Here is a 72,089-nt window from a genome sequence, read left to right on the forward strand (position 1 = left end):
AAGACGTAACTTTATGTTGACAATGTTTGTGGTGTAGGGTGTTAATGTTTTGGAATTTATGGCAGGCATCACATAATTTCCTTCTTCTCACATTTTGGAATTTTAATAACGATTTTAGGGCCGATTGGTTAAAGCAAGCTTCTTGTATACAGGTTGATTTTTTTAAGTAGGGACAGTGGATAGCTTGGCTCTTGAGAGATTACCTATTGGTTCACAGTTTCATCAAAATTTGGTTCTATTTTTTCACATATGTGTAATATTTCTGGCTTATTCAGCCATCATATTAGGGTCCAAGAAGCTATTCCCAGGGCAGTGGAGATGCAAGAAGCATAGAGATGACGCAATGTGGGATGAGGTACCGGTGACAGATGTTAGATTCGGTACCATTCCCGTGAGAAAGACCGCCTGCCTGATGCTGCTGCTCTGTGATTGGCTGCTGTGTTCGGCGGTAGGGCGCCAAAACGTTAAACTTTAGTTGCTATTATTAATTAAACCTGTCATCCAAATTACTTCATTTTTTTAAATAAACATCTCCCAACAGCCAGCTATCAATCAGTAATTTCAAAATTATTAAAATCAAAGTATTACTAAAACAAAAGACTGACGATATTACTGGCGATGCACTTCGGTGGCGTACGGGTCACGCCTTGCTGGCTTGGCGCGCGAAGTGTCTCGGGCAGTCCGGCTCTCCAGTTCTGACCGTTCCAGTAGACAGACATGTTGTCTGTTATAGCAGTATTTGTTCCATGCAATTTTATTTACTACAGTTCCGACCGTCGCTAGGTACAGACATGTTGTCTGTAATAGTAGTATTTGATTCGTGTAATTTTATTCTCCAGTTCTGACGGTTCCAGTAGACAGACATGTTGTCTGTGGCAGGAAGTATTTCATGTTATTCTAGCCAGATATAATGACTGTGGAAAGATATGTTCAATAAGTTATGATCAAGAATAGTTTCTCGTGTCTATATCAATAAAAACGCGAGTGGCATCCCAAATGAGTTATAGTTTATTCGTAGCAGCAATTCCTTGCGAAGTTAATTTCAGCCTCAAACAAAAAAAAAGAATCCACGACCTGCGTGCTCTTTTCTGCGCTGGGGACATCATCATCATGAAGACAGCAGGTTACTGAAGTGTACAAGAACTTATGTATTCCACACAGGGCAGTGGAAACAACTAGGCACCTCACGTGTAACTGCATGCACAGAACAAATGTGCTCAGTGACACGTCATCTGCAGTAATGCAGAGGAGGTAAAGAGGGATGAAAGTATTAACACTATCTCACTTTTATCCCTTTTTCTTGCCGTAAGTGCTGGAGGGAACCGACACCATGAACGCTGCAGGGCTGTCTAAAAATCCGTTAGAGTACGAAGGGATTGAGATCTCTTCTGAACAGCACGCTGCAAGGCATTACAGATATGCTCATTAACGTTCATGCCTGGAGAGTTTGGTGGCCAGCTGAAGTGTTTAAACAAAGAAGAGTCTTTCTGGAGCCACTCTGTACCAATTCTGAATATGTGGAGTGTCGCATTGTCCCGCTGGAATTATCCAAGACCGTCGCAATGGACGATGGACACGAATGAACGCAGGCGAAACAGACAGGATGCTTACGCGTACGTGTCGCCTGTCAGAGTAGTATCTAGACGTATCAGGGGTCCCATATCACTCCAACTGCACACAGCCCACACACCATTACAGGGCCTCCATCAGCTTGAACACTCCCCTGCTGACATGCAACGTCCATGGATTCATGAGGTTGTCTCCATACCATACATACTCATCCGCTCGATACAATTTGAAACGAGACGTGTCCGACCAGCAACACGTTTCCAGTCATCAATAGTCGAATGTCGGTGTTGACGGGCCCAGACGAGGCGTAAAGCTTTGGGTCGTGAAGTCATCAAGGAGCCTTCGGCTCCGAAGGCCCATGTAGAAGATGTTTCGTTGAATGGTTCGCACTTGTTGATGGCCCACCATTGAAATGTGCAGCAGATTGCGGAAGGGTTGCACTTCTATCACGTTGAACGATTCTCTTCAGTCGTCGTTGGTCCCGCTCTTGCAGGATCTTTTCCGGCCGCAACGATGTCGGAGATTTGATGTTTTACCAGATTCCAGATATTGACGGTAGACTCGTGAAATGGTCGTACGGGAAAATCCCCACTTCATTGCTACCTCGGAGATGCTGTGTCCCATCGCTCGTGCGCCGACTATAACACCACGTTCAGACTCACTTAAAATCTTGATAACCTGCCACTGTTGCAGCAGTTACCGATCTATCAACTGCGACAGACACCTATATAGTGGAACCTCCTCTTAGAGAAATTTGTGAATGATTGTGGTGATAAACCCCTTACGTTATTTGATTTTCAAACAACTGAGCAAAACTGAACGCACTCAGACATTTCTCTCTTTACTTGTTCTGATCATCATTAAACTGACACAATATTTTTAGCGCAACGCAGTCTGACTTTCAATAATCCCTACAAAAGAATGGCCCTGACTAACAATAACCTATACCTTTCATGAATCACTTACCTCACAAAAATCTTCGTTACTCGAAAAACTGCAATACAGCGAGCGCCAATACTGCCAGCTAAATAAAAGATTCTAACTACTGAAGTCACAAACTATTGATAGGCATAGTTAGCAAATGAAAGATTTTGATACAGAACAAACAATGTATTTACCTTAATAGTGTTCAAAATTTTTTAATATATATATATCAGTTCATGACATCCAGTCTTACAAATTTACTGTCTCTGATGGACACACGTCCAGATCATCTGCTCTCAATACTCCGTCATCTCTCTCCCCACATCCACCACTGCTGGCGGCTCACTTCCAACTGCGCAACGCTACGCGCTGTTCGCATCCAACTGCCCAACACTACAATAGCGAATATTCTAACAATGCCAACAAGTCACAGACTGCACACAGCACAGCCAGTGATTTTCATACAGAGCGCTACGTGGCGTTACCAATATAAAAACCTAAACAGCCTACTTACAATAGGCGTTGCCGACCGCCGGGCCGTATTCTGCCTAATTAGCTACCCCTGTATTTGAATACCCGTGCCTATAGCAGTTTCTATGGCGCTTCAGTGTACTATCAAAACCGTTGGTCTCAGACCAAATCACCTACACTCCTTTCTGAATGTACACTTTTCTGAGAAAGTGGTATCTCAGTGCACACAAGTAATCCTTTTAGATGATACATCGGCATGTCAGTAAAAATAAAACAAGATTTACATAAAACGTGAAGTTTGTTGCACTGACTGCACAAGTTGATACGAGCAACTCGCCATCAGTGAACCTGCCCTGGTACCGCTGTGTAATCTCTGTTAAGAAACATGTAACATAGCCAGTAAACAAAACCCTAGAAAGAACAAAGCAATACTGAATGCAAATTTGAGGCCACTGAGATAAAGAGGCCATTGTGTTGTCACTAGCAGGTACCGTGAGCGAATGGTAACGAGACATACAGCGCATGCCTTCGGCGTTGCACTATTGTGCACTATTTCCGTTGCAATACTGACAGAAAGATAACTAAGGTGAGAAACCGAACAAATTCCAATAACGCTGTAACGAGCTGTAGGCAGACCGTTAATATACGAGGGCCGTTCAGTAAGTAATGCAACACATTTTTTTCCTCGGCCAATTTCCGTTGTAAAAATATGGAATTTCTGGTGGGACGTCGTATAGCTTTATGAAGTTCCGATAGGTGGCAAGGCTGTACGTAGCCTGCATAATGGCGACAGTAGCGGACGTGCGTTGCAAGTAGAGAGCTGTCACTGAGTTCCCTTTAGCGGAAAGTCAGAGCATTGCAGATATTCTTAGGGACTTGCGGAATTGAAAGTTTCTTCGGGTTTGCTGCCGGATCCTAAAATCAAATTGACTCGATGTTTCGGCGATCCAACTGTTCGCCATCTTCAGGAAAATGCTGCTTCTGCTGATGAGTCCCGCTGAGAACTGACGCCAGGTTGCAATTCGACGTCCTATATAGGCCACAGTTCAGTACACGGCGCATGCGCCGCCCATCACGGTTTCTGCCTTCCACAACAGGGAGGTGGCGCCGCCCTTAGTGAAACACTGCTGGCAACGATATATCGCAATCAAGACCGCGCCGAAGAACGTTCAGTTTTGATGCGAGATAATACAGGATTCCACGTTTTGCTAAGAGGAAACCCATTGTCCCTGTTGATTAAATTATCAGCCAACCTAATTTCGATCGCCTCTTTATACACACTATTCCAAAAACCGGAAATGTTGGCAATTACAACAGTTGCCTCAAATTTCATTTTGTGTCTCTCATTCAGGCAGTGTTCTGCTACGGCCGATTTTTCCGGCTGTTGTAGCCTCGTGTGACGGCGATGTTCCACACACCTGTCATGCACTGTGCGAATCGAACGGCCAATGTAAGCTTTCCCACATTGACACGGTATTTTGTACACCTCGGGTTTCCTAAGCCCCAAATCATCCTTCACAGAGCCGAGCAGAGCCCTAATCTTAGAAGGTGGATGGAACACACTCTTTATGTTAAAATTCCTTAAAATTCGTCCAATCTTAAACGATAAGCCTCCAGCATAAGGAAGAAAGGCCACAGATCTATGTTCCTCTTCGTACACCTCCAGAGATGGTCCAAACTCCATTGCCCGACGAATCTGCTTCTCTGTGTATCCATTTTCCTTAAAAACAGTCATCAAATCCTCAAGTTCTTGGGTTAAGCTGTCTGCGTCGGAAATGGCATGTGCTCTCCGCACCAAAGTCCTAAGGACGCCACTGCGTTGCTGTGGTGGATGACAACTCTTAGGATGCAGATACCAATCTGTGTGTGTCGACTTTCGGTGAACACTGTGTCCCAAAGTTCCATCTATTTTTTTTTTTTTTTTATAAACCGTAACGTCTAAAAATGGAAGCATCCCGTCATTTTCAACCTCCATGGTAAATTTGATACGAGGATGAAGACAGTTGAAGGGGTCCAAGAATCTGTTAAGAGCATCACGTCCATGCGGCCAGACGAAGAAGGTATCGTCCACGTATCTCCAGAAGCACGTTGGTTGCAAAGCTGAAGTCCTCAGTGCCATGTCCTCGAAGTCCTCCATAAATAAATTGGCGACTATGGGTGACAAAGGACTACTCATAGCCACTCCGTCATTCTGTTCAAAAATGTTACCGTTAAATAAAAAATACGTGGAGATCAGCACATGACGACGAAGCTTCACCAGCTCTTCATCCAGCTTTTCACTGATCAAACTAAGGGACTCACCCATAGTCGCCAATTTATTTATGGAGGACTTCGAGTCAAGTTGATTTTAGGATCCGGCAGCAAACCCGAAGATACTTTCAAGACTTATTACGCCGGGAAAGCCTACGTAATGTCTAGCGGAATGTCTGCGAAGACCTGGCAACGAACAAAAGCACGGTGACTCGTTGGGCGAAACCTGTCCGATCTCCCTCGTGCCAGTCGGCCACACACGGCTGTGACTCCTACAGTATTGGAACGTACGGGCTCTCTCATTCGAGGTGATCATCTCAATCAAATACCTCGCTGCTCATGTGGAGTCTCTGTCGGCAGTGTTGACAAACTCGTCTACCAGTTTGGGTGTTCGTAGGTGTGTGTGTGTGCGCGCTGGCTTCCTCGCTGCCTAACAGAAGATGAAGAACAACGAAGGACCATCTCTATGGAATTGCTTGATTGTGACCATTTTTGGTTCAGATCCACACCCTCAGCCGATGAAGTCATGGTAGCCGGCTTCTGGGACCCTGAAGGGATTATTCTGTTTGATGTCCTCCCTCATGTTGCAACGATCAATTCTGACGTGTAGCGGCCGCTGTGGCCGAGCCGTTCTAGGCGCTTCAGTCTGGAACCGCGCGACCTCTACGGTCGCAGGTTCGGTTCCCGTCTCGGGCATGAATGTGTGTGATGTCCTTAGGTTAGTTAGGTTTAAGTAGTTCTAAGTTCTAGGGGACTGATGACCTCAGATGTTAAGTCCCATAGTGCTCACAAGGGAACCTCCCCATCGAACCCCCCTCAGATTTAGTTATAAGTTGGCACAGTGGATAGGCCTTGTAAAACTGAACACAGATCAATCGAGAAAACAGGAAGAAGTTGTGTGGAACTATGAAAAAAATAAGCAAAATATACAAACTGAGTAGTGCATGCGCAAGTTAAGCAACATGAAGGACACTGCGAGCTAAGGAGCGCCGTGGTCCCGTGGTTAGCGCGACCAGCTGCGGAGCGAGAGGTCCTTGGTTCAAGTCTTCACTCGAGTGAAATGCCGGCACGGTAACTCACCGTGTTCGGTCAGAGGGTTAGCTGCCCTCTGTAATAAAAAAAACTGACTTAATGGATCATTAGGGAACTTAAACGGATGTCGTACGACGTCCGCCCCGAGCAGATGCAACGAACAAAAGCGAACAAAATGAGATTTAAAAATAAAAATGAAAAGTTTAATTTTTTTATTTTCAGACAGTTACTATCTGTCCTTCCGTCCGTCCGATGGGAGGTGACTGCGCCGTAGTATGGGGACGCTACACCTAAACAAACATCGAAACACACGACGTCAGTCGACTACAGCGCACGGAAGAGAGAGTATTCCTGCTAACGAGGCTCCCTGACTGGCAGCTGACTGTTCACTACTTTGGACGAGAGAGCATTAAATACGTGAGATGTATTCCGTGGGCAATATGAATTCAGCAAATATAGCTCGCGACTTCAATAACAATCGCACGGTTTTGCGGTGCGGTCGCAAAACACAGACACTAAACTTATTACAGTGAACAGAGACGTCAATGAACGAACGGACAGATCATAACTTTGCGAAAATAAAGAAAGTAAACTTTCCACTCGCGGGAAGCCGTGAACGTACGACTGCTCACGCTAACCACGGGACCACAGCGCTCCTTAGCTCATACTCTCCCCCCCCCCCCTCCCCCCCCACACAGGTATGAAACTGAAGACGACTTCAGCGCCACAAAAATGCAAACAAACTTGTCCTTCTCCATGACAATGCGAGGGCCTCACACAAGCTCACAAAACTTCGTTGGACTGTTCTTCTGCATCCACCCTAAGGCCCGGATCTCACTCCTTCCGACTTCCATCTGTTCATCCCAATGAAGGATGCGTGGGCGATGGGGACGTTATGGCTGCTGCAAAACGTTGGCTCCGAGGTTGACCACGAGGGTATAAAGGCCATTGCACTGACGGGTACTACGTTGATAAATAGGGTTTTGTAGCCAAAAGAGTGGGAAATAATATGGTGTATTGGAGTCGTGAAGAAAACCAACCTGCTTTCAGAAATAAAACTGTTATTGAATGCCTCTCGTGTGTGTGTGTGTGTGTGTGTGTGACCTTTACTCTGCTGTACCACACAGTGCTATTGGAGTAAGGCAAAGGGCATCTGTGTATACTTAAGCTCACATGATTGAAGTGTGAAAATACTAACTGAATCTTTGTTGCCTCTGAGGTCATCTTCACGATTAGGAGATGAAATGGTAAGCATGGAAACATACATATGTCTTCATACAACTTTGTTTCAGTATGTTTGTAGAAGGGTAATATAAAAACTAAGGTCCCCTACATTTCTAAATGTACGACAACCGTTTATTTTCATCATAGTTACTTGACTTTAAAGACTGAAAAATCCTTTACTTTTCCACATAATCTCCATTACAGTTGATGCAATTTTGTAGGCACTGTGGCAGTTTTATGATGCCCGTGTCATACCGTCGCATGTTGTGTCCGTCAGGAAGCGTTGGACTCTACCTTTGACCTCATTGTCAGAGCAGAACTGCCATCCAGACAAGTGTTCTTCCATCTTTGGGATGGTATGGTTTCAACCAAAGTTTTTCGAGAGATTGACGCTTGACCATGTAGTGTAACGTAGCATTCTTGGGAATATTCTGTTCCAATAAGTGCCTTCAGGACAACCAAAGATTATCGTGACACTTAATAACTTACTAAGTAGTACGTAATTGGGAACCATTCGCTGTGCATGTTTCAGTCTGTAGTTTATCTGTTTTCAACAAAGGCCTTGAGGGCCGAAAGCTTATAATGTGACAGTCTTCTTGTTGTGCCTATCTGTGATTCAGCATCTCTGCTATATGGTGAGTAGCAAGTCTCCTTTTCACAATATTGTTAAAACCACAGAATAGTCTTAATGAAAGAGTCAAATTCATTGAGTAGCTCTGAATAGTTAATACTGTCTTTCCTTACCACCCTAAGGGAAACAAAGTCCGCAGAAAAAAAGTATTTCATGAACATCTATGGGGCAGAGTAGCCAGGCCAAAAGGACTCTTAAGAAAGGTACCGTATATTCACAAGATTTGTTAAAGGTAACACTCATTGAAAGGGTCACAGATCCAGTGTGACTGTTGCATACCACATGCGGCTTTTCGCGGATGATGCTGTAATATACAGAGAAGTTGCAGCATTAGAAAATTGCAGCGAAATGCAGGAAGATCTGCAGCGGATAGGCACTTGGTGTAGGGAATGGCAACTGACCCTTAACACACACAAATGTAATGTATTACGAATACATAGAAAGAAGGATCCTTTATTGTGTGACTATATTACAGCGGAACAAACACTGGTAGCAGTTACTTCTGTAAAATATCTCGGAGTATGCATGTGGAACGATTTGAAGTGGAATGATCATTTAAATTAATTGTTGGTAAGGCGGGTTCCAGGTTGAGATTCATTGGGAGTGTCCTTAGAAAATGTAGTCCATCAACAAAGGAGGTGGCTTACAAAATACTCGTTCGACCTATACTTGAGTATTGCTCATCAGTGTGGGATCCGTACCAGATCGGGTTGACAGAGGACATAGAGAAGATCCAAAGAAGAGCGGCGCGTTTCCTCACAGGGTTATTTGGTAAGCGTGATAGCGTTACGGAGATGTTTAGCGAACTCAAGTGGCAGACTCTGCAAGAGAGGCACTCTGTATCGCGGTGTAGCTTGCTGTCCAAGTTTCGAGAGAGTGCTTTTCTGGATGAGGTATCGGATATATTGCTTCCCCCTACTTATACCTCCCGAGGAGATCACAAATGTAAAATTAGAGAGATTCGAGCGCGCACGGAGGCTTTCCGACAGTCGTTCTTCCCGCGAACCATACGCGACTGGAACAGGAAAGGGAGGTAATGACAGTGGCACGTAAAGTGCCGTCCGCCACACACCGTTGTAGATGTAGGGTTAGCAGCCTTCAGAGAGACCCCGGCGGACGCCTCCAGCCTTCCCGTTTCCGGGATTCGCGTCCTTGCCTGCAGCGTTGCGCCGTGAAGGGCGCAGCTCCAGGGGACAGATGGCAGACAATGACACGTCCAGTCCAGTCCAGCCGCTCCGTGACCTCTGGCTGACTCGCCAGAGTGAAAGGAAACCACTAATTTCGCTCAGTGCCGTTTCTGATTACACCGCGCACCGTGAGGTGCGTCCTAATCCATGGTCAGTATCTCCGGTGAAGGATATCTGCTGTCTCGGAAGCAGTATAACAGACGAAGCAAACTTGTACAACCAAAGACGACGTTACTGCCCAGAAGAAGTCTCCTGGTATCAAATATTGGCCCTAATTTGAGGAAGAAATTTCTAAGAAGGCGTATTTGTATGGAAATGAATCTTGGAATATCGGACGACGAAAGAACTTGAGACGTGAAGCTAGTGAAGAATGTTGAAAATTAGGTGGACTGAGAAGATAAGAAATGAGCACGCTCTCTGGAGAATCAGCGAGTTGAGGAACACGCGAAAAACTTCTACGAGGGTTGCAAATTAAATAGAGGCAACTATTTATATACAATCGATACAAAAGAGTTACATGTTTGCACTTGTTACTGTCATTCAACACCCCCCCCCCCCCCCCCCGCCCCAATGAACCATGGACCTTGCCGATGTAGTCGAGCTCCGTCTTGCATGAACCACATCTTGCCGGAATCAGGGTCGCTTTGGATAATGGGGATGAAATCATCTTCCAAAACCTTCACGTACCCTATGGTAATGACACCAATTATCCCGTGACTGGATATTGCACGCCACACAGTCACCCGTTGAGGGTGGACAGACTTCTCGATTGCGAAATGCGGATTCTATGTCTCCCAAACGCAACAATTTTGCTTATTGACGAACTCATCCAAATGAAAGTGCGCTTTGTCAAATGTTCAAATGTGTGGGAATTCCTAAGGGACCAAACTGCGGAGGTTATCGGTCCCTATACCTACACACTACTTCAACTAACTTATGCTAAGAACGACACACACACCCACGCCCGAGGGAGGACTCGAAACTCCGGCGGGAGGGACCGCGCAATCCGTGACATGGCGCCTCAAACCACACGGCCAGTCCGTACGGCGGCGCTTTGTCGCTAAACCAAACCATATTCACATCAGAGTGGTGTTCGTCATTTCTGTGGACAATAGTGTCGGCTAAAAGAACCGCTGTTCCATGGCCCTGTAGCCTAATGGCTGATGGGGCTTGTCTTCAACACGAATTCATTGCAGTGTCTCACGGTTGATTCGCACCTGTTGTGCAGAAATCGGTGATACACAGTACCTGTTAATTTCTTTAGTTAAGTGTATGGCAAAATGCCCCCCAGGAACCATGGACCTTGCCGTTGGTGGGGAGGCTTGCGTGCCTCAGCGATACAGATAGCAGTACCGTAGGTACAACCACAACGGAGGGGTTTCTGTTGAGAGGCCAGACAAAAGTGTGGTTCCTGAAGAGGGGCAGCAGCCTTTTCAGTAGTTGCAGGGGCAACAGTCTGGATGATTGACTGATCTGGCCTTGTCACACTAACCAAAACGGCCTTGATGTGCTGGTACTGAAAGCAAGGGAAAACTACAGCCGTAATTTTTCCCGAGGGCATGCAGCGTTACTGTATGGTTAAATGATGATGGCGTCCTCTTGGGTAAAATATTCTGGAGGTGAAATAGTCCCCCCATACGGATCTCTGGGCGGGGACTACTCAAGAGGACGTCGTTATCACGAGAAAGAAAACTGGCTTTCTACGGATCGGACCGTGGAATGTCAGAACCCTTAATCGGGCAGGTAGGTTAGAAAATTTAAAAAGGGAAATGGATAGGTTAAAGTTAGATATAGTGGGAATTAGTAAAGTTCGGTGGCAGGAGGAACAAGACTTTTGGTCAGGCGAATACAGGGCTATAAATACAAAATCAAATAGGGTTGATGCAGGAGTAGGTTTAATAATGAATAAAAAAATAGGAGTGCGGGTAAGCTACTACAAACAGAATAGTGAACGCATTATTGTGGCCAAGATAGACACGATACCCACGCCTGCTACAGTAGTACAAGTTTATATGCCAACTAGTTCTGCAGATGACGAAGAAATTGAAGAAATGTATGATGAAATAAAATAAATTATTCAGATAGTGAAGGGAGATGAAAATTTATTAGTAAGGAGGGATGAAGTAGTGAAGGCAGCAGAGGATCAAGTAGGTAAAATGACGAGGGCTACTAGAAAACCTTGGGTAACAAAGAAATATTGAATTTAATTGATGAAAGGAGAAAATATAAAAATGCAGTAAATAAAGCAGGCAAAAAGGAATATAAACGTCTCAAAAATGAGATCGCAAAATGGCTAAGCAGGGATGGCTAGAGGACAAATGTAAGGATGTAGAGGCTTATCTCACGAAGGGTAAGATAGATACTGTCTACAGGAAAATTAAAGAGACCTTTGGAGAAAAGGGAACCACTTGTATGAATACCAAGAGCTCAGATGGAAATCCAGTTCTAAGCAAAGAAGGGGAAGCAGAAAGGTGGACGAAGTGTATAGAGAATCTATACAAGGGCGATATTATGGAAATGGAAGAGGGTGTAGATGAAGATGAAATGGGAGATATGATACTGCGTGAAGAGTTTGACAGAGCACTGAAAGACCTAAGTCGAAACAAGGCCCCAGGAGTAGACAACATTCCATTAGAACTACTGACAGCCTGGGAGAGCCAGTCCTGACAAAACTCTACCATCTGGTGAGCAAAATGTATGAGACAGGCGAAATAACCTCAGACTTCAAGAAGAATATAATAATTTCAATCCCAAAGAAAGCAGGTGTTGACAGGTGCGAAAATTACCGAACTATCAGTTTAATAAGACATGGCTGCAAAATACTAACGCGAAATCTTTACAGACGAATGGAAATACTGGTAGAAGCCGACCTCAGGGAAGATCAGTTTGGATTCCGCAGAAATATTGGAACACGTGAGGCAATACTGACCCTACGACTTATCTTAGAAGCTAGATTAAGAAAAGGCAAACCTACGTTTCTAGCATTTATAGACTTAGAGAAAGCTTTTGACGACTTTGACTGGAATACTCTCTTTCAAGTTCTGAAGGTGGCAGGGGCAAAATACAGGGAGCGAAAGGCTATTTAGGATTTGTACAGAAAGCAGATGGCAGTTATAAGAATCGAGGGGCGTGAAAGGGAAGCAGTGGTTGGGAAGGGAGTGAGACAGTGTTGTAGCCTCTCCCCGATGTTATTCAATCTGTATATTGAGCAAGCAGTGAAGGAAACAAAAGAAAAATTCGGAGTAGGTATTAAAGTCTATGGAGAAGAAATAAAAACTTTGAGGTTTGCCGATGACATTGTAATTCTGTCAGAGACAGCAAAGGACTTGGAAGAGCAGTTGAAGGGAATGGATAGTGTCTTGAAAGGAGGATATAAGGTGAACATCAACAAAAGCAAAACGAGGATAATGGAATGTAGTCGAATTAAGTCGGGTGCTGCTGAGGGAAGTAGATTAGGAAATGAGACACTTAAAGTAGTAAAGGAGTTTTGCTATTTGGGGAGCAAAATAACTGATGATGGTCGAGGTAGAGAGGATATAAAATGTAGACTGGCAATGGCAAGGAAAGCGTTTCTGAAGAAGAGAAATTTGTTGACATCGAATATATATTTATGTGTCAGGAAGTCGTTTCTGAAGGTATTTGTAAGGAGTGTAGCCATGTATGGAAATGGAACATGGACTATAAATAGTTCGGACAAGAAGATAATAGAAGCTTTCGAAATGTGGTGCTACAGAAGAATGCTGAAGATTAGATAGGTAGATCACATAACTAATGAGGAGGTATTGAATAGAATTGGGGAGAAGAGGAGTTTGTGGCACAACTTGACTAAAAGAAGGGATCGGTTGGTAGGACATGTTCTGAGGCATCAAGGGATCACCAATGTAGTATTGTAGGGCAGGGTGGAGGGTAAAAAAACGTAGAGGGAGACCAAGAGATGAATACACTAAGCGCCGGCCGGTGTGGCTGAGCGGTTCTAGGCGGTACAGTCTGGAACCGCGCGACATCTACGGTCGCAGGTTCGAATCGTGCCTCGGGCATGGATGTGTGTGATGTCCTTAGGTTTGTTAGGTTTAAGTAGTTCTAAGTTCTAGGGGACTGATGACCTCAGCAGTTAAGTCCCATAGTGCTCAGAGCCATCTGAACCAATACACTAAGCAGATTCAGAAGGATGTAGGTTGCAATAGGTACTGGGGGATGAAGAAGCTTGCACAGGATAGAGTAGCATGGAGAGCTGCATCAAACCAGTCTCAGGACTGAAGACCACAACAACATCATCGACAACAACAACTGTCCTTCAAAGTAGTCACCGGCGTTGTTCAGAACCCGTTGCCATCGATGTGGGAGGCGTAATATACCGTTAGCAGAGCCTGTTATGTTGACGGTACGAATGGAGCGGTCTACGCATGTCAGACGCACTTGGAGAGCTGTGAGTGCGAAGGAGAGGCTTTCTTACGCCGTATCGTAACACTGGACGAGACATGAGCCACATTGTACGAGTCAAAAGTGAAACACCAATCCAACGAGTGGCGTAATTATGGGTTGCCTCGAAAGTCGAAAGAGCGGCTCGTTTGTGACTTGTGATGGTATTATCTTAACGCATTACGTTGCTCCACGGCAGACCGTCAATGCACAGTATTACTGTTCGTTTTTGGAGCATCGCCGGCGACCAGCTGTGCGAAAGAAGCGGCGACACTTTCTGCGCAGCCCACCCATCATTTTGCAGCGCAAGCTGTGGCTGCTCTGTTCGGTCGATGGGACTCGGAAGTAGTGTACCATCCACCATGTTCCCCGGACTTAAGTCCCTGTGACTTTGATTTGATTCCGAAGATGAAGGAACCACTTCGTGGCATTCGCTTCAGAACTGTTCCAGAGATTCTACAGGCAGTAGACCACTCCAATTGGCACCATCAACATAACAGGCTCTGCTAACGGTATACTACGCGTTCGCCTTCCACATCGCTGGCAACGGGTTCTACAGAACGCTGGTGACTACTCTGAAGGACAGTAACAGTTGCAAACATCTAACTCTTTTGTATAGGTTGCGAAAAAATATACTACTGGCCATTGAAATTGCTACACCACGAACATGACGTGCTACAGACGCGAAATTTCATCGACAGGAAGAAGATGCTATAATGTGCAAGTGATTAGCTTTTCAGAGCATTCACACAAGGTTGGCGCCGCTGGCTACACCTACAACGTGCTGACGTGAGGAAAGTTTCCAACCGATTACTCATACACAAACAACAGTTGACTGGCGTTGCCTGGTGAAACCTTGTTGTGATGCCTCGTGTAGGGAGGAGAAATGCGTACCATCACGTTTCCGACTAAGATAAAGGTCGGATTGTAGCCTATTGCAATTGCGGTTTATCGTATCGCCACATTGCTGCTCGCGTTTGTCGAGATCCAATGACTGCTAGCAGAATATGGAATGGGTGGGTTCAGGAGGGTAATACGGAACGCCGTCATGGATCCCAACGGCCTCGTATCACTAGCAATCAAGATGACAGGCATCTTATCTGCATGGCTGTAACGGTTCGTGCAGCTACGTCTCGATCCCCGAGTCAACAGATGGGGACGTTTGCAAGACAACAACCATCTGCACGAACAGTTTGGCGACGTTTACAAGAGCATGGACTATCAGCGCGGCCGGGCGCTAATGACCATAGCAGTTTTGCGCCCTAAAACCAAAACAAAAACAAAAAAAAAAAAAAAAACCATCAGCGCGGAGACCATGGCTGCGGTTAGCCTTGACGCTGCATATCAGACAGGAGCGCCTGCGATGGTGTAGTCAACGACGAAGCTGGATGGACAAATGGCAAAATGTCATTTTTTCGGATGAATCCAGGTTCTGTTTACAGCATAATGATCGTCGCATCCGTGTTTGGAGACATCGCGGTGAACGCACATTGGAAGCGTATTTTCGTCATCGCCATACTGGCATATCACCCGGCGTGATGGTATGGGGTGCCATTGATTACACGTCTCGGTCACCTCTTGTTCCCATTGACGGCACTTTGAATAGTGGACGTTATATTTCAGATGTGTTACGGCCCGTGGCTCTACCTTCCATTCGATCCCTGCGAAACCCTACATTTCAGCAGGATAACGCATGACCGCATGTTGCAAGTCCTGTACGGGCCTTTCTGAATACAGAAAATGTTCGACTGCTGCCCTGTCCAGCACATTCTCCAGATCTCTCACCAATTGAAAACGTCTGGTCAATGGTGGCCGAGCAACTGGCTCGGAACACTACGCTAGTCACTACTCTTGATGAACTGTGGTATCGTGTTGAAGCTGCATGGGCAGCTGTACCTGTAGACCTGTAGACCTGTTTGACTGAATGCCCAGGCGTATCAAGGTAGTTATTACGGCCAGAGGTGGTTGTTCTGGGTACTGATTTCTCAGGATCTATGCACCCAAATTGCGTGAAAATGTAATCACATGTCAGTTCTAGTACAATATATTTGTCCAATGTATACCCGTTTATCATATGCATTTCCTTTTGGTGTAGCAGTTTTAAAGGCCAGTAGTGTAGTTGCCAGTATTTCAATTCCAACCCTCGTATATCCACACCATACTTCTTAAGCCACCTAATGGTGTGTGGTGAAGGGTACTTTCTCTACCATTAACTGATTCTCCTCCCCCCCCCCCCCCTCCCCCAATGTTCCATCCGCGAATGGCGCGTGGAAAGAATGATCGTCGGTAAGCTTCTGTAATGGCTCTAATTTCTCGAATTTTCCCGTCGGAGGCATTAAGTGAGACGTATGTAGGAGGAGGTAATAGGGAGTCGACTCTTCCCGGAAAGTGCTCTCTCGAAAGTTCGATAGTAAACCTACCCGTGATACACGGCGCCTATCTTGTAATGGAGTTTATTGAGAAACTCGTAACGCTCTGGCACCAATTAAACGATGCCGTCACGAAATGCGTCGCTCTTCGTTGGATCTTCTCTATCTCTTCTATCAGTCCTACCTGGTAAGGATCACATATCGATGAACGGTACTCAAGAATATATCGAACAAGCGCTTCATAGGGCACTTCCTTTGTGGTTGAGTTACATTTCGTTAAGATACTTCCTAAATCTGGCATCTGTTTTCCCTGATATTTGTTTCATGCGCGGTGGATTAATTATCCAGATACTGTTCAAATAACTTACGGGTTTGCTGCCGGGTGACGTCGTCGAACACCGCCGATATTTCGACAGGAGCACACCCTGCCATTCTCAAGGCACAAATGCAAGGAAGAAGACATGTGCTAGCAAATTTAATACCTCGGTTCACAGAGGAGAAACAAGAAAGGCACCACACACCGAACAAGTGTCACCGCAAACAAAGATAACCAACATCAGAAATATCGATATTTACTATTAATCAACAGGTGAGGTAGCCCTAATTCTGTCTCTCTGTTTTTTGATGAGAGACAGAGCCGGATTCCAAGCAGCATTTAAACAAAATCCGCCATCTCTGTTAATAAGGTTGCTTGATAGTCTGATTTGAACAGCTTCCTTAATAACACTATCCCAGTAGCTGGACGTGCAGGCCAGAATCTCCGTGTTGTAGTATTCCATAGGGTGACCAGTGTCAAGGCAATGTTCTGCAATAGCGGATTTGCTCGGCTGTTGTAAGCGTGTGTGACGGTTATGTTCAATACACCGGTCTTGCACAGTCCTGATTGTCTGACCAATATATGACATGCCTCAACTGCAAGGAATACGATAGACCCCAGCCTTACGCAAACCAAGATCATCTTTTACAGGGCCTTAATCTTAGAAGGTGGTCGAAAAACACATTTCACACCATATTTCCGCAAAATACGGCCAATCCTGTTGGAAATGCTTCTTGCGTAAGGCAAAAAGGCCGTAGACTTAGGTGCCATTTCGTTGCTATCGTCACTCACTCCTTGCATTTGTGCCTTGAGAATGGCAGGGTGTGCTCCTGTCGAAATATCGGCTGTGTTCGACGACGTCACCCGGCAGCAAACCCGTAAGTTATTTGAACATTCGATTCGCCGGGAAAAGTTAAGGTCTCATATCCAGATACTGTTACCAGCAACTGCTCATCACAGCACAGTTGAACAGTAATAGGTTCTTTTCCTACGGATGAGCAATATGTTACATTTATTTATGTTCAGGATCAACTGTCAGAGCCAGCAGCATTCGCCAGTCCTCTGCAAATCGATATTGTCTTCTGGAGTTGCTACTTCAGTACAGACAACCGCATCATCTGCGAACAGTCGTAATGTGTTGTGTTCTACTGCGTACACGACGCTGAGGAGACTTCTTAAGTAATAGACTTCTTAAGTAATAGAACCCAGTACGTTGTCCTCGATGGTGAGTGTTCATCGGAAGTGAGGGTACCATCTGGAGTGCCCCAGGGAAGTGTGGTAGGTCCGCTGTTGTTTTCTGTCTACATAAATGATCTTATGGGTAGGGTGGATAGCAATGTGCGGCTGTTTGCTGATGATGCTGTGGTGTACGGGAAGGTGTCGTCGTTGAGTGACTGTAGGAGGATACAAGATGACTTGGACAGGATTTGTGACTGGTGTAAAGAATGCTATAAGATCCTGTCCATTTGCCTCATACATAGAATTCAGCCAGTGGCAGAATCCGTGATTAGGGAGTACCAGGGAGGTTTCCGGCCAGGACGGTCAACAGTATATCACATCTTCAGTCTCCGGAAGCTCACTGAGAAACTGGGTGAATATGGTAAAGATTTGCATTTTTTATTCGTTGATTTTAAGAAGTCCTACGATTGCATACATCGCAAGAACCTGCTCAACTGTTTAAGGGAGTCTGGCATAGCAGAGAAACTCATCAATCTGATAAAGATCTGTCTGAACGAAACACGTGCAAAGGTGAAGATAGGAAATCGCGTAACTGAGGAGTTTGAATTTGTGATAGGACTCAGGCAAGGAGATGGGTTGTCCCCTATCATGTTCAACTTTGCCCTCGAGAAGATCGTACGTGATACTTTCCAAGAGAACGTAGGGATTGAAATCGAAGGAAATAGACTGGCATACTTAGCCTATGCAGACGACATCTGTTTACTCTCTAGGTCGGAAGAGGAGTTGGAGCAAATGACCAAAGCACTAAAGGAGGCTGCCAGCAAATTTGGGCTAAACATAAACGAAGCAAAGACAGAGTACCTCGTTATGACGCGTGGTCATTGTCAGATTGCTGATCATCTACAATCACTGCAGGTTGGGGACCAGTCCTACAAGAGAGTGCAAGAATTCAAATACCTAGGGGCACTTTTCACTGGGAACTCATGTGAAGCAGAGATTAATGCCAGAATACAAGCAGGAAACCGATCTTACCACAGCCTAGCACAACTGCTTCGGTCCAAATCTCTCTCCAGACAGTTCAAGATTCAACTGTACAAAACCCTGATCCAGCCTGTTGTTCTATATGGCTGTGAGACATGGAGTATCCGGAAACAGGACTTCCATAAGCTCCTTGTTTTTGAGAGAAAAGTGCTTCGAAAGATCTTCGGTCCGGTCCTGGACGCAGATACAGGGGAATGGAAGATCAGATACAACCGAGAGCTTGAGGAACTATACCAGCAGCCAAACGAATGCAGTGGGCCGGCCATGTGGCCCGGATGGAGGATCACAGATGGCCTCGGAAGCTCCTGGATTTCACACCTACAGGAAAGAGACCGCTAGGGAGACCCAAGAAGCGTTGGAGGGATGGACTCCATGAAGATTTAAACCAAGTGTCAATAGATGTGGGCGGATGGCGGATAGCAGCAATGGACAGAATACAGTGGAGGAGGAAACTGGTAGATGCGTGCGGTCCACTGGGCCTGAGCACGTAGTAGTAATAATAGTAGTAAAGAATGGCAGCTAACTCTAAACATAGATAAATATAAATTAATGCAGATGAATAGGAAAATGAATCCTGTAATGTTTGAATACTCCATTAGTAGTGCAGCGCTTGACACAGTCACGTCGATTAAATATTGGGCCGTAACATTGCAGAGCGATATGAAGTGGGACAAGCATGTAATGGCAGTTGTGGGGAAGGGGGATAGTCGTCTTCGGTTCGTTGGTAGAATTTTGGGAAGATGTGGTTCATCTGTGAAGGAGACCGCTTATAAATCACTAAGACGACCTATTCTTGAGTACTGCTTGAGCGTTTGGGATCCCTATCAGGTCGGGTTGAGGCAGGACATAGAAGCAATTCTGAGGCGGGCTGCTAGATTTGTTACTGGTAGGTTTGATCATCACGCAAGTGTTACGGAAACGCCGCAGGAACTCGGGTGAGAGACTCTAGAGGAAAGGAGGCGTTCTTTTCGTGACTCGCTACTGAGGAAATTTAGAGAAGCAGCATTTGAGGCTGACTGCAGTACAGTTTTACTGCCGCCAGCTTACATTTCGCGGAAAGACCACCAAGATAAGATTAGGGCTCGTACAGAGGCATATAGGCAGTCATTTTTCCCTCGTTCTGTTTGGGAGTGGAACAGGGAGAGAAGGTGCTAGTTGTGGTTCGATGTACCCTCCGCCACGCACCGTATGTTGGATTGCGGAGTATGTATGTAGATGTAGATGTAGGCTATACTGTGGTGCAGCAGCTATCGTCATAGGGACGCTGGACAGTAGCAGCAATGATTGAGGAACTTAGCAAGAGGACAAACAGCAATAAAGTCCAACTACTACAAGAAGCAAAACAGTGATGTGCAGTGTAAGTTTACGTTGCTAAAGCACAAGCTAACTGTTGAAGGCTGATTAAGACTGGGGACTGTAGAATACTACGATTGAGAGTGGGACGTGGAGCTGCGGCTGCCATTAGCGGTCACTCGTAGTCGGAGGCACTGAAGACGTGGCTCAGCATCACTGGATCCGCCAGGCCCCTGCGCGACCACCCCCAGCATCTGTCGGAAACGTGCGTTTCTCTTGCCAACTGTGAGGTGCTGGAGAGCGTGGTATAGACCTACGATACCAATTAAAGAGCATCCAATGCTTCCTACTGCACACATCAAAAAAAGTTTAGCATCACCCCAGTTCCCAGAACTCCTGAAGATAGACGTTGACTGTGCATATTGTAGCGGAACTCGGGGTGGAATGGGATACTTAATGTTTAACAATTTCTATAAAATGAGGGAACACAAGGAAGCACTTCTTAAAGTGATGAAAAACACCTTGTACTGTAACCTAATGTACCTTATCTTAAAATCACTTAAAACAATATATTTTGCATTTTTTACAATTTTTCAATGAAAGTCTTGCATATTCCCCATTCCGCCCCACCCACGGGGCCGAATGGGATAAGGGTATTTTTTGTTAAATTATTGCATAAACGTTGAATTTGAATTACGAATATCGTATTAAACTATGACAAAACGTTGTATAACAGGCAATTCAGACTAAGGAATGTGTAATTTAAACAATTAAAAAGTCATTCTGCAAAATAAGAAAATATTTTAATGTCATTCTGAAACGTGTACAATGCTTAATAACCACCAAACCACTAACTACTAGCCCTTTCGACAAGAGTCACAAATCAGTATTTCCTCTTCATCTTCACTGTCTATGCCAGCACATGAACTGTGTGCCCACTCTGACATGCGACCCAGCCCTCATTAGAAACGGAGTAGAAGTCCCCACAGTAGAGACACCCAGCATCCTCTCTCTCTGATTCTCTCTTCTCCATCATCTTCTTTCTTTTATTTTTCTTAAGGTCTTTGATGTCCTCAGTTTTGGTTTTTTTTGGGTTTACAGTTTGATATTTTTCTTTAAGTTACATTGCACCTGCCGTCTCTGTCCTGATATTGTTTATATTTATGCTCCCTCCTCCTTTCTGTAGGCCTACTTTACGTGCGACAGCATTCTGCAGTTCCTTCTTATAAGGAGAATCTGTTAATACGACGGTTTTTCCTTTTCGTCTTGTAGTCCGCCGAGTATTTTGACAGATTAGTGGGATTGGAATGACAGCCTCGGGCGATATCTGGAAAGCTGAGTTGTTCGGCGAACATTGCTGGTTGGGAGAGTCTGGCATCCATGAACATCCACGCTGGGTTTCCTTTCTATTTGCATTAAAATATGACGGGGCGGAACGGGACACTATCCCATTCTGCTGTAGGGAAGCAGCCTACTCACACTGTATAAAATTCACATCAGTCTTTCCATTGTGTGCCAGCCTAGTCCGCTGTAACTAGCTCTGACGTCATAAATGTTGCGCAATACTTTAAAAATCAAGCAAATAACCTGAAACGTTTCTAGCATGTCAGGAGTCGTACTACATCAATATGTGTTGAATATCAGTTCAATAATTTTAACCATTTTCGAAATTTGGACGTTTTTCTGTAAAAATCATTGGCGCAACAGAAAAGAGCTAGAAACTTAAAAATTTGTATTTAGATTCCTTTTGCATAATAATTCAGTAGAAACAGTATTCTGGATCTCACAAATTAAAGTTTTAGTTGAAATTCATGAATTTCTGGTTTTTGTCTTAAAAATTAAGGAAGCAAGATAGATTAAGTAGGCGAATAAATAAAGCTAGGATGTTTAAATTTAAGTGGAAGGGAGATCCGCTATAATCATAAAGATGTGAGAAGTTTCAACTGAATAACTATAAAACTATAGCGATAGCGTATCTCCAAAGGACAAGTTCAGAGCTCGTCTACTGCGTGTAGTGTAATTAAATTAATTCTCTCGCCCAAAATATTTGACTTAGCCACGTCAGACTTTTATTATGATTACTTACCTGTGTGCTGATTGCACATTTAAAGTGAGAGCTTCATCGGCCATCAGCAAAGGAAGCAATGATTTACTCGATAACTTAAAGTGGTGCATTACTAGCCCAGGGGGTAGTTGGGAGAGCAGATTTGATCAGGCGTTCCCTTAGCCGTCCGCACCGCGGCTTTATATGTAAGAACGCTGCGCGAAAGAGAAAGGCCCCAGTTCTCTCCAGACGCTGATTAGCGCACCACCTGTGCCGGGAGTCGAGTCGCATCGGTATCATTGCTATAAACAGCCTCGGATGCTGTAATAAGTTACTCAGGATACGCGTAACCATGAAATCGTTTTCGAGTGAAGTGTTAATTCTGGGATGACTTTAATGATCTATCTTCAGTTTGCGTATGTCGTAATTTCACGTGCCGCCGCGGGACAGACATTCTACCGTTATTTAGCGTGGCGTTTGATGAACATTATCATCAAATTATGGCGAGCATTCACTTAAACATTTAATTTGAACAGTTATAGTTGCATCAGCGCATTAGACTCTGGACTGCTCTGGTAGTTGGATCGTGTGGATTCTTTTTGGTCTGTGACTTTCAGAATATAGTGAACATTTTAGAGAGAATGGTTTTTGATTATGAATCCCAGACAATCTCCTAATTCCTCAGAGCTATAAGCTGTAACTATAAATGTATTTCTCAGATGAAGTGGGCACTAGGAATTCTAATTACAGGCTTCACGTTTTGCTAATCACTTTCTAGTTGCCAATATTGTAGTTAGAGAGCCAGTGTTGAGAACGGCAAACAACAGCGTAAATAATAGGAACATTTATAACCAACTATTCCATCCACCGCCCCACACTGCCCCATCCCGTTCCGCCCCAAGAGCAGTTTCGAGGTTAACTACTTTTATGGAGTGTAATAACTGACGCATTTAAACGCATTAAATAACTTAAGTATAACAAATGCCATGCACTTTAAGGGAATGTGTCATTTTTGGGGTATACAATTAACAATTAACAGCCTACCTGGCGTTGAAATTCACCAAACGTTAGAACAACGCAAGCGGTAACGTGACGGACAACAATTCACTTACATCTCGCACTTCAAACTAAATCAGAATGGCTGCCCTCACTTCCCTTCCATTTGGAGAAATAGTTACATGCCCATACAACAGGTTGCAACACTGTCCAGTCTAGAAAAGAACAATTTCCCATTGTGCCCCGCTATCCCGTTCTGCCCCGAGTTCCCCTATCACAGACACAGTCCCTTTGACTGAAACTTCCTAGCAGATTAAAACTGTGTGCCCGACCGAGACTCGAACTCGGGACCTTTGCCTTTCGCGGGCAAGTGCTCTACCATCTGAGCTACCGAAGCACGACTCACGCCCGGTACTCACAGCTTTACTTCTGCCAGTATCTCGTCTCCTTTGCCCGCGAAAGGCAAAGGTCCTGAGTTCGAGTCTCGGTCGGGCACACAGTTTTAATCTGCCAGGAAGTTTCATATCAGCGCACGCTCCGCTGCAGAGTGAAAATCTCATTCTGGAAACATCCCCCAGGCTGTGGCTAAGCCATGTCTCCGCAGTATCCTTTCTTTCAGGAGTGCTAGTTCTGCAAGGTTCGCAGGAGAGCTTCTGTAAAGTTTGGAAGGTAGGAGACGAGATACTGGCAGAAGTAAAGCTGTGAGTACCGGGCGTGAGTCGTGCTTCGGTAGCTCAGATGGCAGAGCACTTGCCCGCGAAAGGCAAAGGTCCCGAGTTCGAGTCTCGGTCCGGCACACAGTTTTAATCTGCCAGGAAGTTCCATATCAGCGCACACTCCGCTGCAGAGTGTAATCTCATTCTAGTCCCTTTGACTGTTCAGAGATGTAACTAAGCCCGCCCAAAGATGTGAACACCCATGCATGAGCAGCGCGTATTAGACGGAGGAGGTACGACAGCCGTTCGGTTCCAGTCATTCCACAAGGAAGGAGGTACAAGGCTCGTGTTGTCTGTAGTTCAACCATGCCTAGACGGTCAATACTGCGCTTCGATCGCATCCCTATTGTTCCTTTGTGCCAGGAAGGGCTCGCAACAAGGGAAGTGTCCAGGCGTCTCAGAGTGAACCAAAGCGATGTTGTTCGGACATGGAGGAGATACTGAGAGACAGGAACTGTCGAAGACATGCCTCGCTCTGGTCGCCCAAGGGCTACTACTGCAGTGGATGACCGCTACTTACGGATTATGGCTCAGAGGAACCCTGACAGCAACGCCACCGTGTTGAATAATGCTTTTCGTGCACAGGACATCGTGTTACGACTCAAACCGTGCGCAATAGGCTGCATGATGCGCAACTTCACTCCCAACGCTCATGGCGAGGTCCATCTTTGCAACCACGACACCATACAGCGCGGTACAGATGCCCCAACAACATGCCGAGTGGACCGCTCAGAATTGGCATCACGTTCTCTTCACCGATGAGTGTCTCAGGTGCCTTCAACCAGACAATCGTCGGAGACGTGCTTGCAGGCAACCCAGTCAGGCTGAACGCCTTAGACACACTGTCCAGCGAGTGCAGCAAGGTGGAAGTTCCCTGCTGTTTTGGGGTGGCATTGTGTGGGGCCGACGTACGCCCCCTGTGGTCATGGAAGGCGCCGTAACGGATGTATGATACGTGAGTGCCATGCATAGTGCAACCATATCGGCAGCGTATTGGCGAGGCATTAGTCCTCGTGGACGACAATTCGCGCCCCATTGTGCACAGTTTGTGAATGGCTTCCTTCAGGATAACGACATCGCTCGACTAAAGTGGTCAGCATGATCTCCAGACATGAACCCTATTGAACATGCCTGAGATAGATTGAAAAGGGCTGTTTATGGACGACGTGACCCACCAACCACTCTGAGAGATCTACGCTGAATCGCCGTTGAGGAGTGGGACAATCTGGACCAACAGTGCTATGATGAAATTATGGATAATATGCGACGACGAATATAGGCATCCATCAGTGCAAGAGGACGTGCTACTGGGTATTAGAGGTACCGGTGTGTACAGCAATCTGGACCACCACCTCTGAAGGTATCGCTGTGTGGTGGTACAACATGCAATGTGTGGTTTTCATGAGCAGTTAAACGGTCGAACATGGTGTTTATGTTGATCTCTATTCCAATTTTTTGTACAGGTTTCGGAAACGAGGTGATGCAAAACTTTTTTTGATGTGCGTAGATCATTTATATACATTGTAAATAGTAATGGTTCGATCACACTTATATCGCTTACTCCGGAAATTACCTTTACATCTGTTGATAACAGGAAGAAGGGAGAGGGTAAGAGGGCATGTGGCAATTTCTATGGTACTAGGGGGAAAGAGTGTAAAAACTAGAAGTCAGAAATTGGAATATATCCAACATATATTTGATGATGTAGGGTCTAAGTGTCTCTCAGACATGAAGAGGATAGAGGAAGAGAGCAATCCGTGTTGGACCACATCAAGCCAGTCAGAAGAAAAAAAATCCAATGGATGTGTAAATGTATGAGCTTTATACAATGACAGAAAAAAATCGCAACATCAAACAATAATTACTGCAGAATAACGAAATTTCGGGAATACATTTGTCCAAGTAGCATATTTAAGTGGTTAACACAGCAAGATCCGCCCGGTTGGCCATGCGGTCTAACGCACGGCTTTCTGGGCGGGAAGGAGCGTCTGGTCCCTGGCACGAATCCAAATGGTTCAAATGGCTCTGAGCACTATGCGACTTAACTTCTGAGGTCATCAGTCGCCTAGAACTTAGAACTAATAAACCTAACTAACCTAAGGACATCACACACATCCATGCCCGAGGCAGGATTCGAACCTGCGACCGTAGCGATCACGCGGTTCCAGACTGAAGCGCCTTTAACCGCACTGCCACACCGGCCGGCGGCACGAATCCGCCCGACGGATTTGTGTCGGAGTGTGAACCGGCCAGTCTGTGGATGGTTTTTATGCTGTTTTCCATCTGCCTCGGCGAATGCAGGCTGGTTCCCCTTATTCCGCATCAGTTACACTATGTCGGCGATTGGTGCACAAACAAGTTCTCCACATATGCGTACACCACCATTATTCTACCACGCACCAGACGTTCCCTGGGGGGTCCACCGGGGGCCGAACTTCACAATAACCCTAGGTTCGGTGTGGGGCGGCGGAGGGGTGAAGTGGACTGCAGTAGTCGTTGTGGGGTTGTGGACTACTGCGGCTGCGTTGGGGACGGAGCCTCTCCATCGTTCCTAGGTCCCCAGTTAACATACAATACAACACTGCAAGATAATATGCTAATGTAAGCGCTTGATAAGCCATTGCAAATTCTGAATGCAAGCCTGCAAATGAGCATGCATTGTGTTGTACAGATAAGTCTGTGGGCTGTAATGCGATGCCTGTTGTACTCGGTCAGGCAACACAGGGAGGAGTTGTGAATGACACTGTAGTTGTTGTCTGATGGTGTCCTACATGTGCTTAATTAGAGAAAGATGTGGTGATCGAGCAGGTCAAGGCAACATCTTGACACTCTGAAGAGCATGTCTGGTTACAACAGCGATAAGTGGGGGACCGCTATCCTGTTGGAAAACGTCCTCTGGAATGCTGTTCATGGAAGGCTGTGGCCGATCGGTTCTTGGCGCTTCAGTCTGGAACCGCGAGACCGCTACAGTCGCAGGTTCGAATCCTGCCTCGGACATGGATGTATGTGATGTCCTTAGGTTAGTTAGGTTAAAGTAGTTCTAAGTTCTAGGGGACTGATGACCTCAGACGTTAAGTACCATAGTGCTCAGAGCCATTTGAACCATTTTTTTTTTCGAACATGCAGACAGGTTAGTTGCAGGGCCTCAGTGGCCTTCTTCCAACCGACACACAGCCATCACTGGCACCGAGACAGAAGCAGCTTTCACCAGAAAACACAACAGACCTCGACTCTGCCCTGCGATGACCTCTCGCTTGACACCACTGAAGTCGAAAATGGGGGTTGTTTGGGGTCAGTGGAATGCAAGCTTCACAGTGCCTGGCTCTTAGCTGTCCTTGAAGTATCCGATTTGTACCATTTCGTTGCGTCACTGTACTGTCAATTGCTGCCCCTTGCTGTACATCGCAGTTTGATGCAACAGAGGCGCATGCATCGCTCTCGGTAGAGCCACGTGGCCCAGTCTTCTAGCGATGAAACTCTCTCGCGACCACCGCCGGCAGCATAATGTACAGTGGCTACATTCCTGAGAAGTCTTTCTGCAGTATCCAGCTTCTCGTAGGCGTATTACACGGCCTCGTTGAAGCTTACTGGGGTGTTGATAATAGCGTCTTTGACGCCTTAAAGGCATTCTTCACTAACATCAACTCACAACGTCCAATCTGAAAGGTAACTAATGCTCACGACCTTTACGGTGCTTTTCATCCTCATAATATAGGTTTTAGAGCCACTGTCATGCGACTGGACCGATATTTGAATAGACATCATCTTTCAGTTGTAGAAAAAGGCCTACCAGCTTTCGTTTATGTCCAACTCCTTCTTAGTGTTGCGATTTTTATCCATCAAGGTGCTACACTCATGCTCATAAATTAAGGATAATGCTGATGCATAGTGAAACAACGCTCTGGTGGGCGGTTTGCAGGTTTAAATTACCTCGGGGTATGACCATGCGCGTAGCGCAGTGGTTAGACACTGGACTCGCAGTCGGGAGGACGATGGTTCAATCCCGCGTCCGGCCATCCTGATTTAGGTGTTCCGTGATTTCCCTAAATCGCTCCAGGCAAATGCCGGGATGGTTCCTTTCAAAGGGCACGGCCGACTTCCTTCCCAGTCCTTCCCTACTCCGATGAGCCCGATGACCTCGCTGTCTGGTCTCCTTCCCCCAACCAACTATGACCATTCGGTGCGTTTGACCTGCGGTCGTCGCACGGTGGCGCTGGCAGCAGACCACAGACGCAGAGGCGTGTTGGTGCATGTTAGAGTACGGTTCAGCGAGTAAGTGTGCAGACGTTTTCACACGTGCTAATGGTGACTGTGTGTTGAAAATGGCTCAAACAACACATATTGATGACGTAATGAGGGGTAGAATGCTAGGGAGGCTGGTCAAAGACAGCAGGTCGAAATATGGACCCCCTGTGTGCCACAAAGTGTGATCTCAGGATGATGGCAACGATTCCAGCAGACAGGAAACGTGTCCAGGCGCTACAGTACGGGACGTCCACAGTGTACAAAACCACAAGAAGACCGGTATCTCACCATCAGTGCCCGCAGGCAGCCACGGAGTACTACAGGTAGCCTTGCTCGGGACCCTACCACAGCCGCTGGAACAGTTGTCCAGACACACAGTCTACAGACCACTGAACAGACATGGTTCATTCGCCTGGAGGCCTGCAAGGTGCATTCCACTGGCCCCTGGTCACAGGGGAGCCCGTAAAGCCTGGTGTCAAGAACACAGTACACGGTCATTGGAACAGTGGTCCCAGGTTATGTTCACGGACGAGTGCAGGTGTAGTCTGAACAGTGATTCTCGCCGGATTTTCATCTGGCGTGTACCAGGAACCATATATCAACCCCTGTATGGAGGCCGTGGTTTGATGGTGGGGGGTGGGGTTATGATTGTTGCACGTACACCCCTGCATGTCTTTGACAGACCAATTGTAACAGGTCAGGTGTATCGGGACGTCATTTTGCACCAGTGTGTCCGGATTTTCATGTGTGCAGTGGGTCCCACCTTCCTGCTGATGGATGATAACGCACTGCCCCATCGACTTGACATCGTGTACTTTGAAACAGAAGATATCAGGCGAATTGAGTGGCCTGCCTATTCTCAGACCTAAACCCCATCGAACATGCCTGGGATGCTCTCGGTCGACCTATCGCTGCACGTCTTCAAACCCCTACGACACTTCAGGAGCTCCGACAGGCAGTGGTGCAAGAATAGGAGGCTATACCCCAGCAGCTGCTCGACCACCTGATGCAGAGTATGCCAGCCCATTGTGCGGCCTGTGTACGTGTGCAAGGTGATCAAATACCATATTAGTGTCGGGGTACATGAGCCGTGTGTACTTCCATGATTCCACGGCTCGTTTCCTGAGCGTCGTGTGGAGCCAATATTTTTGGTAATCGACAGTGTTTGGGCGCGATCGGGCTCTAGCATCTCGTTGATGTCTTTTGTTGCTTCGCTTCTATTTCGTTTTTCCGCGGTTGTTCAGGGTTGGTCTTTTATGAAGCTCTTTCGTTTGAACTCCCGCCCGTAGTGTACTATCGATTGCGAGTTCTGTCTTTGGTGTACTTAGAAACCGTAGGTTGGTAACACGACCGACTCATGTGTTTACTGCAGCAGACTCTTTGGGCCTGTACTGTTTACAGGCGAGCGCGGTCACGCTGGAGGAGGTTGTCGCGCAGTGGCCTTCGTGTCTGCTCTGGAGACGTCGACATCCTGCCTGCCGCGTACGGCTGTTGTTATCGAACCCTCACTTCTGCCCGTGGAGGAACGCCGGCCTGGTTGGGCCCCTCTGTCCGCTCTTCACTGGCTGTCCGCGGGAGGCGGATGGCAGTCTAATCATCGACTGCGTCGACGAAGGCAAACAAACAGTAACCATCATGGGGCGGTGGAGCCGCCGTTCGGCGAGGGTTTGAGTCCGGGAGCAGTTTGGCTGGGTCGGTGTCTGCCGGGACGACTGGGGACGCCTCAGAATTGTGCACAGCAGTCCCGGACAAACGACGAAGTGCGACGAGGGAAAGGAGAAAAGAAGTTAAGTGTGATTGTTTCAAGTTGATCGTCGAGTGAGTTCATCCAGTCGTCTTTCCCGCCTTGTGGCCACCGCTTTGGCAATCCTATGTTCTGTTCACTGGTGCAATTCTGACAGTGTAGATTCCTCCACGCATCGTTGATAACCGGTGTAGTGGTGTATTTTGGTAGTTATTTGTGTACGTTTGCACTTCTATGTTTTGATAGTTCATCCTCCCGCCCTGTGGTTGCAGAGTTTCGGGTGGGGAGTTAGTTCCTTGTCTTCCAAGATCTAGTGCTGTATTATTAAGGTTAATTCTAGTTCAGTCTAGTGTTCTGTTAATCCCTGGGTATATGTGTCCGCCATACTATTTCCGCTGTATTTATTCTAAGTGAGTTGGACTGACAGTAGTTGGGGGTTCGAGTCCTGTCACGGAGCTGATAAGGGGTCACATGGGTTTCGGCTTGTCAGTTGGAGGGTGTTGCCTTGGAGGTTTGTTATCATTGGCATGTCAGCGTTGTTTAGCGCTACCGAGACCTAAAGAAGAACATTGTGCTGATTAGTGAATGTTGTTACACGTCCTTGTTTTCATTTCGATACCTGTATTTGTGAAGGCAAGCGCATGAAGTAAGATCTGTTCTGAAGCTATGCTGGATCTTGCGCTCTTGGGATTTTTGGTTTTGTTTTGATCCCGACTATTTGGGTGTCAGGAATATGGAACTGTGTTGTTAATGTTTCGCTAGAACAGCGGATACGCGGCTAGTTTAGTACGTGTGTAGCGGCATGGCGTCCTCGTGAAGGCGTGCCCGCTAGATTGCTATTGCGTCTCCTCAAAGTGTAATTTCCACAATACTAAAATCCCCTTGTTAAAAGGGAGGAAGAAAAAAAACTTTAGAAATACCTTCTATTTGCATTAACTATCTTACCTGTCGCTTAAGTAAATATCTGCCCAGTGATTAAGCTAATGGGAGCACCTATCCCAAAAGCAACTAGCGCACTTCTGTTATGGTGGCCCTCGTGCCTATTTTGGTCCGAAAGATTGTATGAACAGGCTTACATGCTTCGTATCGAACTTCTGATGTTGTTTCTTGAGTGATAGTGGATTATTAAAATTGATTATAGTACAATCGTTTGTATTTTACCAACCGTGCTCATAAGTTATAAATGTAATTGGCTGGAATGTAATACGAAAGCTTAAGGACCATAGGTTGTCCAGGTAGAAATTTTGAAGCCATGCTGTGTTGTGAATTCATGTATTTATGTCTTATATTGCAATGAGAATTTAAATGCGGTAAACCCACGTTTTGTGATTAATAATTAAAGATTTAAGAGTGCGTTCACTTAGCGCTTAGTTATGTATCGTGTTATTATTATTTTTTAAAAATTATAATAGGCGTTTTAGTTTCTTAAATTAAAGCCTTTCCAATCCGAAAGTGGTGGCCCTCCCATTTTGGGCAATTGTAAGCATCGAAGCTGGATTTACTTAGTTGGTGTTATGTACTGTATGTCATGAATAAATTATTTATGTGTTAAATCACGTCTGATATGTCAATTCCTTGGCCCCGTCCACACCTTGGTCGTAGTCTTTTAATATTAAATGATCAGACCACCGTTCCAGTACATGCGCAGGGAACAGTGGCGTTTTGTAGCAGATGTGTTTCGGGAGGGTTTTCTCAAATTATCACCAATACCGTGGACTTACAGATCTGTGTCGCTTATGTTTCCTATGTGCCTATGCTATTTGCACAAGTTTTGTGTAGTCTCACGTTGTGTGGCACCACATTCTGCAATTATCCTTAATTTATGAGCACGAGTCTAACAAGCCTTCATCATGCTTCGACATTCCAGATGATATATCATCACGCCACTCTGGTCTCATGCTAGCCCGTGCCTCCCATCTGTTTGTGTCGATTCCAAAGCTCTCCATATCTCGTTTACAGGAGTCCATGAACCTCAACACAGGACGTCCTACTGGTCTTTTGGCTATAGATATCTCTCCAAGCATCACCTCACGTGGTAATCTGTCAGGATCCATACGGTGGACGTGTCCCAGCCAGCGGAGTCGTCTCTGCCTCAAGATAGCTGAAATACTGTTGCAGTTAGTTTTAGATAGCACTGCTTCGTTGGCCACTCGGTCCTTCCACGTTACTCCGAGGATGGATCTCAGGCACCGCATGTGGAAAGCATTAAGGCGACGTCCTTGTTTGGCATAGGTAGTCCATTAAGGCAGAAAAAGCTTCGCAATGCTACCACTGCTCCTGCCTCAGCGGCCAGATACACTTGTGACAATTGAAGCAAGAGATGCCGTGCTGGCATCGGCTTGACAAGCCATATAAAAAAATGCAACGCATAAACACACAGACACTGCAATAATCATCTACCAAGATGTCGCGGCCAATATACAGGGTGTTACAAAAAGGTTCGGCCAAACTTTCAGGAAATATTCCTCACACACAAATAAAGAAAAGATGTTATGCGGACACATGTCCACATAAAACGCTTAATTTCCATGTTAGAGCTCGTTTTAGTTTCGTCAGTATGTACTGTACTTCCTCGATTCACCGCCAGTTGCCGAATTGAAGGAAGGTAATGTTGACTTCGGTGCTTGTGTTGACATGCGACTCATTGGTCTACAGTACTAGCATCAAACACATCAGTACGTAGCATCAACAGGTTAGTGTCCATCACGAACGAGGTTTTGCAGTCAGTGCAATGTTTACAAATGCGGAGTTGGCAGATGCCCATTTGATGTATGGATTAGCACGGGGCAATAGCCGTGGCGCGGTACGTTTCTATCGAGACAGATTTCCAGAACGAGGGTGTCCCGACAGGAAGGCGTTCGAAGCAATTGATCGGCGTCTTAGGGAGCACGGAACATTCCAACCTATGACTCGCGAGTGGGGAAGACCTAGAACGACGAGGACACCTGCAATGGAGGAGGCAATTCTTGGTGCAGTTGACGATAACCCTAATGTCAGCGTCAGAGAAGTTGCTGCTGTACAAGGTAACGTTGACCACGTCACTGTATGGACAGTGCTACGGGAGAACCAGTTGTTTCCGTACCATGTACAGCGTGTGCAGGCACTATCAGCAGCTGATTGGCCTCCACGGGTACACTTCTGCGAATGGTTCATCCAATAATGTTCTCTTTACGGATGAGGCTTCATTCCAACGTGATCAAATTGTAAATTTTCACAATCAGCATGTGTGGGCTGACGAGAATCCGCACGCAATTGTGCAATCACGTCATCAACACAGATTTTCTGTGAACGTTTGGGCAGGCATTGTTGGTGATGTCTTGATTGGGCCCCATGTTCTTCCACCTACGCTCAATGGAGCACGTTATCATGATTTCATACGGGATACTCTACCTGTGCTGCTAGAACATGTGCCTTTACAAGTACGACACAACATATGGTTAATGCACGATGGAGCTCCTGCACATTTCAGTCGAAGTCTTCGTACGCTTCTCATCGGTGACCGATGGATTGGTAGAGGCGGACCAATTCCATGGCCTCCACGCTCTCCTGACCTCAATCCTCTTGACTTTTATTTACGGGGGCATTTGAAAGCTCTTGTCTACGCAACCCCGGTACAAAATGTAGAGACTCTTCGTTCTCGTATTGTGAACGGCTGTGATACAATACGCCATTCTCCAGGGCTGTATCAGCGCATCAGGGATTCCATGCGACGGAGGGTGGATGCATGTATCCTCGCTAACGGAGGATATTTTAAACATTTCCTGTAACAAAGTGTTTGAAGCACGCTGGTACGTTCTGTTGCTGTGTGTTTCCATTCCATGATTAATGTGATTTGAAGAGAAGTAATAAAATGAGCTCGAACATGGAAATTAAGCGTTTCCGGACACATGTCCACACAACATCTTTTCTTTATTTGCGTGTGAGGAATGTTTCCTGAAAGTTTGGCCGTACCTTTGTGTAACACCCTGTATATGAGCACGAGTGTAGAAACTCCAAAAGAACCAAAGACGGAGCCGAGTGGTACAACACGCCTGACGATGCACGAACGAGTCCAGGGAGGACGACGAAGACGGAGTCGTGGTATAGTCTGTCGGTAAACTGAAGAGCGAACTAGCTAGTCCTCACTGTACCAAACCAGCTACGTCACAAGGCGCTTCTACAGGCCGTTTCACGACGCAGTACCGGCCCTGCTGCGGCGACGCCGTGTACAGGTACGACCCGGCTGCGTTCGTTTTTAGACAAATGTATTAAGACCATACGGAATACAAAAAACGATACCTTCTTCCGAAACACAATATTGTAGAGTAAATAATAAGATAAGAATGGAAGTCAGGAATATACTACAAACATAGAAGCGAATGCCTGTTCATGTGAATGTGTTGTATGTTCCTCTATTGCTATTCGTAAAACGAACCCCACATAATGCAGTCAATCTGTAGAATTTGAGGCTTGTTCTTACTTTGTGTTTATACTAAAAGGTAGATGTTTTCTTTCAAGGACTACATTGAAACTTAACAATTTTTGCAACACGAAGAGTGTTTAAAAAGTAAGCAGAAATTTATAATTTTGCATGTGGTATTAGCCCGATTTGCACTACTTTTTGTCACTGTCTTCGTAAACATGTCTCAAAAGTATGTGTACAATGTTATGCATATTGGATATTTACTCTGTTGTCAGCTGTCAAAAAGGTTACACGTGTTTTGGTAGCATCAACGATTATTTGTCTTGTATAAAAATAGATTAGAGAATCTGTATTAAATTTTGTTTAAGGGATGGAATGAAGTGTATGAAATTTTTAGAAATGTTAAATATTGCTTTTGGTGAGCCTGTTATAAGTGCACCAAGGGCATACAAGTAGTATAAACATTTCAAAGCAGGCCTTAAAGGCCATGGATGAGATTAAAAATGCACAGTTAAGAGACCCGTAAACTACCCTGAAGAAACAGTTCCTAAATAATTTCGGAAATTGGAAGAAGCACTGGCACAAGTGTATAGTATGTAATGGGGAATATTTTGAAGAGGATAACATTGCTGTAGATCAACGAATAAAGTTCTTATCAAAAAATAAGAATTAATACGTGAACGCATCTCGAATGTCAAGCTTTCTGAATTCCAGAATCCACGTACATGTTTCGAAGAAAATTTTAGCAGTTTTTAGAATAGCTATTGCGCACAAATTTCAAGCAATATGTCTCAGAATCAGGTGAAGAGTGACCGAGACAGATATTTAGTGTTCCATAAGCATCAAAGCTTTTACGTGATTTAGAAACTCTCTGTAACGATCGGTTTCCTCTCAAGATTATTAGTATTCCTTCACTGACACCGGCAACTAAGATAATACGAACAGAAACGACGTATATCGCTGCACGCCGATCTACACCTCTAGACAGGTAACGGGCAACAGATTTTGGGTGCCCCTGTAGGCCAGTGGTAGGGTTCTTCTGCGAAAGGGCACTTCCCCCACCAAAAGCGCTGCTCGCTCTTGAGTTTACAGCAGTGTGCGATTTGCAGGGGCTGATGGGGAGGATTTCCCCCCCCCCCCCCCCCCCCCCTCTGCATCAGACCATCCCATCCTCTGGTTTTAATTTATGCATCCCAACCTGAGATGTTTATTTCCCACGCATTGGAGTAAAACTTTACATATAATTTAAATTTGTGGAGCCGAACACTGAAAGTTTACTATTAATACTATTAATATGTTTGGTTATGAATTCTGAAAAAGTGTTATGTAGTAGTTAAGCATTTCAAAACATTTAGAACTAAATGACAAGACGACGCACGCCAAATTTCCGTAGCATGCCACAATGTTGCAAGACATCGCCCCACCGTAAACGAGGCTTTAGAGCCAGGTCTGTATCGTATGGTGGATGTGATGTGTTTCGTACGAAACTAAAACCTGCAATCAGATCCAAACGTCGTGGAAAACTGTGAAGAGGTGTCATCCTGCAGCAAGATATCGCTCGCCCACATTCTGCCAAACGGACAGCAGACGCAATAAAGGAGTTGAGATTCGAGGTGCTGGAACATCCACCACACAGTCCAGACCTGGCTCCAAGCGGTTTTCCCATGTTTGGACCATTAACGGAAGCACTACAGGGAAGAAGATTTGAAAGTGACGAAGACGTCATTGCTGCGGTGCAAAATTGGTTACAGATGCAACCCTACGACTTATCTTAGAAGAAAGATTAAGGAAAGGCAAACCTACTTTTCTAGCATTTGTAGACTTGGAGAAAGCTTTTGACAATGTTGACTGGAATACTCTCTTTCAAATTCTGAAGGTGGCAGGGGTAAAATACAGGGAGCGAAAGGCTATTTACAGTTTGTACAGAAACCAGATGGCAGTTATAAGAGTCAGGGGCATGAACGGGAAGCAGTGGTTGGGAAGAGAGTGAGACAGGGCTGCAGCCTCTCCCCGATGTTATTCAATCTGTATATTGAGCAAGCAGTAAAGGAAACAAAAGAAACGTTCGGAGTAGGTATTAAAATCCATGGAGAAGAAATAAAAACTTTGAGGTTCGCCGATGACATTGTAATTCTGTCAGAGACAGCAAAGGTCTTGGAAGAGCAGTTAAACGGAATGGATAGTGTCTTGGAAGGAGGATATAAGATGAACATCAACAAAAGCAAAACGAGGATAATGGAATGTAGTGGAATTAAGTCGGGTGATACTGAGGGAATTAGATTAGGAAATGAGAAAATAGTAAAGGAGTTTTGCTATTTGGGGAGCAAAATAACTGATGATGGTCGAAGTAGAAACGATATAAAATGTAGACTGGCAATGGCAAGGAAAGCGTTTCTGAAGAAGAGAAGTTTGTTAAGATCGAGTATTGATTTAAGTGTCAGGAAGTCGTTTCTGAAAGTATTTGTATGGAGTGTAGCCATGTATGGAAGCGAAACATGGACGATAAATAGTTTGGACAAGAAGAGAACAGAATCTTTCGAAATGTGGTGCAACAGAAGAATGCTGAAGATTAGATGGGTAGATCACATAACTAATGAGGAGGTATTGAATAGAACTGGGGAGGAGTTTGTGGCACAACTTGACTAAAAGAAGGGATGGGTTGTGTTCTGCGGCATCAAGGGATCACCAATTTGGTACTGGAGGGCAACGTGGAAGGTAAAAATCGTAGAGGGAGACCAAGAGACGAATACACTAAGCAGATTCAGAAGGATGTAGGCTGCACTAGGTACTGGGAGATGAAGAAGCTTGCACAGGATAGATTAGCATGGAGAGCTGCATCAAACCAGTCTCAGGACTGAAGACCACATGCAACCGATAAACGTATTATCTGATGAAATAAAAAAACTCGTAAAACGTCGGGAAAACTGCATTGAAGTCCAGGGAGGTTACGTAGAAAAATAACGCATGTTTCAATTTTCTATCATCAGAATAAGTACAGCTTTTCACAAATATGCCTTTACTTTTTGAATTCCCCTCGTAGACCTGTATGTAGATGATTTTGTAAATAAGCTTTACCTATAATGTACTTTTAAAGATACAACAAGGGATGGCTTTTCTGATAGTGCATACACGTGAAGAGTGGGTTTCGGCATTAACATCTGTTTATAAATAACTATTTAACCATGGGTAACGCCACGGTCCAAGCTAGTAACATTTATAATTATACTAACCCCCTAAGACATTCCCCCCACTAGTAAAACCACAAATCGCACACTGGTTTACAGACAGACTATAGTAGGGGACTTGCCGTGCTATTAGCGCCATATAAGGGCAAGATGGCGGTGCTCAGCACGGTGTAACCTAGACAGGCGGCGACTTCAGCCGGACGCCGTGGAAAGCGACTGCTCTCCCGCCTGCGTGGGGCGAGCGGCGCACCGCCTCGGAGCGAAATGCAGTGCGGGCAGGGAAAGCAAACTAGAAAAGCCAGCCGTTACACTTTCACTAGTTCCGCGGCTCTCGCCGGCGCTGCCTGCGTCCAGGGGCCCGTCGACGCCTGCGCTACCGCCGCCTCGTCACCTCGCGGCGCCGCCGGTGCAATGACCCCGCAGCCGCTCTGTACACAAACAGGGATTTGCCCATTTACGCTCCGCACCAGTCAAACTCCCGTCCTGTGAAGGCGGAACGCAGCAAGCGTCAGACTGGCACGGAAATTACGCGAAGCGAAATGTAGTGTGAGGAGGGCTATGCGAGAGGCGTTCAATGAATTCGAAAGTAAAGCTCTATGTACTGACTTGGCAGAAAATCCTAAGCAATTTTGGTCTTATGTCAAAGCGGTAGGTGGATCGAAACAAAATGTCCAGACACTCTGTGACCGAAATGGTACTGAAACTGAGTATGACAGACTAAAGGCCGAAATATTAAATGTCTTTTTCCAAAGCTGTTTCACAGAGGAAGACTGCACTGTAGTTTCTTCTTTAGAGTGCCGCACAGATGACAGAATGGTAGATATCGAAATAGGCGACAGAGGGATAGAGAAACAATTAAAATCGCTCAAAAGAGGAAAGGCCGCTGGACCTGATCGGATACCAGTTCGATTTTACACAGAGTACGCGAAGGAACTTGCCCCCCTTCTTGCAGCGGTGTACTGTAGGTCTCTAGATGAGCGTAGCGTTCCAAAGGACTGGAAAAGGGCACAGGTCATCCCCGTTTTCAAGAAGGGACGTCGAACGGATGTGCAGAACTATAGACCTATATCTCTAACGTCGATCAGTTGTAGAATTTTGGAACACGTATTATGTTCGAGTATAATGAATTTTCTGGAGACTAGAAATCTACTCTGTAGGAATCAGCATGGGTTTCGAAAAAGACGGTCGTGTGAAACCCAGCTCGCGCTATTCGCCCACGAGACTCAGAGGGCCATAAACACGGGTTCCCAGGTAGATGCCGCGTTTCTTGACTTCCGCAAGGCGTTCGATACAGTTCCCCACAGTCGTTTAATGAACAAAGTAAGAGCATATGGACTATCAGACCAATTGTGTCATTGGATTGAAGAGTTCCTAGATAACAGAACGCAGCATGTCATTCTCAATGGAGAGAAGTCTTCCGAAGTATGAGTGATTTCAGGTTTGCCGCATGGGAGTGCCGTAGGACCGTTCCTATTCACAATATACATGAATGACCTTGTGGATGACATCGGAAGTTCACTGAGGCTTTTTGCAGATGATGCTGTGGTGTATCGAGAGGTTGTAACAATGGACAATTGTACTGAAATGCAGGAGGATCTGCAGCGAATTGACGCATGGTGCAGCGAATGGCAATTGAATCTCAATGTAGACAAGTGTAATTTACTGCGAATACATAGAAAGAAAGATTCATTATCATTTAGCTACAAAATAACAGGTCAGCAACTGGAAGCAGTTAATTCCATAAATTATCTGGGAGTACGCATTAGGAGTGATTTAAAATGGAATGATATAAAGTTGATCGTCGGTAAAGCAGATGCCACACTGAGATTCATTGGAAGAATCCTAAGGAACTGCAATCCGAAAACAAAGGAAGTAGGTTACAGTACGCTTGTTCGCCCACTGCTTGAATACTGCTCAGCAGTGTGGGATCCGTACTAGATAGGGTTGGTAGAAGAGATAGAGAAGATGCAACGGAGAGCAGCACGCTTCGTTACAGGATCATTTAGTAATCGCGAAAGCATTACGGAGATGATAAATTCCAGTGGAAGACTCTGCAGGAGAGACGCTCAGTAGCTCGGTACGGGCTTTTGTTAAAGTTTCGAGAACATACCTTCACCGAGGAGTCAAGCAGAATATTGCTCTCTCCTACGTATTTCTCGCGAATAGACCTTGAGGATAAAATCAGAGAGATTAGAGCCCACACAGAAGCATACCGACAATCCTTCTTTCCACGAATAATACGAGACTGGAATAGTAGGGAGAACCGATAGAGGTACTCAGGGTACCCTCCGCCACACACCATCAGGTGGCTTGCGGAGTATGGATGTAGATGTGATGTAGATTGTCTGAATATGCACTTCAGTGCAGCTACACAAGGCAGGTCGCAGAGACCTCTTCATAGGAAAGCTGACGACAAAGACGTGAATAATTATCGTCCAATTTCCTTAGTGATGTGTGATTCTGAGTAGACAAGACGGGTTGCTGACGCAACTACCTAAATCTGAACGTGATCCAGAGCGATGGAAACATGTAATCCAGTTACAAAAAAAAAAAAAAAAAAAAACGTCCAGCTGAGACAATACAATAAAAGAGAATTATCTTGTAATGTTGATGCATTAATGTGGTGTCATCGCCAGACACCACACTTGCTAGGTGGTAGCCTTTAAATCGGCCGCGGTCCGTTAGAATACGTCGGACCCGCGTGTCGCCACTATCAGTGATTGCAGACCGAGCGCCGCCACACGGCAGGTCTAGTCTAGAGAGACTCCCTACTGGAATCACTCAACAGAGGAAAGTCCACTGGACCTAACGGGATACCAATTCGATTCTACACAGAGTACGCGAAAGAACTTGCCCCCTTCTAACAGCCGTGTACCGCAAGTCTGTAGAGGAACGGAAGGTTTCAAATGATTGGAAAAGAGCACAGGCAGTTCCAGTTTTCAAGAAGATTCGTCGAGCAGATGCGCAAAACTGTAGGCCTATATCTCTGAGACCGATCTGTTGTAGACTTTTAGAACATTTTTTTTTGCTCTCGTATCATGTCATTTCTGGAAACCCAGAATCTACTCTGTAGGAATCAACATGGATTCCGGAAACAGCGATCGTGTGAGACCAACTCGCTTTATTTGTTCATGAGACCCAGAAAATATGAGATACAGGCTCCCAAGTAGATGCCATTTTCCTTGACTTCCAGAAGGCGTTCGATACAGTTCCGCACTGTCGCCTGATAAACAAAGTAATAGCCTACGGAATATCAGACCAGCTGTGTCGCTGGATTGAAGAGTTTTTAGCAAACAGAACACAGCATGTTGTTCTCAATGGAGAGACGTCTACAGACGTTAAAGTAACCTCTGGCGTGCCACAGGGCAGTGTTATGGGACCATTGCTTTTCACAATATATATAAATGACCTAGTAGATAGTGTCGGAAGTTCCTTGCGAATTTTCGCGGATGATGCTGTAGTATACAGAGAAGTTGCAGCATTAGAAAATTGCAACGAAATGCAGGAAGATCTGCAGCGGATAGGCACTTGGTGCAGGGAGAGGCAACTGACCCTTAACATAGACAAATGTAATGTATTGCGAATACATAGAAAGAAGGATCCTTTATTGTATGATTATATGATAGCGGAACAAACACTGGTAGCAGTTACTTCTGTAAAATATCTGGGAGTATGCGTACGGAACGATTTGAAGTGGAATGATCATATAAAATTAATTGTTGGTAAAGCGGGTGCCAGGCTGAGATTCATTGAGAGAGTCCTTAGAAAATGTAGTCCATCAACAAAGGAGATTGCTTACAAAACACTCGTTCCACCTATACTTGAGTATTGCTCACCAGTGTGGGATCCGTACCAGGTCGGGTTGACAGAGGAGATAGAGAAGATCCAAAGAAGAGCGGCGCGTTTCGTCACAGGGTTATTTGGTAAGCGTGGTAGCGTTACGGAGATGTTTAGCAAACTCAAGTGGCAGACTCTGCAAGAGAGGCGCTCTGCATCGCGGTGTAGCTTGCTCGCCAGGTTTCGAGAGGGTGCGTTTCTGGATGAGGTATCGAATATATTGCTTCCCCCCTACTTACACCTCCCGAGGAGATCACGAATGTAAAATTATAGAGATTCGATCGCGCACGGAGGCTTTCAGACAGTCGTTCTTCCCGCGAACCATACGCGACTGGAACAGGAAAGGGAGGTAATGACAGTGGCACGTAAAGTGCCCTCCGCCACACACCGTTGGGTGGTTTGCGGAGTATAAATGTAGATGTAGATCTTCTTACCATTGGATACCTCCAGTCCCGCCCCCTGTTGCCATTAGCATCCAATACTGTAGCTGTACGGTAGACTATAGGTGGGGCATCGAATGCCGACATCTACATCTACATCTACATTCATACTCCGCAAGCCACCTCACGGTGTGTGGCGGAGGGTACCTTGAGCACCTCTATCGGTTCTCCCTTCTATTCCAGACTCGTACTGTTCGTGGAAAGAAAAATTGTCGGTATGCCTCTGTGTGGGCTCTAATCTCTCTGATTTTAGCCTCATGGTCTCTTCGCGAGATATACGCTGGAGGGAGAAATATACCGATGTTCTCGTAACTTCAACAAAAGCCCGTACCGAGCTACTGAGCGTCTCTCCTGCAAGGTCTTCCACTGGAGTTTATCTATCATCTCCGTAACGCTTTCGCGATTACTAAATGATCCTGTAAAGAAGTGCGCTGCTCTCCGTTGGATCTTCTCTATCTCTTCTATCAACCGTATCTGGTACGGATCCCAAACTGGTGAGCAATATTCAAGCAGTGGGCGAACAAGTGTACTACAACCTACTTCCTTCGTTTTCGGGTTGCATTTCCTTAGGAGTCTTCCAATGAATCTCAGTCTGGCATCTGCTTTACCGACGATCAACTTTATATGATCATTCCATTTTAAATCACCCCTAATGCCTACTCCCAGATAATTTATGGAATTTACTGCTTCCATTTGCTGACCTGCTATACTGTAGCTAAATGATAAAGGATCTTTCTTTCTATGTATTCGCAGCACATTAAACTTGTCTGCATTGAGATTCAAGTGCAATTCCCTGCACCATACGTCAATTCGTTGCAGATCCTCGTGCATTTCAGTACAATTTTCCATTGTTACAACCTCTCGATATACTACAGCCCAATTCGTTGCAGATACTCCTGCGTTTCAGTACAATTTTCCATTGTTACAACCTCTCGATATACTACAGCATCATCCGCAAAAAGCCTCAGTGAACCTCCGATGTTATCCACAATGTCATTTATGTATATTGTGAATAGCAACGGTCCTACAACACTCCCCTGCGGCACACCTGAAATCACTCTTACTTCGGAAGACTTCTCTCCATTGAGAATGACATGCTGCGTTCTGTTATCTAGGCAATTCAATCACACAATTGGTCTGATAGTCCATATGCTCTTACTTTGTTCGTTAAACGACTGTGGGGAACTGTATCGAGCGCCTTGCGGAAGCGAAGAAACACGGTATCTACCTGGGAACAAGTGTATATGGCCCTCTGAGTCTCGTGGACGAATAGCGCGAGCTGGGTTTCACAAGATCGTCTTTTTTCGTAACCCATGCTGATACCTACAGAGTAAATTTTGCTCTTTTGCGACCCTACCTTGTTAAGACCGAGATTCAACAGTCCCAGCCTATTAAACGAAACTTAACTCGTAGCCTTTTTTTTGTAATTTTGGCCACTTCCTCTGGATTTCGAGTCACTGTGCGGCGTGACAAAGCTACCTACACTATACGAGGGGGGACCCAAAAGTAACCGGACTCCGAGGGCGCTGCCACTCGTAGACGTAGTGCAGGGTTCTCACGCTAGATGGTGTTAGTAGAGACCTTCATGAAACAGCTGTGCAGACGGCGTCAGTGTAGAGCTGAACGTGCAAGTGTGGTATTGTGTTTCTCTGACTGTTGGCGGGTTATCTCTGCGAAGTCGTTATGGCAACTTTAAAAGAACAAAGAGTGTGTGTGAAATTTTGTTCCTGCTTTAAGAAACTGCAACGGAGACATACCAAAGACTTCAGGAAGCTTTCCAGGAGGACGCTATGAGCCGCATACGGGTTTTCGAGTGGTTTGGGCGCTTTAAACGTGGTGAGATGTGTGTTGAAGACCAAGCTCGTTCTGGACGCCCTTCAACATCGCGAAATGAGGAGAACATTGAAAAGGTCCGCCAAAAGATCAACGAGGATCGTCGCCAAACGATCGACCAAATTTCAGCAGAGACAGGAATCAGTTGGAGCTCGTGCCAGCGGATTTCGAGTGAGGATTTCCACACGAGACGTGTTGCTGCTAAACTTGTTCCGCGCCTTCTCACACAGGAGCAGAAAACCATCCGCATGAATGTGTGTCAGGACCTGAACACAGAGATTGCACGTGATCCAAACTTCTCGAACAAAGTCATTACAGGGGATGAGAGTTGGTGTTACGGGTATGATCCAGAAACCGAGCAAGCGTCAAGTCAGTGGAGGACTCCCAACTCTCGCAGACCAAAAAAAGCAAGGCAAGTGAGGTCGAATGTGAAGACAATGATCATTGTCTTTCTTGATGTTGGTGGAATTGTGCATCGGGAATTCGTACCCCCTGGCCAGACCTTTAACCAGCACTTTTACTTGGATGTTTTAAGGGGTCTGCGAGAGGACGTGAGGAGGAAACGCCCAGAACTTTGGCGATCAGGTGACTGGTTTCTGCATCACGACAACGCTCCAGCACACACGGCCTTACGAGTGACCCACTATTTGGCATCTGAGAGGTGGTCTGTCGTTCCCCACGCTCCGTATTCGCCGGACCTAGCCCCGTGCGACTTTTTCCTATTTCCACGAATGAAAAAAACGCTGAAAGGGGAGCGTTACGACGATGTGGAGGCGGTAAAAACAGCTTCGCAAAGGGCACTGGACAATATAAAACTTGAAGAGCTCCAAACATGCTTCCAACATTGGGAAAAAGAGACTTGACAAGTGCATCGCATGTAATGGAGAGTATTTTGAAGGTGACTGAAGTAATATTGTAAAAAGGTTCATCACTAAATTTTTTATGACAACAATCCGGTTTCTTTTGGGTCCCCCCTCGTATGCCGCGTGGCGCTGTTGAGAAACTGCGGGGGTGGCCGCTAGCAACGGGGGGGTTACACTTTGTTTTGGGTGTACAGTAGCGAGAGTGTAATACAGCTTTCGCTGCCCGTCCATCCAGCACGTAGTACATGTAGCTCGCTGTGTACAGTGTAGCGTGTAGCGTGAGTGTGTCGCGTGCACGTCAGAAGGCGTGTAGTCTTCCCACGGACGGCCAAGGCCGTGGAAAGTGAAGAAGCCGCTGGCCGCCCGGCGTGGTTTCGACACCGCTCGACGCCGAGCGGCGACACACATTCTGTCGTCTCTTTCAAAAGCCCCCCCCGAATCGAACACTCGTGTGCCGCCGCTTACTGCTAGGCGGCAACAGGCCGTTGGCGCGCATAGCCTGTGGCCAGCACCGCGCTGCACAGACCGACGGGGAAAGCGGTGTAATTCTCCCGCTGCTAGGCACCAGAGATGGCTCGTTCGCGAACTAACGGGTCCAAAGGAACGGTTCATCAGGATGAACGCAACGGGCGAGGAACGAATCCTAAGGAACGGTCTTCCACAGTCCATTTCTACTTATAGACACTGTGCCATTTATGCTTTTACCAGTGAGGGGGATGTCTTACGGGGTTAGTATAATTACGTATGTTACTAGCTTGGACCGTGGCGTTTTTTTTTTTTTTTTTTCTTTCGTCATCAGTCTACTGACTGGTTTGATGCGGCCCGCCACGAATTCCTTTCCTGTGCTAACCTCTTCATCTCAGAGTAGCACTTGCAACCTACGTCCTCAATTATTTGCTTGACGTATTCCAATCTCTGTCTTCCTCTACAGTTTTTGCCCTCTACAGCTCGCTCTAGTACCATGGAAGTCATTCCCTCATGTCTTAGCAGATGTCCTATCATCCTGTCCCTTCTCCTTATCAGTGTTTTCCACATATTCCTTTCCTCTCCGATTCTGCGTAGAACCTCCTCATTCCTTACCCTATCAGTCCACCCAATTTTCAACATTCGTCTATAACACCACATTTCAAATGCTTCGATTCTCTTCTGTTCCGGTTTCCCCACAGTCCATGTTTCACTACCATACAACGCTGTACTCCAGACGTACATCCTCAGAAATTTCTTCCTCAAATTAAGGCCGGTATTTGATATTAGTAGACTTCTCTTGGCCAGAAATGCCTGTTTGCCATAGCGAGTCTGCTTTTGACGTCCTCCTTGCTCCGTCCGTCATTGGTTATTTTACTGCCTAGGTAGCAGAATTCCTTAACTTCATTGACTTCGCGACCATCAATCCCGATGTTAAGTTTCTCGCTGTTCTCATTTCTACTACTTCTCATTACCTTCGTCTTTCTCCGATTTACTCTCAAACCATACTGTGTACTCATTAGAATGTTCGTTCCATTCAGCAGATCATTTAATTCTTCTTCACTTTCACTCAGGATAGCAATGTCATCAGCGAATCGTATCATTGATATCCTTTCACTTTCTATTTTAATTCCACTCCTGAACCTTTCTTTTATTTCCATCATTGCTTCCTCGATGTACAGATTGAAGAGTAGGGGCGAAAGGCTACAGCCTTGTCTTACACCCTTCTTAATACGAGCACTTCGTTCTTGATCGTCCACTCTTAATATTCCCTCTTGGTTGTTGTACATATTGTATATGACCCGTCTCTCCCTATAGCTTACCCCTACTTTTTTCAGAATCTCGAACAGCTTGCACCATTTTCTATTGTCGAACGCTTTTTCCAGGTCGACAAATCCTATGAAAGTGTCTTGATTTTTCTTTAGCCTTGCTTCCATTATTAGCCGTAACGTCAGAATTGCCTCTCTCGTCCCTTTACTTTTCCTAAAGCCAAACTGATCGTCACCTAGCGCATTCTCAATTTTCTTTTCCATTCTTCTGTATATTATTCTTGTAAGCAGCTTCGATGCGTGAGCTGTTAAGCTGATTGTGCGATAATTCTCGCACTTGTCAGCTCTTGCCGTCTTCGGAATTGTGTGGATGATGCTTTTCCGAAAGTCAGATGGTACATCGCCAGACCCATATATTCTACACACCAACGTGAATAGTCGTTTTGTTGCCACTTCCCCCAATGATTTTAGAAATTCTGATGGAATGTTATCTATCCCTTCTGCGTTATTTGACCGTAAGTCCTCCAAAGCTCTTTTAAATTCCGATTCTAATACTGGATCCATTATCTCTTCTAAATCGACTCCTGTTTCTTCTTCTATAACATCAGACAAATCTTCACCCTCATAGAGGCTTTCAATGTATTCTTTCCACCTATCTGCTCTCTCCTCTGCATTTAACAGTGGAATTCCCATTGCACTCTTAATGTTACCACCGTTGCTTTTAATGTCACCAAAGGATGTTTTGACTTTCCTGTATGCTGAGTCTGTCCTTCCGAAAATCATATCTTTTTCGATGTCTTCACATTTTTCCTGCAGCCATTTCGTCTTAGCTTCCCTGCACTTCCTATTTATTCCATTCCTCAGCGACTTGTATTTCTGTATTCCTGATTTTCCCGGAACATGTTTGTACTTCCTCCTTTCATCAATCAACTGAAGTATTTCTTCTGTTACCCATGGTTTCTTCGCAGCTACCTTCTTTGTACCTATGTTTTCCTTCCCAACTTCTGTGATGGCCCTTTTTAGAGATGTCCATTCCTCTTCAACTGTACTGCCTATTGCGCTATTCCTTATTGCTGTATCTATAGCGTTAGAGAACTTCAAACGTATCTCGTCATTCCTTAGTACTTACGTATCCCACTTCTTTGCGTATTGATTCTTCCTGACTAATGTCTTGAACTTCAGCCTACTCTTCATCACTACTATATTGTGATCTGAGTCTATATCTGCTCCTGGGTACGCTTTCCAATCTAGTATCTGATTTCGGAATCTCTGTCTGACCATGGTGTAATCTAATTGGAATCTTCCCGTATCTCCTGGCCTTTTCCAAGTATACCTCCTCCTCTTGTGATTCTTGAACAGGGTATTCGCTATTACTAGCTGAAACTTGTTACAGAACTCAATTAGTCTTTGTCCTCTTTCATTCCTTGTCTCCTGTAACCTTTTCTTCTACTCCTTCCCCTACAACTGCATTCCAGTCGCCCATGACTATTAGATTTTCGTCCTCCTTTACATACTGCATTACCCTTTCAATATCCTCATACACTTTCTCTATCTGTTCATCTTCAGCTTGCGACGTCGGCATGTATACCTGATCTATCGTTGTCAGTGTTGGTCTGCTGTCGATTCTGATTAGAACAACCCGGTCACTGAACTGTTCGCAGTAACACACCCTCTGCCCTACCTTCTTATTGATAACGAATCCTACACCTGTTATACCATTTTCTGCTGCTGTTGATATTACCCGATGCTCATCTGACCAGAAATCCTTGTCTTCCTTCCACTTCACTTCACTGACCCCTACTATATCTAGGTTGAGCCTTTTGAAACGTCCCCTTTGAACAATTATACATGACTGTGCTTAAACTGACACACAATATTTTGTTAGCGCAACGCAATCTGACTTTCAAAATTCCCTACAAAAGAATGGCCCTGACTAACATTAAACTATACCTTTCACAAATCACTTACCTCACAAAAATCTTCGCTGCTCAAGCTACTGCAATACAGCGAGTGCCACTACTGCCAGCTAAATAAAAGATTCAAACTACGGAAGGCACTAACTACTGATAGGGATAGTTAGCAAATGAAAGATATTAATAGAGAACAAACAATGTATTTACCTTGATATCATCATATATAAATATAGCAGTTCATGACAAATTTCAAAACTCCGCCATTTCTCTCCCCACATCCACCAGTGCTGGCGGCTCACCTCCAACTGCGCAACGCTACGCGCTGTTCACATCCAGCTGCCGCTGCCCAACACTACAATGGCAGACAACAAAGCAAACTAGCCACAGACTGCACACAGCACAGCCAGTGATTTTCATATTGAGCGCTACGTAACGTTGCCAATAAGAAAACATAAACAGCCTACTTACATAGAGAAAACATAAACAGCCTACTTAGAAAACATAAACAGCCTACTTACATAGAGAAAACATAAACAGCCTATTTACATAGCCCCCATGCTCCCGACAAAAAATTTTACAAATTTTTTTTGGGCAGTGGCCAATAATGATTTGATAAAATTTTTAATACGAGGGTCAGTCAAAAAGTAATGCCTCCTATTTTTTTTTCTACGTTTAATTGTCAGGAAATTTAAATGCAATTACATAGGTTGAAAATCACAACATTGAGGATCATTTTGTCATTTTTCAATGTAATCTCCGCCCATCTCTACAGTTTTGGTCCATCTTTGAACAAGGGCATGTATCCCAGCACGGTAAAAATCACAGCTCTGCTTCCTAAGCCATTGTCGCACGGATGTTTTGACGGCCTCCTCATCTTCAAAATGAATCCCACGATGAGCTTCTTTTAGTGGCCCGAACAGATGGAAGTCTGATGGTGCCAGGTCAGGGCTGTATGGGGGATGAGGCAAAACTTCCCATCCAATTTTGACAATCTCGTCAGAGGTGTGACGACTGGTGTGTGGTCTTGCATTGTCATGCAAAAGAAGAACATCTGCCATTGATTTTGTTGGGCGAACTCGCTGAAGACGTGCTTTAAGTTTGTTGAGGGTTGTGACGTATTGAACAGAATTTATTGTGCATCCCTGCTCCAAAAAATCAACCAGAATCACACCCTCTGTATCCCAGAAAACTGTTGCCATAACTTTCCCTGCCGATCGCACAGTTTTGAATTTTTTCTTCCTCGGCGAGCTTGTGTGACGCCACTCCATTGACTGCCTCTTTGATTCGGGTTCAAAAAAATGCACCCATGTTTCGTCCCCGGTCACAATTTTTTTCAGAAACTCATCTCCCTCCAAACGGAAGCGCTGCAAGTGTTGGGAGGCTATTGTTTTCCTTGCCTCTTTATTCTGATCGGTTAACATTCTTGGAACCCACCGTGCACAAACTTTTGAGTACCCCAATTGTTTGATAATCGTGATCACACTGCCTTTACTAAGAGAAATAATGCGACACACTTCATGTGCAGTCACCCGACGGTCACCACGAATGATGTCATCACTTGTGTGGAGTCACTGCACTCACCGGCCTGCCGCTCTGCTTTTCGTCAGTCAACGGTGTTTGCCCTTCAGCTTCCTTACAACGACGAACCCATCGTCTAACAGTGCTGACATCCACTGTCACAACACCATACACCTTCTTCAGTCTTTCATGAATGCGTATGGGCGTTTCACCTTCTGCATTCAAGAATTCAATCACACAACGCTGTCTCAAACGAACATCGATGTCGGCCATCTTACAAACTTCTGCTGTGCTGCCACCTGTTGACACAGAAAGTTACTACTGCAGTGGATTGCAGAAGAAGGTTTGAGGAATGGCGCCAAATTCAAATTTTTCACTTAACTTAATTTCTTTAAGTAGAAAAAAAATGGGAGGCATTACTTTTTGACCGACCCTCGTAATTGCAATAACAAAGAAATCAAATGAACACACTTATTGATACAATGTTGGTCAAAAGCTAAAATTTTCTCACAGTCCATAAAGATAGTCCTGATCATTCATCATAATAGTAATTACAGTTTTTTTTCACAAAGTCTCATTAGTAAAAGAAATTGCACACAGAAGTAGTGGATTTCCATGCAGTCTTGAAGAAGTAGTGTTGTCCTTCCAACGGAAAGACAGTGCTGACTCTTGACATGCTGACAGGTAATGGGCCACAATGGAGCAAACCCACAGCAGAGTCATTCGAAGTTTTGAAGAATATTGGTAGGTAGGTCATCACAGAGCAGACCCACTGTAGTCGTGGTAGAGATTACGGTATTGGTGGGCCACCAGAGGTGCAGACCAACTGCAGTCCTTGTAGAAAGTGTGGACAGGCCCACTGTAGTCCTGGTAGAGACGATCAGCAACCATCCGTTGTGATTGTGCAGGTGCACAATCACCAGTGAAGAGTCTTGCAGTTAATATAGCAAGTCCATAAACCACCACTTGTGCACTCACAAAGTTTTCGGAACTGTCCTTAGAACCAACAATGCTGTTATCCAGTCCCTTGCTGAATTATTTACACATGCGTAAACGCTAACAGTCCCAACTTCTCACATATTTTGCATTACTATGACCACAGAAACGTGTGCAGTGAAATGTAACTTACAAGTTAATAATAAGATGAACTGGTGTCAATTACAATTTTATAACATGAGAATACAATTACAAAGGTACAAAATACATCACTAAAAACATAATAATACAGATAACATTTGTAGTACAGGCTTTACAAAAGAATAGAAATAGACATATACATCAGTGTTACAGGAATTATGACATGAGTACATACATAAAAGAGCGAATAACTTTCGAAACATCAACTTCACACATGAGCATTAACACAAAACAGAATAAATAATGTCTAACATCTTTACAAAGTAAATAACATATTATTAATGCCAATTATATTCGAGGATAACAGTATTCCTCATCATAGTGAATGTAGCTTAGTATTAGAAAAATTCTACAATATAAGTCTTATCAGATAAACATATAAATACAGGAAAAACATAAATACCCAAGGGTACACAAACATATAGCGGAATAATACAAGGAAAGGACAGGGTTTGTTTTACTGCAGTATTTTGCAAACAAAACTTTCTTTACTTCTCGGAGATCTCCCTTCGTTCTTCATTATTTCCAAAAGTCCTATCTATACCTGCTTTCTGTACTTTTCTCGTATAGCCTCTCAGTGCATTTCTTCAAATTCATCGCAACTCATTCTCTTATACGCTACCCACCCTTAAGCTAACTTAAATCTACTGAGCTCAGATGCTAAACTAAGGGACGAGGCAATGCAGCAGCACAAAACAATTAACACAAACAGCAATGATAAAAAAATACAAATGCCAAAGCAAGCAGCATAAATTATCAGAGCAACTGCAATATTACAACTAATATAAGGCAATGTGCTGCAAACAATAACAATAAATCAGTAGTAAATCAGTAGTCAAATTCAGTAACACTATGCCTGGCAAACAGCAGCTTATATTTAAACATGACATAGCTCAAGCAGAAAAAATAGTACACTAAAGATAACAATGCAGATAAGAGAAATGTATAATCACATCTTAATGTCTAAGTAATTAAAGTGGTGCACCACAACAACTTATTGTAAAAAAAATATTACCATGTACTTGAAAAGAAAATTATGTGTCCAGTTACTGTTACTAGTCCCTTCTTATTGTTCCTTCCTTTCCAAGTGCTCCTTTTTTAAAGAATGTGGATTACAAAATTATTATTTAATAGATCTGTTGACAGAAAGTGTTCACATTAGCAAATGCATTTTATTTTATAAAAGCAATGCTGCAACACAGCTGGAAACCAGATATCAAGTGAAATAAGCAACTATGAAAAGCAAAGCATAAAAACATCATTCAATAGCTATGTGGCATTTCGTTAGTCAGTAGCTCTCAACTCTCATAGAAAGACACTTGTCATTGTGCGGCTGAAAGGCTAATGGCTTTTTTTTTTGGGCGGCTGTCGCCCAGGTGGGTGCCCGCGACGCATTACGTGCAGGTGGTCACTTAACTTTCTTACGGAAATATTTACGACAGCAGTTTCCGCTACAGTGACAGTCGCACATAAAAATTTCACAGGTCGAAAATTTGCGTTACAAATGCGTAGAAACAAAATCCTGTAAATATAACAGCGTTCAAAAAATTTTCGCCAGCATTGTGATACATTCACTCATATACACACATTTCATAACTCTTAAAGTACGATTCTTGGTTTCCAACAACCTTTTTCACAAATCAGAGTCCCTAATCACTACTCATTATTCCTTACCTTATTCGTCGACGCTTCTTCAGTATTTCATCATAAGAAATACGTAGCATAATCAAACTCCTCATATACGGTATCATCATCTTATTAATCATAAACATACCTCAACAGTATAATACACATCGTCGTCGTAATAATATCATAACATCTTAGTCAACTCTCAAAATCGTCGTAGCTTCCTCCAATAATTTCAAAACCTGAAAAGAATTCTCTGCTCATTTAAATAGTGTCACCTACCTCAAACGTAGTTTAAAAATCATGATCTCATACCAAATATATCATTCAAAGCTCTCATAGTATCACAATGGTTCTGAAAAAATATGAGCATTTCACAAAGTACAGACAAAATACAATTTCATAAGTGTGAAGTTATCCAACTGTGTAATTGCGTAAACATCTGTCACTGATGTAATAAAAAAAGTTTATCTCTCAGTTACATGATCAGATAGCTGTGTAATTTGTGTGTTAGAGAAATATGGTACCGATGTGTAAAGTTGTATAAGCAAATACCATATTAGCTAGGGTTCCTTGTGGTTGCCACACACATGGTACACAAAGTAAGCGTGCACCCCCCTGAGGATTAATGTAATTATACCCTCAGGTGTTACAGATTACAGCAATGGAATGAAATGTATCACGGAAAACTTTCTTTGTAATTCAAAAAATCTTTAAAAACAAATGTTTTAAGTACAAAATTAATCACTCAAATATGTGTACTGTAGCGCTAAACTGTGCGTCTTGTAACATAATCTCTGTGGAAGTGTCGTAGTTATCGTCCTCCGAAAGCTAAGTTCTGCAGAAGTCAATGTACTTACCTCATGATAAACAAAAGTGAAATGCTTTGCGTATAGATATCGTAGTTATTATGCTTATTGGCGTGATGAAGAAAGTACTGTACAGTAACGTATGGTTGCGCCACGAAAAAGGCTGTCTCATTGTTGCTATACCACAAAAGTTCTAATAAAACATGTTTTGCTTTCCAGAAGAATTCAGAAAAACTGTGCAGATATAAAGCAGATACACCGCAAAAGCAACATTGTAAATTGTCACTCATTAGTAGCGTTGTGATAAAATCGTGTAGAAACATAAACTAACCACTATGTCATCTGGTATCTCACTGAAAGTACTTTAAATCCAGAATATATTTTCAAGTAAACCAAAATGTTGCATGAAAATCTCATTAGCAGTGCCAGTATATGTTCTAAGTATGTGAGCCTTATAGTCGTTACGTAATCGTGCAACAAACAAGCAAGAATGTACACACACAATAACACTGTGACGTCTGTTCACTGTAACAATGCATTCGTCATTTCTGTTTAAATAAGTTCTCTTGGTTCTTGATTGGATATTTAACTTCAAACATTGTTGTATGTTAACAGATTCTAAGTCTGACAAAGCATATTAGTAATGTGAATTGAAAAGTTTTATGGCAAAGAAAAAGTTAAAAAGCAGATTATGTTTCAATAAACGGTTTTACATGTGAAATGTGGTGTAAACCTTTACTCTTCCTAGTGCACAGAGTTTCAACTTCAAAGCAATTGTCATGTGTATACATCGGTAAAGAATACTGGAATTTTTCACAAGGTTAGCGTCTATGTTATTTTTCTCTGAGCCAGCCGGCGCACGTGGGTGCCTGCGGCGCGAGTCATTGTCTGTCTCTTTGTTGGCGCGCGTCGTTATTGGGATTTGGAGACCTAACTTCTACAAATTCACCTCCTCGAGAGTGCCCTGCTCTGTTTGAATCCCGCCAGTTCTGATGCAATTCAGGTCTGTCGTTACGATCACATCGTCTGTCGTCATGTCGGTAGTTCCTGTAGTTTCTTTCTTGTCGGTTAAGTGGTGGAGAATTTCTCCCTGAATCGTAACTGCGCGCTGAACTGTTGCGTCTGAAGTTATTCTGTCTCCCTTGATAATAATTATTTTGGTTCCCATATTGTCTGTTTCTCTGATTGTCTCTGTGATAGTCACTACCGCGGAGAGGTGATCTTTCCCTGTAATTATTACTACTCTGCCAACTGTTGTCGTACGGGTGGTGTCTATTTTGGTCACGATTTGCGTTGTAAGAATAGACCTGTCGTGTCCAGTTATTGTTTCTGTCGTCACGGAATTGTGACGGATGTGACCTGTAGTGATTGTTTTCCTGTTTTCGCATCCCGCGACTGTCTGTGTCAATTTCCAGTTCTTGTAACAGTCCCTGAAAAGCCTCAATGTCTTCTTTACAACGTCCTGCTAAAATAATATGTCGTAAATGTTCAGGCATTTTGAGTAAGCAAATGCGGATGAGTTCTGAGGGGCTGTATGGGTTTGAAAGATACTGATTCTTATGCAACATGTCTTCAAAATATTTCACAAGACTGGAAAATTCAGATTGTTCGAAATGTTTCATCATTATGATGCCATGTTTTACTCGGTCTTGTGTGGCTTGAGACCAATATGCTGAGAGGAAGGCATGGTAAAATTCTCCTTCACTGTGGCAATCGTGAATTACCGATCGCATTCTTACAGCTGGTTCATTCTCCAAGTAGCCACACATAAATTCTAATCTGTGTTCTAACGACCAGTTGGGAGGAAAACAATGAGAGAATTGATGGATCCATGCTTGTGTATGAATGTCGTTGCCAGAATTCTTAAATGTTTTGAATTTACGTGTAGTAATGAACAGCTTATAGTCAAAATCGTCATGTCGGCGAGTCGCATGTCGGTCATTGTTACTTCGTTTCGGCGGTTCCATCTCAAAATCCAATGCGCCTTGCCAATTTCTTTCATAATTTCCGAAGTGTCCTGTGTTATTATTTTGTGGTTGTTCCGTATTTCTATGTCCCTCTTCCCGTATTGGGGCGCGAGTATCCTCTGAAATACGTAATTCTTGTATTACCTGCGTCAACTGATCTTGTACTTCCCGGATTTCTCTTTTGTACTGTGAATTGATTTGATTTTGATTTTGTTTGAATTTTCTAATTTGTTCATACTCTTCTGTGTCAGTGAAGGCTACAGGTCTTGTGTCATTCAGATCATCATCTACCTTTGTAGATAAGTTAGTGACCTGATCCGAAAGTTCGGCTACTTTCTTCGATAGTGAACACATTTCCTCAGTGTGTTTTTCTGAACCAAGTTTCAGAGTGTCCATTTGTGTTGAAATCGAATCTACTGTGTCCTTTAAGTTTTCCTGAGTTCTTGCAAGTTGCGTAACCGAATCGGTAGATGCAACTGAGTCAATTTTAGCTTGCAAGGTCTCATGATTTTCATGAACAATAGTTTGCAGTTCTTTTATGGCTGCTTCGTGATTCTGTAATACATTTTCATGACGCGAAAAAATAGGTTGGAAATGCTCACAAATTTGTGTTTTTACGTCATTACAGACCTTTTGACATTTCGATTCGATGTTATGTAACTCAGTGGTTAAATCTTCACGTGTTTGTTCAAGTGTAGTGTCTAACTTTTGAAGATTTTGTTCCATTGTGTCTAACTTTTTGAGATTTTGTTCCACTGTGTCTAACTTTTTGAGATTTTGTTCCACTGTGTCTAACATTTTAAGATTTTGTCCCATTTGTCTCTGATTTTGTTCCATTTGTTGCATTAATTGCAATAATAATGTATTAGTGTCTGGAATGTGTTTCTCTACGCTTTTCGGCAGTGCATTTGCACCGGCAACATTCACATTTTGACAAGCAGAAAATGCGTCTTGACTTATTTGAGAAAACGGTGATAACCCAAAACCTGAATCTACAGTATTTGCGAAATTGTGTCCTGTCATTTCGGATTCCTGAGGCGAGCTGTTGCCGACCGATCGATCGATAATGCTTCCCTGTTCACTACCTGTTTCACTGTCTACACCATTGTTTACAGCCCGCTCCATTTCCCTATGCACAATTACCAAATTACTACTTTGAACATCAGTTAATTCATTACTCGGTGGCGCTGACACACTGCTTTCATTTTCACTGTCATTTCTCAGTTTACTTTGGAGCCTAGTATTACATTTTTCACACGCCATTATTGTCACAATATTTCACACGACAACACAGAAAAGCACAATTTGAAGAGCAAAAATAAGAGAACACATTAACGTAACATTGAAAATAATATCTAGTTCATTGCAGCTGCGAAATACTTGGTGCAAATCTACATGCATGCCACAACTGTTTTACTGTACAACAATGAAAGACTGCAACTAAAAAGGAGATTTTCTCTACAATTACGCGCTAGCAATAAACAATAGCTACACTAATTACACAAACTACCAGAAAAAATCAGAAGATTCCAGTGAGGTATCCTCGGCTAAGGGTCGACATATGAAACGTCCCCTTTGAACAATTATACATGACTGTGCTTAAACTGACACACAATATTTTGTTAGCGCAACGCAATCTGACTTTCAAAATTCCCTACAAAAGAATGGCCCTGACTAACATTAAACTATACCTTTCACAAATCACTTACCTCACAAAAATCTTCGCTGCTCAAGCTACTGCAATACAGCGAGTGCCACTACTGCCAGCTAAATAAAAGATTCAAACTACAGAAGGCACTAACTACTGATAGGGATAGTTAGCAAATGAAAGATATTAATAGAGAACAAACAATGTATTTACCTTGATATCATCATATATAAATATAGCAGTTCATGACAAATTTCAAAACTCCGCCATCTCTCTCCCCACATCCACCACTGCTGGCGGCTCACCTCCAACTGCGCAACGCTACGCGCTGTTCACATCCAGCTGCAGCTGCCCAACACTACAATGGCAGACAACAATGCAAACTAGCCACAGACTGCACACAGCACAGCCAGTGATTTTCATATTGAGCGCTACGTAACGTTGCCAATAAGAAAACATAAACAGCCTACTTACATAGAGAAAACATAAACAGCCTACTTAGAAAACATAAACAGCCTACTTACATAGAGAAAACATAAACAGCCTACTTACACTTTGAATTTCCCTTTTCAGATTTTCTAGTTTCCCTACCACGTTCAAGCTTCTGACATTCCACGCCCTGACTCGTAGAACGTTATCCTTTCGTTGATTATTCAATCTTTTTCTCATGGTAACCTCCCCCTTGGCAGTCCCCTCCCGGAGATCCGAATGGGGGACTATTCCGGAATCTTTTGCCAATGGAGAGATCATCATGACACTTCTTCAATTACTGGCCACAAGTCCTGTGGATACACGTTACGTGTCTTTAATGCAGTGGTTTCCATTGCCTTCTGCATCCTCATGTCGTTGATCATTGCTGATTCTTCCGCCTTTAGGGGCAATTTCCCACCCCTAGGACAAGAGAGTGCCCTGAACCTCTATCCGCTCCTCCGCCCTCTTTGACAAGGCCGTTGGCAGAATGAGACTGACTTCTTATGCCGGAAGTCTTCGGCCGCCAATGCTGATTATTTATCAAAATTTAAGCAGTGGCGGGGATTGAACCCGCGGCCGAAGACATTTTGATTATGAATCAAAGACGCTAACCCTAGATCACCGGTGGCGTTACCCATGGTTAAACAGTTACTTATAAATAGATGTGAATGCCGAAACTCACTATTCACGCGTATGCACTACCACAAAAGCCATCCCTTTTTATATCTTTAAAAGTACATTATAGGTAAAGCTTATTTACAAAATCATCTACATACCGGTTGTTGTTGTTGTGATCTTCAGTCCTGAGAGTGGTTTGATGCAGCTCTCCATGGTACTTTATCCTGTGCAAGTTTCTTCATCTCCCAGTACCTATTGCAGCCTACATCCTTCTGAATCTGCTTAGTGTAATCATCTGTTGGTCTCCCTCTATGATTTTTACCCTCCACGCTGCCCTCCAATACTAAACTGGTGATCCCTTGATGCCTCAGAACATGTCCTACCAACCGATCCCTTTTTCTAGTCAAGTTGTGCCACAAACTTCTCTTCTCCCCAATCCTATTCAATACTTCCTCATTAGTTATGTGATCTACCCATCTAATCTTCAGCATTCTTCTGTAGCACCACGTTTCGAAAGCTTCTATTCTCTTCTTGTCCAAACTATTTATCGTCCATGTTTCACTTCCATACATGGCTACACTCCATACAAATACTTTCAGAAACGACTTCCTGACTCTTAAACCTATACTCGATGTTAACAAATTTTTCTTCTTCAGAAATGCTTTCCTTGCCATTGCCAGTCTACATTTTATATCTTCTCTACTTCGACCATCATCAGTTATTTTGCTCTCCAAATAGCAAAACTCCTTTACTACTTTAAGTGTCTCATTTCCTAATCTAATTCCCTCAGTGTCACCCGACTTAATTCGACTACATTCCATTATCCTCGTTTTGCTTTTGTTGATGTTCATCTTATACCCTCCTCTCAAGACACTATCCATTCCTTTCAACTGCTCTTCCAAGTCCTTTGCTGCCTCTGACAGAATTACAATAGCTTTTCGTTCCCTGTATTTTACCCCTGCCACCTTGAGAATTTGAAAGAGAGTATTCCAGTCAACAGTGTCAAAAGCTTTGTCTAAGTCTACAAATGCTAGGAACGTAGGTTTGCCTTTCCTTGATCTAGCTTCTAAGATAAGTCGTAGAGTCAGTGGGGGACAATTTTACCTCCGGCATGTTTTACCCAAGAGGACGCCATCATCATTTAAACATACAGTAAAGCTGCATGCCCTCGGGAAAAATTATGGCCGTAGTTTCCCCTTGCTTTCATCCGTTCTCAGTACCAGCTCAGCAAGGCCGTTTTGGGTAGCGTTACAAGGCCAGATCAGTCAATCATCCAAACTGTTGCCCCTGCAACTACTGAAAAGGCTGCTGCCCCTCATCAGGAACCACACGTTTGTCTGGCGTCCCAACAGATACCCCTCCGTTGTGGTTGCACCTACGGTACGGCCATCTGCATCGCTGAGGCACGCAAGCCTCCCCACCAACGGCAAGGTCCATGGTTCATGGGGGTAGGACATACAGGTATACGATGGGAATTCAAAAAGTAGAGGCACATATGTGAAAAGCTGTACTTATTCTGATGACAGAAAACTGAAACATGCGTTTTTTTTCTACGTAACCTCCCTCGACTTCAATGCAGTTTTCACGACGTTTTACGAGTTTTTTTTATTTTATCAGAAAATACGTTTTTCGGGTAACCAATTTTGCACCGCAGCAATGACGTCTTCACCACTTTCAAACCTTCTCCCCTGTAGTGCTTCCGTTAAGGGTCCAAACATGTGAAAATCACTTGGAGGCAGGTCTGTACTGTATGGTGGATGTTCCAGCACCTCGAATCTCAACTCCTTTATTGCGTCGGCTGTCCGTTTGCCAGAATGTGGGCGAGCGTTATCTTGCTGCAGGATGACACCTCTTCACAGTTTTCCACGACGTTTGGATCTGATTGCAGGTTTTAGTTTCGTACGAAACACATCACATCCGCCATACAATACAGACCTAGCTCTAAAGCCTCGTTTACGCTGGGGCGACATCTTTCAACATTGTGGCATGTTTCGGAAATGTGGCGTGCATCGTCTTGTAGCATGCTACAACAGGCAACATCTTTCGGCGTATGTTGTATGCGGCAGGTTAATTTGTACCAAAGCAACAGAATTTGTGCCACACGTGTGTCGGTCTTGCAGTATAATGGATGATAAAGTATCGCAGCGGCGACCTACTTGGTACTTGCACATGCAGCTAACAACGGAAACGAAAACCAAAGGAAAAGAAAACGATGGTGGACGAAAGAGTATTTTAAGAAGGTCCACAAAATAGTATCCTAGGAACTAGAAGCAGACGATGGTGCGTTATTTAGTAATGTGTGATTTCGTCCCAGGCGCGTTAGTCCGTGCCATACCGTTGCCAAAAGGTGGCCTATCGGTAAATGTTCACACAGGTACCGGGCCGGTCACCACCCCGTGTCAGGGCCCGGGGTGGGAACTTCAGCCCCCAACTCACCCAACTCGGTGTGCAGACATTTGCCACGCCGGACACTTGCCACGATTTTACCTGCTCTGTAGGGTTGGGTCCTTTGTCTCCCCCTCCCCCCCCCCCCCCTCCTCCTCATCCTTACCCGCCGCCCGACCCGCAGTACATGTACTTACTGAGCCTTTCCGCTGCTTTTCTTAACACAGGACCAGAATCTCTAAGGATTTTCCGCCACATTTCTAGAGAGAGTTTCGTTGTGGAAACTATAAAATGCATCTCGCATTGAAATCTGCACCAAGTTTCGAGCCTCAGTAAAACTTCGCCACCCTTGGAGATTTTGCATTCGTCTAAATTATGCGTGCCTTTTTCGGTGCTCCTGCAGCAGTTTTCTGTCGTGTTTTGTGTACCATGGGGGATCAGTTCCTTCTCTTATTAATTTATTTGGTATGAATCTCTCGAGTGCTGCTGATACTATTTCTTTGAACTTGAGCCACATATGGTCTTCACTTAACATCGTTTGGAAGGACTGGAGACAGTCTCTTAGAAAGACATCAACCAAATTTTTAGTTGCTTTTATAAATAGATATATTTCGCGTTTAGTTTTCGTGAATTTCTTTGTTACGGAATTGATCCTCATTACGACTGTGTGTTCACTAATCCCTGTATCCGTCGTGATGCTCAGGATTATTTGTGGCTGAGAGGTCAAGTGTGTTTTCGTAACCATTAACAATTTGAATGGCCTCCTGAACTAATTGTTCAAAATAGTTTTAAAAAAAGCATTTAGAACAATTACAAAAGTAGTTTTCTATCCACAATAGGGTCTGAAAATGTGTTGCCGGCCGGAGTGGCCGTGCGGTTCTAGGCGCTGCAGTCTGGAACCGCGAGACTGCTACTGTCGCAGGTTCGAATCCTGCCTCGGGCATGGATGTGTGTGATGTCCTTAGGTTTGTTAGGTTTAAGTAGTTCTAAGTTCTAGGGGACTGATGACCTCAGAAATTGAGTCCCATAGTGCTCAGAGCCATTTGAACCATTTGGAAATTTGTTTTTACCAACACACACAAGGTAGATTGAAGTCACTGCCAACTGTAATTGTATGAGTAGGGTACCTATTTGTGATGAGACTCAAACTTTCTTTGAACTGTTCAGCAACTGTTTCACCTGAGACCGGGGGTCGGTAAAAGGAGCCAGTTATTAATTTATTTCGGTTGTCGAATATAAACTCTGCCCATACTAAGTCACAGGAACTATCTGCTTGAATGTCGCTTGTGAGCTGAAACTCACATTACATTATTTTTCTTTAAGTTGTGCTTCTTGTTTCTGTTGTAGTGCAGATCATTACAATTACGGCTTTTCCCTCCAAACCGTAGAACAACAACGTACGTTACAAGCATAGCATTCTGTATTACTTCATTTCATTATTTCTAACATTTTAAAATTGTACGTCGACTTTAGATGACATGTCAACCACAGGTGTTCTTATCTCTATTTAGTGAACGTATTTTCAGTTATGTTTTGAACATTGTCCCGCTACACTTTATTAACTAATGTGTCTCCGCAGGGGATATTGGATTTTAGAGAGTAAATTAATATGGAGCATGTTGTTCTTCTTTTCAAATTTTCACATACTCATTTCTTATTTCCTTATTGGATTGTGGGCAAGCAGTTGTAGTAATTAAAATAGGCACAAATGCAGTGATAAAAAATAAATGATTAGCATACATTCGCATTCTCTTTACATCGTTCCTTTCTTGTTGCTCCCATGGCGATGGACTGTTTGTATCGCAATCAGTAAGCTTGAAAGGAAGCTACCGTACAGACAGAGGAATCTATATTTATACTTGGCGGAACTAATTACGTACTCACATAATCGTCGGTATTGCTTTCGTTTCTCAAAAGTTATAAATATTTCTATTTCGGAAAAGAAGCTCTGTATTTCGCCAAGATGTCGAAGGAGAAGGTCCCTTAAGTACTGGTTGTATCGAGTAAGATGTAGAGACGGCGGTTTGAAAGCGGACAGAAGAAGTACGAGGAAGAACGTCCCTTACCTGAGGGATCGCTACTCAAGCTACCTGGCGAAGGGGCAAGTGTGGCAAATGTCCGGCGTGGCAAACGTCCGGCATTCCCCAACTCTACGGTACGACTGCTGCGATATGACTGCCACACTACTTCCCTCGCAAGCTCGCAAGTAAACGGATGACGCACCTTAGGCGAAAGCAACAATGACAACATGAGAATGATGATTTAGTTCTAAATGTTTTGAAATGCTTAAATACTACATAGCAGTTTTTCAAAATTAATAAGCAAACATATTAATAGTAAGACTGTATTAAAAACTTTCAGTGTTCGCCTCCACAAATTTAAGTTGTATGTGAAGTTTTACTCCAGTGCGTGGGAAATAAAGATCCCAGGTTGGGATGCATAAACTAAAGCCAGAGGAGGGGATGGTCTGATGCAGAGGGGGGAGGGAGGGGGGAAATCCCCCCCCCCATCCCCCCCTGCAAATCGCACACTGCTTATGGTTCGGTCGGTCTCGTTCCCACAACGACACGTCGGCCGGTCCCGTTCCCGTCTGTCTCGGTCTCGGTCACGTTCGGCCGGACTCGTCCTTCTTCGCGTGGCCACTGCTCGTACAGGGTGGCGCACGAAATGTGTTACCAATTGTTTCTTTCGCAATTTACGACGCACATTAGATATCCCGCTGGCATCTCTGCAGCAGTACCAGCAGAGCTTGGAAAGACAAATGAGTTACGAAATGACGTGTAATTCACGATACTTCCGTTAGGAGACTAGTGGCCAGCAACGGCTGACAATGGAAGACTGACGACACAGCATCGATCGGCAATTGTGTTACTTTTTCATGAAACGAAAAGCCTTGTTGTGACTCAGAGGCGTTTTCGATGACAGTTTAACACACGATGGGTCCCTTGCAAGAAGACCATCCACAGATTGTACGATAAATTTGTACAGGAAGGAACAGTATTGGAAGTGAAGCGACCTCGGCCTAAGCCTGTTTGTTCGCAGGAGAATATTGAAGCGGTACGAGTTGCTGCACAGAGAAGTCCCAGGAAATCTTGTAGAAAGGCAGCAGTGCAACTGGGAATATCCAGACGCTCCGTTCAACGCATTCTTAAAAGTGACCTCCATATGTACCCATACAAGTTGACCTGTACACAGAAGCTCACTGAAGTACACAAGCAGCAGAGACTACTGTTTGCTCAGTGGGCGGAGGACAGGGAAGAAATTCTCAGCAACGTTTGGTTTTCAGACGAGGCGCATTTTCATTTAGACGGTGTGGTTAACAAACAAAATGTACGCTTTTGGGCCACTGAAAACCCACAAGTGCTTCATGAACGACAACATTATGCTCCGAGGACTACAGCGTGGGCAGCAATTTCCAGTCACGGACTTATTGGACCCTTTATCTTTGAAGAAACTGTGAGCAGCGAGCGTTATTTGAGCATGCTTCGCAATAGCTTCATTTCGCAGCTTCCACAAGTGTTTCATGAACGACAACATTATGCTCCGAGGACTACAGCGTGGGCAGCAGTTTCCAGTCACGGACTTATTGGACCCTTTATCTTTGAAGAAACTGTGAGCAGCGAGCGTTATTTGAGCATGCTTCGCAATAGCTTCATTTCGCAGCTTCCACAAGTGTTTCATGAACGACAACATTATGCTCCGAGGACTACAGCGTGGGCAGCAGTTTCCAGTCACGGACTTATTGGACCCTTTTTCTTTGAAGAAACTGTGAGCAGCGAGCGTTATTTGAGCATGCTTCGCAATAGCTTCATTTCGCAGCTTCCACAAGTGTTTCATGAACGACAACATTATGCTCCGAGGACTACAGCGTGGGCAGCAGTTTCCAGTCACGGACTTATTGGACCCTTTTTCTTTGAAGAAACTGTGAGCAGCGAGCGTTATTTGAGCATGCTTCGCAATAGCTTCATTTCGCAGCTTCCACAAGTGTTTCATGAACGACAACATTATGCTCCGAGGACTACAGCGTGGGCAGCAATTTCCAGTCACGGACTTATTGCACCCTTTTTCTTTGAAGAAACTGTGAGCAGCGAGCGTTATTTGAGCATGCTTCGCAATAGCCTCATTTCGCAGCTTCCACAAGTGCTTCATGAACGACAACATTATGCTCCGAGGACTACAGCGTGGGCAGCAATTTCCAGTCACGGACTTATTGGACCCTTTTTCTTTGAAGAAACTGTGAGCAGCGAGCGTTATTTGAGCATGCTTCGCAATAGCTTCATTTCGCAGCTTCCACAAGTGTTTCATGAACGACAACATTATGCTCCGAGGACTACAGCGTGGGCAGCAGTTTCCAGTCACGGACTTATTGGACCCTTTTTCTTTGAAGAAACTGTGAGCAGCGAGCGTTATTTGAGCATGCTTCGCAATAGCTTCATTTCGCAGCTTCCACAAGTGCTTCATGAACGACAACATTATGCTCCGAGGACTACAGCGTGGGCAGCAATTTCCAGTCACGGACTTATTGGACCCTTTTTCTTTGAAGAAACTGTGAGCAGCGAGCGTTATTTGAGCATGCTTCGCAATAGCTTCATTTCGCAGCTTCCACAAGTGTTTCATGAACGACAACATTATGCTCCGAGGACTACAGCGTGGGCAGCAATTTCCAGTCACGGACTTATTGGACCCTTTTTCTTTGAAGAAACTGTGAGCAGCGAGCGTTATTTGAGCATGCTTCGCAATAGCTTCATTTCGCAGCTTCCACAAGTGCTTCATCAACGACAACATTATGCTCCGAGGACTACAGCGTGGGCAGCAATTTCCAGTCACGGACTTATTGGACCCTTTTTCTTTGAAGAAACTGTGAGCAGCGAGCATTATTTGAGCATGCTTCGCAATAGCTTCATTTCGCAGCTTCCACAAGTGCTTCATGAACGACAACATTATGCTCCGAGGACTACAGCGTGGGCAGCAATTTCCAGTCACGGACTTATTGGACCCTTTTTCTTTGAAGAAACTGTGAGCAGCGAGCGTTATTTGAGCATGCTTCGCAATAGCTTCATTTCGCAGCTTCCACAAGTGTTTCATGAACGACAACATTATGCTCCGAGGACTACAGCGTGGGCAGCAATTTCCAGTCACGGACTTATTGGACCCTTTTTCTTTGAAGAAACTGTGAGCAGCGAGCGTTATTTGAGCATGCTTCGCAATAGCTTCATTTCGCAGCTTCCACAAGTGTTTCATGAACGACAACATTATGCTCCGAGGACTACAGCGTGGGCAGCAATTTCCAGTCACGGACTTATTGGACCCTTTTTCTTTGAAGAAACTGTGAGCAGCGAGCGTTATTTGAGCATGCTTCGCAATAGCTTCATTTCGCAGCTTCCACAAGTGTTTCATGAACGACAACATTATGCTCCGAGGACTACAGCGTGGGCAGCAATTTCCAGTCACGGACTTATTGGACCCTTTTTCTTTGAAGAAACTGTGAGCAGCGAGCGTTATTTGAGCATGCTTCGCAATAGCTTCATTTCGCAGCTTCCACAAGTGTTTCATGAACGACAACATTATGCTCCGAGGACTACAGCGTGGGCAGCAGTTTCCAGTCACGGACTTATTGGACCCTTTTTCTTTGAAGAAACTGTGAGCAGCGAGCGTTATTTGAGCATGCTTTGCAATAGCTTCATTTCGCAGCTTCCACAAGTGTTTCATGAACGACAACATTATGCTCCGAGGACTACAGCGTGGGCAGCAGTTTCCAGTCACGGACTTATTGGACCCTTTTTCTTTGAAGAAACTGTGAGCAGCGAGCGTTATTTGAGCATGCTTCGCAATAGCTTCATTTCGCAGCTTCCACAAGTGCTTCATGAACGACAACATTATGCTCCGAGGACTACAGCGTGGGCAGCAATTTCCAGTCACGGACTTACTGGACCCTTTTTCTTTGAAGAAACTGTGAGCAGCGAGCGTTATTTGAGCATGCTTCGCAATAGCTTCATTTCGCAGCTTCCACAAGTGTTTCATGAACGACAACATTATGCTCCGAGGACTACAGCGTGGGCAGCAGTTTCCAGTCACGGACTTATTGGACCCTTTTTCTTTGAAGAAACTGTGAGCAGCGAACCGTTATTTGAGCATGCTTCGCAATAGCTTCATTTCGCAGCTTCCACAAGTGTTTCATGAACGACAACATTATGCTCCGAGGACTACAGCGTGGGCAGCAATTTCCAGTCACGGACTTATTGGACCCTTTTTCTTTGAAGAAACTGTGAGCAGCGAGCGTTATTTGAGCATGCTTCGCAATAGCTTCATTTCGCAGCTTCCACAAGTGTTTCATGAACGACAACATTATGCTCCGAGGACTACAGCGTGGGCAGCAATTTCCAGTCACGGACTTATTGGACCCTTTTTCTTTGAAGAAACTGTGAGCAGCGAACCGTTATTTGAGCATGCTTCGCAATAGCTTCATTTCGCAGCTTCCACAAGTGCTTCATGAACGACAACATTATGCTCCGAGGACTACAGCGTGGGCAGCAATTTCCGGTCACGGACTTATTGGACCCTTTTTCTTTGAAGAAACTGTGAGCAGCGAGCGTTATTTGAGCATGCTTCGCAATAGCTTCATTTCGCAGCTTCCACAAGTGTTTCATGAACGACAACATTATGCTCCGAGGACTACAGCGTGGGCAGCAATTTCCAGTCACGGACTTATTGGACCCTTTTTCTTTGAAGAAACTGTGAGCAGCGAGCGTTATTTGAGCATGCTTCGCAATAGCTTCATTTCGCAGCTTCCACAAGTGTTTCATGAACGACAACATTATGCTCCGAGGACTACAGCGTGGGCAGCAATTTCCAGTCACGGACTTATTGGACCCTTTTTCTTTGAAGAAACTCTGAGCAGCGAGCGTTATTTGAGCATGCTTCGCAATAGCTTCATTTCGCAGCTTCCACAAGTGTTTCATGAACGGCAACATTATGCTCCGAGGACTACAGCGTGGGCAGCAGTTTCCAGTCACGGACTTATTGGACCCTTTTTCTTTGAAGAAACTGTGAGCAGCGAGCGTTATTTGAGCATGCTTCGCAATAGCTTCATTTCGCAGCTTCCACAAGTGTTTCATGAACGACAACATTATGCTCCGAGGACTACAGCGTGGGCAGCAATTTCCAGTCACGGACTTATTGGACCCTTTTTCTTTGAAGAAACTGTGAGCAGCGAGCGTTATTTGAGCATGCTTCGCAATAGCTTCATTTCGCAGCTTCCACAAGTGTTTCATGACGACAACATTATGCTCCGAGGACTACAGCGTGGGCAGCAATTTCCAGTCACGGACTTATTGGACCCTTTTTCTTTGAAGAAACTGTGAGCAGCGAGCGTTATTTGAGCATGCTTCGCAATAGCATCATTTCGCAGCTTCCACAAGTGTTTCATGAACGACAACATGATGCTCTGAGGACTACAGCGTGGGCAGCAATTTCCAGTCACGGACTTATTGGACCCTTTTTCTTTGAAGAAACTGTGAGCAGCGAGCGTTATTTGAGCATGCTTCGCAATAGCTTCATTTCGCAGCTTCCACAAGTGTTTCATGAACGACAACATTATGCTCCAAGGACTACAGCGTGGCAGCAGTTTCCAGTCACGGACTTATTGGACCCTTTTTCTTTGAAGAAACTGTGAGCAGCGAGCGTTATTTGAGCATGCTTCGCAATAGCTTCATTTCGCAGCTTCCACAAGTGTTTCATGAACGACAACATTATGCTCCGAGGACTACAGCGTGGGCAGCAGTTTCCAGTCACGGACTTATTGGACCCTTTTTCTTTGAAGAAACTGTGAGCAGCGAGCGTTATTTGAGCATGCTTCGCAATAGCTTCATTCCGCAGCTTCCACAAGTGTTTCATGAACGACAACATTATGCTCCGAGGACTACAGCGTGGGCAGCAATTTCCAGTCACGGACTTATTGGACCCTTTTTCTTTGAAGAAACTGTGAGCAGCGAGCGTTATTTGAGCATGCTTCGCAATAGCTTCATTTCGCAGCTTCCACAAGTGTTTCATGAACGACAACATTATGCTCCGAGGACTACAGCGTGGGCAGCAATTTCCAGTCACGGACTTATTGGACCCTTTTTCTTTGAAGAAACTGTGAGCAGCGAGCGTCATTTGAGCATGCTTCGCAATAGCTTCATTTCGCAGCTTCCACAAGTGTTTCATGAACGACAACATTATGCTCCGAGGACTACAGCTTGGGCAGCAATTTCCAGTCACGGACTTATTGGACCCTTTTTCTTTGAAGAAACTGTGAGCAGCCAGCGTTATTTGAGCATGCTTCGCAATAGCTTCATTTCGCAGCTTCCACAAGTGTTTCATGAACGACAACATTATGCTCCGAGGACTACAGCGTGGGCAGCAATTTCCAGTCACGGACTTATTGGACCCTTTTTCTTTGAAGAAACTGTGAGCAGCGAGCGTTATTTGAGCATGCTTCGCAATAGCTTCATTTCGCAGCTTCCACAAGTGTTTCATGAACGACAACATTATGCCCCGAGGACTACAGCGTGGGCAGCAATTTCCAGTCACGGACTTATTGGACCCTTTTTCTTTGAAGAAACTGTGAACAGCGAGCGTTATTTGAGCATGCTTCGCAATAGCTTCATTTCGCAGCTTCCACAAGTGTTTCATGAACGACAACATTATGCTCCGAGGACTACAGCGTGGGCAGCAGTTTCCAGTCACGGACTTATTGGACCCTTTTTCTTTGAAGAAACTGTGAGCAGCGAGCGTTATTTGAGCATGCTTCGCAATAGCTTCATTTCGCAGCTTCCACAAGTGTTTCATGAACGACAACATTATGCTCCGTGGACTACAGCGTGGGCAGCAATTTCCAGTCACGGACTTATTGGACCCTTTTTCTCTGAAGAAACTGTGAGCAGCGAGCGTTATTTGAGCATGCTTCGCAATAGCTTCATTTCGCAGCTTCCACAAGTGTTTCATGAACGACAACATTATGCTCCGAGGACTACAGCGTGGGCAGCAATTTCCAGTCACGGACTTATTGGACCCTTTTTCTTTGAAGAAACTGTGAGCAGCGAGCGTTATTTGAGCATGCTTCGCAATAGCTTCATTTCGCAGCTTCCACAAGTGTTTCATGAACGACAACATTATGCTCCGAGGACTACAGCGTGGGCAGCAATTTCCAGTCACGGACTTATTGGACCCTTTTTCTTTGAAGAAACTGTGAGCAGCGAGCGTTATTTGAGGATGCTTCGCAATAGCTTCATTTCGCAGCTTCCACAAGTGCTTCATGAACGACAACATTATGCTCCGAGGACTACAGCGTGGGCAGCAATTTCCAGTCACGGACTTATTGGACCCTTTTTCTTTGAAGAAACTGTGAGCAGCGAGCGTTATTTGAGCATGCTTCGCAATAGCTTCATTTCGCAGCTTCCACAAGTGTTTCATGAACGACAACATTATGCTCCGAGGACTACAGCGTGGGCAGCAATTTCCAGTCACGAACTTATTGGACCCTTTTTCTTTGAAGAAACTGTGAGCAGCGAGCGTTATTTGAGCATGCTTCGCAATAGCTTCATTTCGCAGCTTCCACAAGTGTTTCATGAACGACAACATTATGCTCCGAGGACTACAGCGTGGGCAGCAGTTTCCAGTCACGGACTTATTGGACCCTTTGTCTTTGAAGAAACTGTGAGCAGCGAGCGTTATTTGAGCATGCTTCGCAATAGCTTCATTTCGCAGCTTCCACAAGTGTTTCATGAACGACAACATTATGCTCCGAGGACTACAGCGTGGGCAGCAATTTCCAGTCACGGACTTATTGGACCGTTTTTCTTTGAAGAAACTGTGAGCAGCGAGCGTTATTTGAGCATGCTTCGCAATAGCTTCATTTCGCAGCTTCCACAAGTGTTTCATGAACGACAACATTATGCTCCGAGGACTACAGCGTGGGCAGCAGTTTCCAGTCACGGACTTATTGGACCCTTTTTCTTTGAAGAAACTGTGAGCAGCGAGCGTTATTTGAGCATGCTTCGCAATAGCTTCATTTCGCAGCTTCCACAAGTGTTTCATGAACGACAACATTATGCTCCGAGGACTACAGCGTGGGCAGCAATTTCCAGTCACGGACTTATTGGACCCTTTTTCTTTGAAGAAACTGTGAGCAGCGAGCGTTATTTGAGCATGCTTCGCAATAGCTTCATTTCGCAGCTTCCACAAGTGCTTCATGAACGACAACATTATGCTCCGAGGACTACAGCGTGGGCAGCAGTTTCCAGTCACGGACTTATTGGACCCTTTTTCTTTGAAGAAACTGTGAGCAGCGAGCGTTATTTGAGCATGCTTCGCAATAGCTTCATTTCGCAGCTTCCACAAGTGTTTCATGAACGACAACATTATGCTCCGAGGACTACAGCGTGGGCAGCAGTTTCCAGTCACGGACTTATTGGACCCTTTTTCTTTGAAGAAACTGTGAGCAGCGAGCGTTATTTGAGCATGCTTCGCAATAGCTTCATTTCGCAGCTTCCACAAGTGTTTCATGAACGACAACATTATGCTCCGAGGACTACAGCGTGGGCAGCAGTTTCCAATCACGGACTTATTGGACCCTTTTTCTTTGAAGAAACTGTGAGCAGCGAGCGTTATTTGAGCATGCTTCGCAATAGCTTCATTTCGCAGCTTCCACAAGTGCTTCATGAACGACAACATTATGCTCCGAGGACTACAGCGTGGGCAGCAGTTTCCAGTCACGGACTTATTGGACCCTTTTTCTTTGAAGAAACTGTGAGCAGCGAGCGTTATTTGAGCATGCTTCGCAATAGATTCATTTCGCAGCTTCCACAAGTGTTTCATGAACGACAACATTATGCTCCGAGGACTACAGCGTGGGCAGCAATTTCCAGTCACGGACTTATTGGACCCTTTTTCTTTGAAGAAACTGTGAGCAGCGAGCGTTATTTGAGCATGCTTCGCAATAGCTTCATTTCGCAGCTTCCACAAGTGTTTCATGAACGACAACATTATGCTCCGAGGACTACAGCGTGGGCAGCAGTTTCCAGTCACGGACTTATTGGACCCTTTTTCTTTGAAGAAACTGTGAGCAGCGAGCGTTATTTGAGCATGCCTCGCAATAGCTTCATTTCGCAGCTTCCACAAGTGTTTCATGAACGACAACATTATGCTCCGAGGACTACAGCGTGGGCAGCAATTTCCAGTCACGGACTTATTGGACCCTTTTTCTTTGAAGAAACTGTGAGCAGCGAGCGTTATTTGAGCATGCTTCGCAATAGCTTCATTTCGCAGCTTCCACAAGTGTTTCATGAACGACAACATTATGCTCCGAGGACTACAGCGTGGGCAGCAGTTTCCAGTCACGGACTTATTGGACCCTTTTTATTTGAAGAAACTGTGAGCAGCGAGCGTTATTTGAGCATGCTTCGCAATAGCTTCATTTCGCAGCTTCCACAAGTGTTTCATGAACGACAACATTATGCTCCGAGGACTACAGCGTGGGCAGCAATTTCCAGTCACGGACTTATTGGACCGTTTTTCTTTGAAGAAACTGTGAGCAGCGAGCGTTATTTGAGCATGCTTTGCAATAGCTTCATTTCGCAGCTTCCACAAGTGCTTCATGAACGACAACATTATGCTCCGAGGACTACAGCGTGGGCAGCAGTTTCCAGTCACGGACTTATTGGACCCTTTTTCTTTGAAGAAACTGTGAGCAGCGAGCGTTATTTGAGCATGCTTCGCAATAGATTCATTTCGCAGCTTCCACAAGTGTTTCATGAACGACAACATTATGCTCCGAGGACTACAGCGTGGGCAGCAATTTCCAGTCACGGACTTATTGGACCCTTTTTCTTTGAAGAAACTGTGAGCAGCGAGCGTTATTTGAGCATGCTTCGCAATAGCTTCATTTCGCAGCTTCCACAAGTGTTTCATGAACGACAACATTATGCTCCGAGGACTACAGCGTGGGCAGCAGTTTCCAGTCACGGACTTATTGGACCCTTTTTCTTTGAAGAAACTGTGAGCAGCGAGCGTTAT

The sequence above is a fragment of the Schistocerca americana genome, chromosome 9 (genome assembly GCF_021461395.2).
Source record: "Schistocerca americana isolate TAMUIC-IGC-003095 chromosome 9, iqSchAmer2.1, whole genome shotgun sequence".
NCBI lineage: Eukaryota > Metazoa > Arthropoda > Insecta > Orthoptera > Acrididae > Schistocerca > Schistocerca americana.